This window comes from Hibiscus syriacus, unplaced genomic scaffold (genome assembly GCF_006381635.1).
Source record: "Hibiscus syriacus cultivar Baekdansim isolate YM2019G1 unplaced genomic scaffold, ASM638163v2 tig00110694_pilon, whole genome shotgun sequence".
Lineage (NCBI taxonomy): Eukaryota > Viridiplantae > Streptophyta > Magnoliopsida > Malvales > Malvaceae > Hibiscus > Hibiscus syriacus.
The window spans coordinates 3,304,177-3,376,265 of NW_024062828.1; the positions used below are offsets into that span (position 1 = coordinate 3,304,177).

The 72,089-nt window shown below is 33.9% G+C and overlaps 3 protein-coding genes across 7 annotated transcripts; all 3 read right to left on the bottom strand.

Moving 5' to 3' along the window:
- Positions 1–8,439: 8,439 nt before the first annotated feature.
- On the bottom strand, positions 8,440–11,347 carry LOC120138554 (ACT domain-containing protein ACR6-like). The gene is made up of 7 exons (XM_039154014.1): positions 11,271–11,347; positions 10,896–10,941; positions 10,518–10,632; positions 10,349–10,416; positions 9,614–10,219; positions 9,217–9,321; positions 8,440–9,073 (listed from the first exon to the last, which is right to left on the bottom strand). Exons 1-7 carry the CDS (start codon positions 11,315–11,317, stop codon positions 8,729–8,731), a joined length of 1,332 nt encoding a protein of 443 aa, XP_039009945.1. The 5' UTR covers positions 11,318–11,347; the 3' UTR covers positions 8,440–8,728.
- Positions 11,348–39,165: 27,818 nt separating this feature from the next.
- On the bottom strand, positions 39,166–41,350 carry LOC120138498 (transcription factor TCP20-like). The gene is made up of 2 exons (XM_039153948.1): positions 40,114–41,350; positions 39,166–40,023 (listed from the first exon to the last, which is right to left on the bottom strand). The coding sequence occupies exon 1, from the start codon at positions 41,193–41,195 to the stop codon at positions 40,335–40,337; it is 861 nt and encodes a 286-aa protein (XP_039009879.1). The 5' UTR covers positions 41,196–41,350; the 3' UTR covers positions 39,166–40,023; positions 40,114–40,334.
- A 6,432-nt stretch (positions 41,351–47,782) lies between these two features.
- Positions 47,783–50,850, bottom strand: LOC120138514 (probable metal-nicotianamine transporter YSL6). 5 transcript variants are annotated; one of them, XR_005517544.1, is made up of 5 exons: positions 50,454–50,846; positions 50,050–50,222; positions 49,152–49,772; positions 48,479–48,651; positions 47,813–48,283 (listed from the first exon to the last, which is right to left on the bottom strand). XR_005517544.1 is itself a non-coding variant. In XM_039153960.1 (4 exons), exons 1-4 carry the CDS (start codon positions 50,794–50,796, stop codon positions 47,814–47,816), a joined length of 756 nt encoding a protein of 251 aa, XP_039009891.1. In that variant the 5' UTR covers positions 50,797–50,850; the 3' UTR covers positions 47,783–47,813. The 5 variants fall into 5 exon arrangements, 1 of the variants encoding a protein (XP_039009891.1); XM_039153960.1 differs by lacking the exons at positions 48,479–48,651; positions 49,152–49,772 and having other exon boundaries at positions 47,783–47,955; positions 48,186–48,283; positions 50,454–50,850; XR_005517546.1 differs by lacking the exon at positions 49,152–49,772.
- Positions 50,851–72,089: the final 21,239 nt, after the last annotated feature.

Below are 72,089 nucleotides of genomic sequence, written 5' to 3' on the forward strand. Positions count from 1 at the left end.
AGGTCCATTGCCAATATGGAAATTTCATATCAATGCCACAAGCGGGAGAATGACGCTGAGCTAGAAGCCGTTAGAGCCAAGAATAAGAAGTTGATGAAGATTGTGGATGATTGTAGTGATCTTATACAAGAGCTTCATAACCACGATGACTTTCTTAAGAGGAAGATTCAACATCAGTGTCTATAGCTCCGAGAATTGGCACTCAAGATAGAGAAAAGAGACAACGTCGTGAAAGAAACTATGACCCAAGCAAGCAATATGGCTCAGAAATGGGTTGATTTAGTTGGCTTTGCAAAAGAATTAAAACATATTGACAACTCAACCCCCGAGCATGAGTGGAAGTTAAAGTGGCTTTTGAATGAGATAGAAAAGTTAAGAGTGAAAGCTATTCATTATATGTAAAGTTTGTTTGAATTACCGAAACCTTTGTGTTCAATGAAAATTGTTTTAAGATGATCACTCTGGATTGACACCTTTTGTATTTGCATTTGCATTTGGCATTTTCATTTGCATTGCATGCATTTATTTAAGTATTTTACATGCATCAATTATAAAAACATGGAAATAACTTATGGAAGGTTATGTGACAGTAGTAACAAGATCATTCATTCATACTATTCCTCATCGTCATGAACAAACAAATAGAAGCAATGAAACAATCTAATGAGAAATTACAAGATCATCTACAAGAGCAGTTAGTCGGGTCACAACAAGATATGAGGAATCAAGCATCGAGTTATCTGCAAGGGGTATCAAATCAAATGATCCAGATGTTGGCAACTAAGACTGCTGATAGAGAGGAAATCGTTGATAAAGGATACCAGTTTCACCAGGCTAATACGTCGAGAATCATAACCTACCCTGGAGCATCTAACTCAAACCAAGGGAAGAGCCTCGTCAATTATGAACAATTTGAAGACGAGTTCAAGTGGTTGAATGAAGCCATTAAAGATATGAAGGTTGTTAATGCCCCTCACAAGGAGTTAGAAGCTAGAGAACTCAGTTTGGTCCCTGATTTGGTTATCCCACATGAATTTAGGGTGCCTAATTTTGAAAAATATGATGGCACTAGTTGTCCCCTAATTCATCTAAAGATGTTTTGTAGAAAGTTGGAAGGGTACCTAAATAATGACAATCTGTTGATTCATTACTTCCATGATAGTCCTGCTCCTTTCTTTGAGTTAATGCTGGGAAATTCGATGAAGGGCTTTAAGGATCTTATGATGGCTGGAGAGATAATTGAAGATGCAATCAGCAAAGGAAACTTGAAAGTCACTTCCAAACGTCCTACCGATCAAACGGAAAAGGCTGATGAGGTGAACGAATATCACATCCAGAGCTCCCACAATCGGAAATGAAAAGGGGCAGCAGGTTACTCGAGTCGTCCAAAGAAAGTCCCAATATCAAAAAATACTTTGAAAGTGTTCCAAACTTCTATCTAGGATCTGTATCCCATTTGGTTAAAGGTCAGTACATCACACCGAGGCCAGTGAAAGTGTAACCAGACCCTTCTGCTCACAGCTATGATCAAGATAGTGTATGTGATTTTCACTTGGGCGTATTAGGGCATTCTACAGGGAATTGTAGGCCGCTATTAAAGGAGATAGAGATGCTTGTGGAAAATGGGACATTGACATAAGAATTGGTGAAACGGTGGATGACGAGCTCGAGTGGGGCATCGGTCAGATGTTGCTACGTTAGATGAGTAATGGGGCATCCTAATTAGGAAGAGATCATTTCATTCATCATGGAGCTTTATTTCATTTGCAACATCTTGTTTGAACATGCTTTTTTTACTTTCTCATCAGTTTTTTGTAATGATGTTTAAATAAATTCATGTTACTTTGAGAATGGTGAGCATTGAATCGAATTTGCAACTTGAAATTTTTTTAACATCAACTGAATTAAAAAACTCTTTAAATGATTAGAGTTATAAATCTTTGACAAAATGACAAGGTTGAAACATGATAAAACAAGAACCTTGACCTTATCCCAAAAAGATACAATCGAACACTATACCCTTTTCTTGCAAGGACTGATATAGCCTTCTCCTATTATAAGGGAATGAACAAGAGGCTTGGTATTCATGTATGTATAGGAGCGGACAACATGGGGCATATTTTTTGTATGATGTTACAAATCTGACTAGATTTCACTTCTGCTGATGATGTTCAATGATGATTATGATCTTTACGTATGGAATAGTCGAGTAGATGAGTCTAGTTTAGGCCAATTGCTTGGGAATTGAACTCTAACGATGAGATTTTTTGACTTTCAACAACACCTAGGCTATGACAAGTTCTTCTTGACAAGCTTAAGAAATTGGATCCGTATACCCAGATTATAATATTACATGTATACAATAAAGCTTGAGCTGTCCCTCTAGATCAATTGGTTAAATGCCCCGGCTTTATGGATAGAATTCAACTAGCCTAATAAAGGTGGTTATATTATATGTATACAATAAAGCTGAGCTATTTCGCTAAAGCAATTGGTTATAGAGGAAACTCGAAAGCCCTAGCTTTATGAATAGATTATATTCAAACCATGACCTTGATCAGGTACTTGGCAATTTGGTGTATGCTCCACTGTGATTGTCATCTCAAAGACTTTGTGATGATATGAACCTTCAGCTAGCCCGATAAAGGCAAATTACAATAAAGCTAATTTCAGCTAGCCAGATAATGACAAATTAAATCAATTTTATGAATAAGGAGTTTCGGTAAAGATGGACTAAGGGAGTTAAAGAACACCTGTTATAGTCAATTTCACACGAGCACTCAGGAATTTCATTTTTAGACCGATATTTATGCACTGCCTTTGTTAGAGGAGTCTACGAAGCTTAAACAAATGGAAGATTTCAGAGAACTAAAATATAAGTATTCTAAAAAGTCTAGTAATGGATTATGATGGTTGCGTCATTTTGTCTGCATCCGATTAAAATACCAAGCCAAGAAAGAGGGGTGTGTCACGATGTCACAAGGACCGAGAAAGAAATAACATTTTGGTGTCTAAAACCTTAAAAATAGGAAGCCAACCCATCAATTTTGACACTTGTCAAAGAGCTATAACTTTGAAAACATTAAAGAAGCTATTGATTCTTTTGATATTCTGTGAACTCATGTTTGTGATTTGATTTGATTGTGAGCCTGAATTAAGGGGCAATGTTTTATAAAATTATTTCATTCTTTGATCCCTAAAATAAAAGAAATGGGAAAAATATTTTCAAACAGGACAATCTCAAATGTGTAAAGTCCTTGAAGTTGGTAAGGCTTATTTTGCCTCTGTTGTAGAAAAAATAAATAATGTCAGAATAAAGAAGCATTTCACAGTATTGAAAGCAAGTGGTCTGAGAGATTAGAAGGACTAATGAATAAAACTTGTGACATTTCCTTGTGACGTTGTCAATAACCCATTAAGAAGAAGATGATCTCATTATTCAGAAGGGGCACCTATTACAGGTTGTATAAAATGTAAGACATTTTGTTAGAAGAATTGATCACTTCTTAAGTGTTTATGACAATGTGAAGTGACACCCTCAAATTACTTGATAACACTATTGTGTAGTGACACCAGAATGAGAACATTCAAGTTCGGATATGTTGGGCACGAAGAAATCCATGAGTACCCACTTTGGGCATGACCTGAAACCCATATCATGTTGGGATGACAAGATTCAGACCAAGAATATATTGATAATGAGTCTCACAACTTGAAGTGTCAGGGGCAGACCGTGAATTTGAGCAGAGCTTACCCTGTAAAGCAAATCAATCGAGCATCAATCAATGGCAGAGTCCTGAAAGAACAACTCAGAAAGCGTAATTGAGCCAATGACATAAATGGGGAAACTATGTCATATTTCCGATCATATCAATAATTTTAGAGAGAAAATAATTTCTCCGAAACGAAGACAGAAAAAAAAGACGATAAGAAGATAGAAGAAGATCAGATGGCTCTTCAGAAGAATGCAAGCTTGAAATCATGAGTTGCTACACTGATATCAAAGCAAACCCTGGAAAGGAATGATCAAGTAGAAAAAGACTGAGTTCGCCACTTTGAAGTCAATTGAAGATTGAATCGACATTTATGCATTCATGAGAACATCATTTGCATAAAACAAAATGCATTACACTGATACATTTAATTGCATTCGTGTTTCATGCATAAACACATGATTTTGATAGATCTTCCAGTGAAAAGAGAATATGCATGATGTTAAAATCCGGACAATTGAAAGGTAGAAGTTAAACATCAGGGAATTATGTTTAGTGAGGCAGAACCTGAACACAGGGGTCAATCCACAGAGGAAGCATTACTTTGAACCGGGGCACGTGACCTGACCATTAAGTCTTTTTACTAAGTGAAATGAGAATGATTTCTCATTAAAATATGAAATTTGAGATTTTGAAAAATAAGAAATGTTTCTTACCCAGTAAACAATTTAAGTTCTTCGGGTCATCAGTAAGTCTTTCGAGCATGATGATTAAATCTTTCGAGTAATTTGTAAGCCTTCACAGAAGAGTAGTGAAGCGAACCCATCAGTAAGTCTTTCGAGCATGATGATGAAGTCTTTCGGGCCATCAGTAAGTCTTTCGAGCATGATGATTAAATCCTTCGGGTAATTTGTAAGCCTTCACGGAAGAGTAGTGAAGCAAACCCATCAGTAAGTGCCATCAGTAAGTCTTTCGAGCATGATGATGAAGTCCTTCGGGACATCAGTAAGTTTTTCGAGCATGATGATGAAGTCCTTTGGGCCATCAGTAAGTCTTTCGAGCATGATGATTAAATCTTTCAGGTAATTTGTAAGCCTTCATCGAAGAGTAGTGAAGCAAATCTATCAGTAAGTGCCATCAGTAAGTCTTTCGAGCATGATGATTAAATCCTTCGGGTCATTTGTGAGTCTTTCGAGCAATATGATAAATCCTTCAGGTTATCCATAAGTCCTTCGGGTAGGATGTTTTCACACCAAGATGATAAGTCATCCGGGCTATCCTAAGCCTTCACCGAAGAGTAGTGAAGCAAATCCATCCTAAGCCTTCACCAAAGAGTAGTAAAGCAAAACGATCTCGAGTCTGACTTCCCCAGCAGAAAGGGTGGAGCGGATCCCTTATCAATTTTTAAAATAAGGAGATGAAACTGGACGAAAACGCGTTGTCTTTTTTTTTTATCTTTTCCCTATTCTTGTTAACACAAGAATGAGCAAAGAAGGGCAGTTGTAGACACCCGTTTTGTCCGAGAATAATAATTATTATTATATTAATATTATTTATTTTTGTTTCTTGCAGGCCTTACAACAAGCCCAATTGGGCCCAATTACAAAGGGTCATCAGACCCAAACCCGAAAACCCAAATCCATGCCACAACAAGCTAACAACCGAACTACAACTTTCCTAACTGCCTTGACAACTCACATTACAACACCAATGGTCAGAGCTTGGTCATGAGCAAAAGAATGGATTGGCCACGTGAAGATTCCCTGGAAAAACAAAAACGATTATGGGAAGTTATGGAAAATAAAGAAAACCTGAGGAGAGCATTGAAGAGGGGGGATTAGTCATCAGCATTTCATCAGAAAAGAGGGGGCACGATTTGAATGGCAGTTTGGGAAGGGAAAACTGTAAACAAGGGGTTTTCATTAACAACAGGGGGCAAATAAAAAGGAGGGCTCTTTTCATTTTTTGTAATTCAAGAGAAGTAATACAGAGAGTTTTACAATACATTTTTTTCCATTCGAAATAACAAAACGAAATACACAGTTATCATTTAAATTAAGCAAGTTTTTTTCTACTTTCTTCCTAAACAACAAGCAAAGGGAAACCCATTCAAAACTAAAGCGAAAAAGGCCATCCAAACTAGCAAGGTTTCAGGCAGTGGAATATAAATACAAAAAACCATCATCAACCATTCATCATAAGCGAGAATGGAGAGCAATTCAACGGGATTAACAGAAAGCAGTAACAGGTATTTTTTATTCATTTTCAATTTTTAGTGATTGTGGTGTGTCTGATTTGTTTCGAAATAAATAGTAAAACAAAGAAAAAATGGGTCGTTTGAGTTTACCGTTTGTTGGTGGTCTCTTTGCTGGAGCCAATGTCATCGGAGTCGATTTCGTCAGGGAGGAATGGAAAGCTCGAGATCTCATAAGCTTATAAAGGTTTGCATGTGATTGCTTTCGGGTTTATGGTGGTTTAGGGATAGAGAGACGTCGATTAGCGGCGATGTTTAGGCTTTCTAAGTCTCGATTGGAGGAGAAATAAAGGAGAAAAGAGAGAACCGACATCGTTTTGTTTTACTTGAGAGTTGTCTTGGTCGAACCCAGTGGTGGTCGGAAAGTAAGCCACCATGGAAGAAAGGTGGCCGACGGTTAGCTGTGTTTTCTTGAGAGGTCGGTCGTGAAAATGAAAGGGAAAGTGGAGGAGATGAGAAGGAGGCGTGTGTGTTTAGTTAAATTTAGGTTTAGTTTAGGTTTATGTTAATTAGGTTTTATATAAAATATTTTGGGTTAATTATTATTTTAGCCACTGCAGATCAAGGGTAAAATCATGTTTCAGTCCCCCAAGGTTAAGATCATTTTTACAAATTAGTAACCTTTGCGGACTGCTTTCGAATTCGTCCTTTTTTATTTGTTCTAACGTTGTTATTTTCCAGATTTGTTTCCTTGTTTTATTTGTTTGGTCTATTTCTGCTCACGCACCTCCTATTTTATCTATTTTTATTTTTTAATCCTTTTTTTGTTATTTAGCATGGTTGATGTAATTGCATGTTTATTTCCTGTTTAATCTCTAATTAATTTAGTAATTATTCAATTTAATAATTTGGTTCACATATTTTTGGGAATTTCTATTTCTGGCCTTAGACTCTGAACACATTATGTTTCAGTCTTATATATCAGTATATTTTTAATTTACATAGTTGTTGCATCTTACTTGTAATTTTGCTAAGTTTTATTTTAGTCCACTTGGATCTTATAAAAAACTTATAGTTTTGGGGTTCGAAGTATTTGTTTTTGTAAGCGTCTTAACCCTAAATTTATTTCCTTTTTATTTTTGTAAGTACATGTGGTCAAGTATATATATATATATATATATCCATGTATGCCACGTTTTGTTTCCTAGATTAATAATGGTTGCCTGCTTAATTCACTTAAAGTCTTGAGTGTGTAATGTGTATATATATATTTTTTTATTTTTCATATGAATCTTTGTTGCATCATATTTTTAGTAATTTGCATGATGACTTCACGTGCATAACTCGACATCATTACATAATTGGATTAAGGGTAATACACTTTTAATTTAAAATTGTTTTAAGTGGATTGTCTTAACTTATTAGAGATCCGCTTTTAACAATTTTAAATTAAAAGTATATCACATTAGTGATACCTAAAAATTAATTCATCATGTTATAATTTGGGAATGGAAGAAAAAGAAATGTTCGACTATTTAAATTTGTCGAGAAAATGTTGTTATATCTCATTTAAGATATGGTCTCGATATTTTTAAATAATCGAATATTCTTTATCTTTCTAAAAGGCTGGGTAATTTTAATTTAATTTATTTTGGGTGCTTTTGAATATTGTAAAATTCATATGTTGTTTTGTTAGGGATCATAAATCAAATTAAAACCGAATTTGTAAATTTCATCGCAAAGACGTTAATTAATCGACCAAGTACCGATTTAGGGCGCTGTGGGGGTGCTAATCCTTCCCCACGCGTAACCAACTCCCGAACTCATTTTTTGGTAACGCGGACCTCCATTTGTTGTTTTAATTAAAAATTAATTTTTATTTAAAATAACAAAAACGTTTTTGGGGTGTCCAATCACACCCTAATCAAAGATTGGTAGCGACTCTTCGAACCTGTGTTTTTATCGTAATGGAATTTCCAAATTTTCGAAACGAGAGATTTTCTAATCACATTTGTTTTAATTAAAAATTTAACATAAAAAGATAATTAAAAATGTGTGGTTTTTAAAATCTCACCATTAAGGAAAAAAACGTTTCGACAAAATGATTGAGAGTTATTATTGAACAGATATTGCATTGTACTTGTCCCAAATTAATAATAATAAATAAAAACTTTATTTGCATAACCGACATTCAAGATTGCATGTAAACTTCCACAAAAGTCTCTACAACCATGTTTCCTTCTTTAGTTACCATCTATTGATAACTCACCATGAGTTCCCATGGACCGAAGCAAACACTACAAGTTAGTGACTTTGTGTTAGCTATCCAAGTACTAGCGACATGCCATTAAAGACAGTGGACACTAGCTGTAACATGCGTGTTCACATTACATCAACTTTGGAAACGCATTTTGTGCACCGAAGCCAACTGATCTTGCAGATTAGTATGGACTGTGACATATCAACTTTGCCTTCTATATCATATCAAGGTAAGGAAAAAAAAACAAAGACAGGTTTCAATACATACTCATGTTATTCATTTTGTTTTTCATCTTCATTTCAGTCTACTTTCTATACAAACTTCTAGCTATGTTTATATTAAACTGTACGGATATTGCTTTCAAGAGATACAGTGAAGATATACAAGTAACAGCAGCAACTTCTACATTATACTGACTGGCTAATGCCTTTTCTCTTCCTTTACAGAATCAGGACATTCGTAACCGAGCAAGGGAGAAGCTAAATATTTACAGAGTTTTCTCGCCATGTATATCTGATATTCCTGTACAAGTATATAGCCTACTTAAATGAGGAAGTGATATCAAGAGTATGATCTGATTAACTTGAAATTCTGAAAAGTTCGAGCTTTGAATAGGTTTCCGAAGAAATGACCCATTGTTGTCTCCTGATGAGGTTGTTTTGGTGCAAGGCTTGAGTTATGCTTCACCTGTAATGCGGTATGTCCAATCTGTGCACGGATAGAATCAATGATCTTCGTATCAACTGGATTTCCTGTCACATCCGTGACATAGAAGGTATCGTAGGCCTTGCCACCTTTTGTTGAAATTAGTGCTCTCCTGATACACAAGCTGTTTTCGCGGAATATACGAGTGATGTCAGACAAGAGTCCAACTCTGTCTTCTGTGCACAATTCTAGTTCTAGCCCCTGCGCCACGAAATGATTGAGGGCATCATATCATGAAACCATGCTTATCATCCATAATCACATTTAAACATTCCTTTTGGTTTTATTTTTTCCGTGTGTGTGTGTGTGTGCACGTGGAGTGGTGGCGAGATGGTTTCTTATACCTCAGATACCCTCCTCTCTATGGCTGCTTCAAGACATTGAATAACACGGACACGCTCGGCTTCCGAGCTAATGGGGAGCCCATCTACATGTCTGATATAGAATTCCTACAACAAAATAGAAGTCCTGTTTAGCAGGAAAGAGGAGGAAAAAGAAGAAAGTTACAGTCAAGCAAATATCAAATTGTGCTTGACTGAGTAGAATTCCAATACCAATTGGTTTACATCGTCAGCATCAATCATACACTAGTGGTTTCAATAGCACCAACTTGTCAACTTTTTTAAGTTGATCTATGTGTCCTATGAACAGGGTAGTAAGACTGCAATAAAAATGTTCTGGTTTTGTCAAAAAGGGTTTGCTATTGTCATTTTATCGACTTCTTTACTAGAAATAACTCACCTGATAAGATTCGATCCTTCTGGTGTTAACCATTCCATGAAAAACAACATATTGCATATCCGTGAGAGTGCAGACTATATCAAACAATAGTTTTGGCCGATCTTTTGACCTCATGGTAATAACAGTGTAGTCTTTCTCGATATTCAACAGAGTGACTTGGGGTCTTGAGCTCCCCTCCTCTACTGCCCTAACTCCTGCCCTCTCGACCCTTTCGTAGTCTCTATCCGCAAACATGATTTGATGCAACCTTCTGTCCCTGTGCATAACACCTGGAGCCGAAAGCATTGTTTTCGCTGTTTTCAAGTCATCACTTCCTTTGAGAACATTACAAAGTAATTCCTTTATTGTTGAGAGACGTTTTGGATCAATGATTGCACAGCTTGTTGAATCATCTGTCACATGAACTACAGCAGCAGCCCTAGTATTATGGGTCCATATCTCAGCGTTTACAACATTGCAACGGAGGTCCGCAAGAACTGCACATACTTCTGATAGTAGACCAGGTCTATCAGTGCCGGCAAGTTCAATTGATGTATGTTCCTCCGAAGGCATCACCCCTACAGTGCCTCTCCGGGAAGACATGAAGCCAGCACTAATTTCGATTCTCTGCACAATTCAAGGAGCAAGATGAAAAGTTTCACCCCAAACATTTAAGCCTTATGAAGAAATAAGATAAGCCAGTAGTTGAATGCATTGAATAATGAGGATGAGGTAAGTGATGATGTAAGATCTTACACTCTGAATATAGTCAATAACTTCCTTATCTCTGATCTTGTTGCCATCATTGTCAACAACATTAAAGACTGAAACATGTCAATATATTAGAAGAAAGGAAGATAAGTAAGTGGTTAAGCTTGGACTTAACATATAATTTAAGCAGTTTTAAGAAGATGAAAAAACTTACCATCCATAAACCATCCACCATCAGATGATATGTATGCCTTTGTTATTGTAAAATTCATATCAGTAAGCACTTGGACAACTTCTAGGAGAATCCCATGTTTGTTGACACTGTCAATCTAGCCAGAAAAACGATATTCAAACCATTATATATCTTGCACAAATAAACAAACAAAAAGCATCAAAGCATCGATTCGTCCGATCATAAGGGCTCGGATGGTGCATTGGCTTGACCAATCCCCTCCCATTGTTTTTTATCCCAATTCAGTTTTATCCGAAATATAACATCCTAATGCATATGATTAAGTGAGAAACAGAGATTTAAGGAACTAATTAGCCACATATGACAAGTTACATTACAGCCAGAGCCATGAAGCTATACCTGTATGACAGTGGCATCCTCACAAGCATTGTTGTCAATCACGACTCTGCAACAAATATAAGCATACATCTCAAATTAATTATACTTTTCCCAAACTAATCAAACAATAGCAGAAAATTTAAGAAGAAGATATTAAACTTTGATCCGCAGAAGCACCAAAGGAAAAAAAACAGATTTTCCTTTTTTTAAAAATAACGAGAAAGGATAACTGCCCAGAAAACGAAAACATTATTTTCAAAATAAAATAAAATAAAACTTGAAGGAAAAAATACAAAAATTGGCGGACGTTTCAAAAAAATTCAAACAAAAATTTACAGTATCCAATCAAAAACCCATAAATCAAATTTCATAAAAATAAAAAAGAAGACAAAATACCTAGGTTGGTTCACCCTTCTGATAAGCTTAGCAAATTCATCATCCATCTCTGAGATAAAAAGAAGGGGAAAAGCCAACTTTCTCAAAACAAAACCCCACCCAACTTTTCCTAGGAAAAACGGATTGGATCACAAACAAGCAGAACCCAGAATTCCCAGGGCAACTTTTATATCTTCTCTTCTGGTACTATTGGAATTTTAAAAGAAAGGACTTTTCCAATATTGAAGGAAAACAAAAGAGAGAATATAAAATTAGAAAATAGTAACAACTATAAAAAGTCAAGTAGAACCTTAACCATTTAAGATTTTAACATTTTAAAAAAACTTGTCTTTATAATGTATAAATCAAATTAATCTATTAATAAATTAAATATTTATTGATTATATAAAATTAAAAAAAATTGACATAAATAGCATAACTTTCAATCATTTAAAAAAAGACGTTTATATCTTAATATTCACAATTTTCGAAGTCAAAACTTTAAAAAAATAACCACAAAAGTTTTTCTGGTCGTGTCTTCTTTTTTTTTTTTTTTTTTTGCCTGTAATGATTATTATTTTAGTGACGTGGCAGTAACTGATTCGTTGAACGGACGGTTAATTCTGCCTCTGGTCAGTGGTCAGGCTCGTGAGACTGTTGTACTCTTTTTGTAATTTTAACTCGGGGCTAAATTAATTTACGGCGCTAGAGGAGATTTATGGGCACAGCACGTGAGGGAGAAATTAGGGGGTTAGAGTTCTCCATAAACTATAATATTACTCCTCAAAACTATTATCCTTTTCCTACCTTGGTTATTGAATTATATTCTTTTGCAAATTTGATTAGTAATGTCACATTTTTATTTTGATCATTAATTATTAAAAAAAAATAGAAATATGATATAATAATATAAATTATATCAAATTAGTCCTTATTTTAGTTCTAAGTTATTAAAAATATATATAATCTTTCAATAAGATAAAAACATGTGTCATCACTCATAACCTTATTGGTGAAAATTAAAAAAAGGCTTAAAGATTACTTTTACCCTTGTAGTAGATTAAATTTATCATCATCGCTCCTATGGTATTTTCGCATCAATTTAGCCCTCGAAGTTGTTTAGTGGCATCATTCTAGCCCTTGAAGTCCATTTTGACTAACAAAACCACTAGTCTTCTACGTCGTTGGGCTCCAACAATTTTTATGTCAGCCAATATTACTAACGTGGTGTGATGATAACTTGATGATGACATGATATTTATTAAAAAATAAATAATAAAATATTTAAAATATTTACTAAGCACAATTGTTAGAAAAAAAAATTCCCCAAAATTTTAACCTAATCTATTGATCTCACTAAAATAAATAATATTATTTTGAGAATTTTCTCTAACCGTTGTGTTTAGTAAATATTTTAACATAATCCCTTACAAATGTAAAAAACAAACAGTTTTGTTAGTCAAAATAGTCAATGAACTTTAAGGACTAAAATGATGCTTCTAAACAACCTTGAGGACACATGTAGATTATCATATCTTCTATAGCCACATGTAGATTAATTTTTAATCATGGTTTGCCGACATAAAAATTCTGATTCTAATACAGTTTGTGTATATGGATAAATAATTTTTAAAATATATTATTTTAATATATATTTTATTAATATATGTTTTGTGGGGGGTATGTTACTAAATAATATTGACGGAAAAATTGAAATATAAGTGTTTAAATATTATTTTGAGATTTAAGACCTTTGTTACCATAGGCGTAGAACTTGTTACTTGAGAGTGACGAGTTTCATAAAATATAATAAATACTTAAAATTCGTCATTCTCTCATGATGAGTTTCATACAATTTTATTCTCATTCATATGATGAGTTTTATTTTTTTAATATATTTTATGAAACATCTGTCTTTTCTTTAAAATAATCCACCCACATTATTTCCTAATTTTAATAGGGCAAAAGAACGGGGGATTAGAAAGGTAATTTTCCCAAAAATCACACTAAAAATTATTATTTATCGAAATGTCACCATTTGTCATGATGATGAGAGATATAGAAATCGGAGAAGACGGAGGACTGTCAGCAGTGAAGAAGTTATGCCAACAACACCTGCAAGGGAATCTATCTGTTAGAGACAGCTGTATTGCCAGCTGGTAAATAGGTTGGTATAATGTAAATATATAAGTAATGTACTAGGTAAGGCTGAGGCATGATATGATTGAGTGAATTCACAGTTTTCTTGAATCCATTTTCTTTAGGGATGGCAAAAAAATCCGAACCCGACGGGAAAAACCGAAAACCGAATTAAATGGGTCGGGTTCGGGGATGATAAACGGGGATGGGGATGGGGAAAACCCATTTATTTTAAACGGGGACGGGGACGGGTTTGGTAATCCCCGACCCGATTACCCGATTACCCGCCCCGATTACCCGCCCGATACCCGACCCGATAAATATTAAAAATAATTATTTATATATATATAATATTAATAAATTTAATTTAAATAAAAATATATATATATTTATATATTTAATTTAAATATATATATATATATACTCGGCCCGATTCTCGGCCCAATACCCGGCCCAATACCCGTTTAAATAACCGTTTATGCTAAACGGGGATACCCGTTTCCCCGCGGTTTTCCCCGATTACCCGACGGGGATCCCCGTTTAAATCCCTGCGGTTTTTTAAACGGGGACGGGTACCGGTTTTTTAAACGGGGACGGGGGACCAATAGCCGGCCCGAACCCGGCCTGTTGCCATCCCTACTTTTCTTCTCTTTTTTGAATCTCTATTCCTCTATTCCTTTGATTATTCTTCTTCTCTCGTAGGGTCATACCAATTGGTATTCAGAGCCCATTTCCTGGCAGCTTGAAGCAAAATCAGGTCATGGCAGTCTTCCGTCTTCTCCGATTTCTATATCTCTCATGATCATGACACCATTTCACCAATATTTACTAAAATATCACCTTTTTATACTATATACCAATAAGACACGTACTATAAGACGCGTCTTACACATGCATGGCAAAAGTGCTTTCTACAAAAAAAATGCCTTTTCTGATTTGTCAACATACGTGTAAAGCACAATTAATAGAACGTGCTTTTAATTTTTTTTTTAAAAATAAAATTATAGGGATTAAAGATATAATTAATACATCTTGGCTCCATGAATTAGAAAACTAATGAAGTTAGTTTATATAAGCATAAGGAAGTATTAATTTTGTTTATTGACGATGTAAGATAAAGAACAAAAGAATATTCCTTTTAACTTTTTTTTATATTATCTTTATTTTATTTTTTTTACATTTACAATATATCATGTTAAGTCCACTTATACACGATTTTTAGACTTCATTAGGTTAAATTTTATTATTAAAATATGAATTAAGGTTTATATTAATTTAAATACTTTTTTATGTTAAAATATTTCAATACTTATTTTTTTTAATTATGAATACATTTTTTATGAAATATTTTGATAAGAATATTTAAATTAAAATTAAAATCAAATAAATATATATTTCGTAATTGTTTTTTACAAAACATCATCAAATAAATTTTGAGATTAAAAATTATATCTATAATTTAAGTTGAGTATTAAATAAAAAATAAAAAATGTTATATTAACAAAACAAATATAAAAAATGACTTATAATAAAAATAAATTTATTAAAATTTAAATTCATTAGATCACTTAATTTTTTTATTTTTTAAATATTATTCTTAATACATAAAAAACATAAAAAGTAAATAATTATATTGTAATAACTTACTATTGGCTATATAAGATTATAACAATTAAATATTTATACTAAATTTTTAAATAAAATTTATTTTATAATTTATAAGATTAATTTTTTAATATTTTATAGTATTAAAATATTTAATTTTTATCCACGTACATTTTAATAATAAATTTTATATAATAGTGTATAAGTAGACTTACCATAATATATTCTTTATCTCATATTGTTAATACACAAAGTTGTACACTTTACTTATGTCTATATAGACTAATTCCATTAGTATTGTAATTCATGGACGTAAGATATATCAAATTACATATTTAGTCGTTATAATTTTTTTAAATTTTTTTAAAAATATATTTTATTGAATATGCTTTATACGTGTGTCGTCAAACCAGTATAAGACGTTTTCTACAAAAAAAAAAACGTCTTTTCCATATATGTATAAATTGTGTCTTGTAAAACATATCTTCGTCGAGTAAGATGCAACATGTGCAAAACATGTATTGTAGAATACGTTTTTTTGTTATGTAAGACGTAATGGTGATATTTTGATAAATATTGACGAAAATGTGATATTTTTAATAAGTGATAATTTCTAGGGTGATTTTTTTATAAAAAAAAAAAAAAAACCGGATTGAAAGGAGGTGACGTGTTAAATGTGCACGTGGTGAAACAGTTAGGTCGGAGATTTATGTTTGCCCCTAATTTTTGGCGGTATTATACCTGACGACGTTATTTCAATGCCTAACTGCCTTCTCGACTTCCCTGTTCACATTACCCGTTTTCTTCCTCTGTCCTTAATTTTACTTTTAGTTTTATTAAAAAATAATTATTTTGTATGTTAATGTAAACTTCTCTAATTTTATTTTATAATATATATATATATAGTTAAAATAAATCTTCTATCGTTACCGACATAATTGATTCAAATGGTAAATAGTTTAATATTACTCAAGAAGATTTTGAGTTTAAGGTTTTGTATATGCAGAAAATCTTCGTTGGGAGACTCACATATCTGTATACACTCATTTTCTTCCGAGACATCAATGGTTTTTATTTATATTATTATATAGTATATATATATATAATAATTCCAAAAAATATATAATATATGGTTTTTGAAAATATATAATTTTTGAAAATATATAGTTTTGAAAACATATAATATATATGGCTTTTGAAAATAGTTTTTAAAAACATATATAATATATATAATTTAAAAATATAATATATGTTATATAGCTTTTGAAAATAGTTTTTAAAAACATATATAATATATATAATTTAAAAATATAATATATGTTATATAGCTTTTAAAATAAATATAGCATATGTATTATTTATTATTTATTTATATGTATTATATATTATTTATAGTATTATTTATTATGTTATGTTATGTTATGTTATGTTATGTTATGTTATGTTATGTTATGTTATGTTATGTTATGTTATGTTATGTTATGTTATGTTATGTTATGTTATGTTATGTTATGTTATGTTATGTTATGTTATGTTATGTTATGTTATGTTATGTTATGTTATGTTATGTTATGTTATGTTATGTTATGTTATGTTATGTTATGTTATGTTATGTTATGTTATGTTATGTTATGTTATGTTTGTTATGTTATGTTATGTTATGTTATGTTATGTTATGTTATGTTATGTTATGTTATGTTATGTTATGTTATGTTATGTTATGTTATGTTATGTTATGTTATGTTATGTTATGTTATGTTATGTTATGTTATGTTATGTTATGTTATGTTATGTTATGTATGTTATGTTATGTTATGTTATGTTATGTTATGTTATGTTATGTTATGTTATGTTATGTTATGTTATGTTATGTTATGTTATGTTATGTTATGTTATGTTATGTTATGTTATGTTATGTTATGTTATGTTATGTTATGTTATGTTATGTTATGTTATGTTATGTTATGTTATGTTATGTTATGTTATGTTATGTTATGTTATGTTATGTTATGTTATGTTATGTTATGTTATGTTATGTTATGTTATGTTATGTTATGTTATGTTATGTTATGTTATGTTATGTTATGTTATGTTATGTTATGTTATGTTATGTTATGTTATGTTATGTTATGTTATGTTATGTTATGTTATGTTATGTTATGTTATGTTATGTTGTTATGTTATGTTATGTTATGTTATGTTATGTTATGTTATGTTATGTTATGTTATGTTATGTTATGTTATGTTATGTTATGTTATGTTATGTTATGTTATGTTATGTTATGTTATGTTATGTTATGTTATGTTATGTTATGTTATGTTATGTTATGTTATGTTATGTTATGTTATGTTATGTTATGTTATGTTATGTTATGTTATGTTATGTTATGTTATGTTATGTTATGTTATGTTATGTTATGTTATGTTATGTTATGTTATGTTATGTTATGTTATGTTATGTTATGTTATGTTATGTTATGTTATGTTATGTTATGTTATGTTATGTTATGTTATGTTATGTTATGTTATGTTATGTTATGTTATGTTATGTTATGTTATGTTATGTTATGTTATGTTATGTTATGTTATGTTATGTTATGTTATGTTATGTTATGTTATGTTATGTTATGTTATGTTATGTTATGTTATGTTATGTTATGTTATGTTATGTTATGTTATGTTATGTTATGTTATGTTATGTTATGTTATGTTATGTTATGTTATGTTATGTTATGTTATGTTATGTTATGTTATGTTATGTTATGTTGTTATGTTATGTTATGTTATGTTATGTTATTTGTTATGTTATGTTATGTTATGTTATGTTATGTTATGTTATGTTATGTTATGTTATGTTATGTTATGTTATGTTATGTTATGTTATGTTATGTTATGTTATGTTATGTTATGTTATGTTATGTTATGTTATGTTATGTTATGTTATGTTATGTTATGTTATGTTATGTTATGTTATGTTATGTTATGTTATGTTATGTTATGTTATGTTATGTTATGTTATGTTATGTTATGTTATGTTATGTTATGTTATGTTATGTTATGTTATGTTATGTTATGTTATGTTATGTTATGTTATGTTATTTATTTCATTTTAAGTCCAAATTAAAGTCCAGGTTCAAGTCCAGCCGGTCCAGAAACATAACCAAACGGGTAGCCTGACCCATTAAGCCCGATGGAAGCCTAACAAGGTCTAATCCCATTTGTCTGATCCAACAGATTAGGATTTCAAACTTAACAAGGGCACCGCACAAATGGCGCGTGGAAGACACGCGCGATAACTGGCTAAGTTTTCAGGGCAGAGCAAATCAGAGCAACCCGGGACTGAACCATCCCAGGATTTTCGGCCTGAGTAAAATATGGACGAGGGAAACATCCCCCATTAGGATCGGAAACGACCATCGGCGGGAGGGGTATAAATACCCCCACCAAACCTTCAAAGCAACGACAGAAAAAACATGAGGAAATCGATCGAACCACCAAAGCAACCAAACACAAAAACGCAGCAATACACAAGCATACAAAAAACAGTTGAAATTGAAAGCAAAAAGAAGCAAAGCTTAAAGTTTTGTCTCGCCAAAGAACGCTAAGAACGCATAGAAACCACGTCGAAAAAGGAAAAACCACCAGGAGTTGAAAAGGCGTCATTATAAAAGGTAAAAATCGAGAGCTTCCTTTTAGATCTATGCTTTTTGGGGTTGATTTTGGAGATTTAGGGGTTAGATTCGGTTTTAGGGTGTAGATGAGAACATTTTGGTGTAGTTTTAAGTTTCCTGGCCATCGGAGACGACGACCGGAGCGACGGTTGACGGCGATGGGGCTACGTCGGTAAGTGATCGACCATTGGCCGGTGGGGGAAGGGTTGAGAGCATTTGGGGATGATTTTTTGGAGAGTTGTTTTGGGTGAAATGAGATAAAATAGTTTTTTTATGGTTTTTGGGCCTTATATAAGGAGGACCACTGTGCAAATACGAAATAGTTTAAATATTTCCGCAGTCCCTACACTTTTGATGTGTAATTCATTTTGGTCACCTGTTGTAAATTTGCCCTGTAATTTTGAATTAATTCAATTTAATCTCTGTTTATATTTCTTATATTTTGCAAATTGACCCCCTAACTTTTTATTTTTTCTTGCAGCTTTCAGTTAATATCAATTTGATCCTTGATTTTTAATTCTTTTCAATTTAATCCTTTTTAATTTGAAGTTTTTATTTATTTATTTAATGTGTATTTTTTAATTTAATATTATTTTATTTTATTTTATTGTTTGACATTAATCTAATTTATATTTTTAGAACAATTTTCAAATTTATCAAAGGTAAGTAATTTGGATCAAGCTTCTAAATTTTAATTTAACTTTTAATTTTCACAATTAAGACAACCGAGAAATTAAATTGGTACCGAAAGGGCAATACAAGGGTGATAATCCTTCATTTACTGTAATCGACTCCCGAATCCGATTAATTTATAGTAAAATGCAGATCGAGTAAACGATAAGTTTAGGTGTATGGTCAACCTAATTTTAAATGATCAGTGGCAGTTCAAACACATCAAATTTAAGTCAGAGCATGATTTCGGGTCTACCCAAAGGACGATTACGACAACTTGGCTGCTCTACTGGGGACAAGAAAGAGAGTCAGACCAAAATTGATATACGGTTGTCTTCTTAAGCGAAAATTGTAAGTTTGGATTATAATTTATCATTTCGATCCTTGTTATTTACCTTTGATTATTATTTTTCATATAAATAGTAATACTGGTTTTTTAATGATTTCAATTTTCTCAAAAATCATTCATCTCAGGCTCTATTCCTGAGCTCCAAACTCTTTTTAAGTGAAGGTGAAAGTGACTCCTTCGTGGGAATTTATTCTCTATATAGGCTTAGCAAGTAAACTTCGGGATTCATATACCTTATGTCTTCGTGTGAATTTATTCTCCATACAGATATAAGGGAATATGTCATTTCAAGTTTAACTCGGTCCACCTAAGCTTGTGATGGGCTTAGTACTGAGGGTCTGGTAGGCCTAAAGGGGCATGCGCAAGGGGAACTCATGTACCTCTTTTAGAACCAAACAATGATGCTGCAAGGAATTAGATCTCACCCTAAAACTTCATTTCAAAACCTAGGATGCTTGATTTATTTCTGCTTTATTTTCTGTTCAAAGCATGTGAATTAGAAATATATGCGATTAGGATTTGTTCAAGAAAATAATATGCGGGATAGAGATCATGTACGGGTAGGAACAAAAGCATGTGGGGTAAATATCATATGGGGTTGGAATTTTTGTTTTTTATGTTGATTATTATTACTATTTTACTAACCTGTTGCCTTTCATTTTTGTTTTTTCTTTCCATTTTTATCATTTGCATCATTTAAAGAGGTGTTGATCTATAAAAGTGTTCGTTAAAATCCAAATAGTTGGCATTAGTGGACAAAGGGGTTGTAATGCAAGAGGTTAAAAATACAGAAGTACGGATATGGTCAAAAAGGACTCAAAAAGAAAAAGGGGACGGTCTACAAGACAACTATGTGTCAGACCTGGCTGGCTACGCTTCCATTAACCTTAAACAAAATGATACTCAGGAATTGCAAAATATTTGGTACAGTTGGAAGACTGATAGAAAATAGAAGTTTTTCCAGCCGATACGATGATATCGTACACCTGTTATACGTTAAGATAGACGAACCTTTAATTCGAGCCCTAATGTAATTTTGGAATTCGAGATACAACTGCTTTACTTTCAACTAAGAAAACATGGTGCCCATAATTGAGGATTATACCACCCTATTACATTGCGAAGGAATCAGAATGGACCGGGTCTTCATCAAATACATCAAAAGTCAGCCTTTTAAGAATGGATTGGCAAAGGTTGCAGGGGTTGATGAAAAATGGGTAACTGAATGGATCCACCACAAGGGTAAAGGAGAATAAATTGTTTGGGCTCACATCAAGTAATTAATGAATAATCATCCTAATGATAGAAGGTGATCGATCTTTTTACACTAGGTATCTATGGCTTGGTTATCTTCCCAAAAACTTTGGGATACATCGAGACAACTGTGGTGGAATTGTTCGAACATATGCCTAAACGAGTGAACCCTGCACCATTAATTCTAGCTGAAACCTTCCACTCACTAAACCATTGTAGGAGGACTGGTGGAGGACGTTTTATAGGATGCACATAATTACTTGAGGTTTAGATCCATATCCATTTTTTGAAAACTGATGGGGGTTTTTATCGTCAGTTCAGCATGTCGTATTCACCTTTGGAAGAATTCCTTACATAAAATGGCAAGAATACGTCCCTAAGGAAAAGTAGACGAAGGTATTTATGCACCTCTAAGATACAGACATCATGTGGAGGGCCCCTTGGCTGACTCATAGTGATATTTTGTATCGGTGTGGAGATTTAGAAATAATAATGCTACTTGGGCTGTAGGGAGGAGTTGGCTATTCTCCGCTCTTAGTACTTTCACAGTATAGGGCACGTCAGTTTGTCCTAGTTACACATAAGATATTTGGATCCAAGTTCGTATATCATGAAGATAATTATAAAAAAGGTGAAAGATATAGCTGAGTCATGGAAGAAGATATTTCATACAAATGTTGTGACTGCCAAGGCCATGCTTACTCCAGACTATATGGGATAGAGGAAGTTGAGGAATAATGAAAATGTTCTCATACCAGACTATGAAGATACTTGGACTATTGAAGAAAATCTTAAACCAGTTCCCTCTAAGCTAGAAATAGAAAAGAAGGAATTCGAAGTTGAAAAAAATAACTGATGTAAAGGTTGAGAGAGCTAGAAGCTGAAAAGTTCCAATGGAAGTTAGATGTCGATACTCAAAAGGACCGAGCAAATAGATTAGAAAAGGAACAGAAAAAAGTATACTTTGAGTTAGAAGATCTGAGAAAAAGGTTTCAATGGCACTTTGAGTTAGTAGACAGATTTGAAAATATCTTTCGAGTATTGGAAATATGAAGCCAACAACCTGAAAATGAAATTTGAAGGATAAGATGACAGGTTAAGGACTTCCCAAAGACATATATCAGAAAGTTAGCACCAAAACAAGCGGTTGAAGACAAAGTTAACTGATCTCCAAAAGTCGCTTCAAAGGCAACAAGAAAAGGATGGCAAAACTATAGCTGAACTGGAGGTCATCATGGACAAATTCAAGAAGCATGCAAATGAACTCCAAATAATTTCCTTTGATGGAGAGCACCAGTTTCGTTTCCGTTGGGAACAGGCTCAACAAAGGGTAAAAACTAGAAATGCATTCATTCTGGACTTCTTAGTGCAGGTACAGAAGAAAACACGCCACTTGTATGGTTTGGCAAGAGAAGCTGGGGTGGTTCGATAAGGTATTCAGCCAGTGACAGAAGAAGCGAGAAGACTTGTCAACTTATTAGAAGTTGTTCAAGGTCTAGAAGATCTAGCTAGAATGTACCTTTGAATTGTTCTTGGTCTCTTAGAAATAACACTTTTATCCCAATAAATACTATTTATAACAACAAACACATTTTGGATCAATGCCTAGAAAATTTCATGCATCATGCATTTTTGCATATTTTGTTGCATTTTCGTTTTTTTACATTCAAATTAACTAACATAAAATGTCTCATCAAAAAAGGAATAAACACTGGACACACCTCATCAAGCACTGGACACACCTCATGTAACACCCCCAACTCTTATTCGACCCGGATCCGAGTCCGATGTGTCACATTAACTTTTCAAAACTTATACTTGTGTACCAACATGAAAAATTTCCACTTTTATTCAATAAAGGTTCATATTATTACAAATAAAATATCTTCAAAACTTATTAGAGTATATATAATTTAAAACATTAATTACATGCCAACTACTTTCAAATAATAGAATACATATGATTCAAAACTCTTATCTGATCTGATTATAATCCTACGTGTGAAACATTCACACGCTAAGTCTTTGACTTAGTGAGACATATAATACATATAAGGTAACTATAACTCTTAATAATGAATTCATGCTTCATATTATCAAATCATACAACCTCATATACACATTCATGTAATAAATATATACATACACATATATCATCATATCATATAATATTGTATATTGTTTCATGTTCATATAATCCTTTATATTTACCTCACTCAGCTTATATCACATTCTCCTATTATCCTTTGAATCATTATCCTTTGAATCATTCTTTTTACATAATTCTTAATCATATAATTTATATACTATAGTCACCTATTTTATCTCTTATTTCCATATGCTTCTATTTATCGTATAACCCATAGACTCTTGTTACATATTCATATTTTTGTATACTAATTCTTTATATTCTATTAGTTCATTTTTCACATAATTTGCCACATAAACATATTATCATAACTTACCATAACTTAATTCCTATGATATTCTCATATGACTTCATTTCCTAGATCTTTGTACTATGTTTTATATCACCTAAGAATTTAACAAGTTTTAGATCACCATTTCGTTAAAACATATAGACTTTCCTATACAACTTATTTATGTACATGTTTCATATTTGATGTACTATTTATTTATCTCAATTCTCATTTATTAATATAATTTCATTATACTAGTTCACCTATAAAGTATATTCTCACCGTACAATCATAATTATTCTATTAATATAATCCTATAGTCCACCACTTTATTACATATATATATACTTATGGAGTTCACATCATTTCTCATATAATTACTTGTAACATATCATATAAGTTCATTTAATTCTCTTATATTCAAATATATCATACAAAAATATTTCCTTATAGATAATATAACATATGCAACACATGCAACCAACATACTCATATCCAAATGCGCAACCACATATAACAATCAACTTAAATTATTTATATTATATCTTTATTAACCCATGTACACATGTGAGAACTAAACATATGTGAGTACATTGAGGTTGTGCACAATGCACCGAAGTGCCACATAGAAGTGCATCGAAGTGCCGCGTAGAAATGCACCGAAGTGCCATATAAAATATCTATAAAGACCACATAAAAATCTTCTTAAGAACTATATACATATTCCAAAGGACCAATCATGTGTCCCAAAAGACCTCATAAATGTTCCAAAGGATACATATATGTCCTGAAGGACCACGTAGACCCTCGACTCTTGGCATGCCAACTATACCTCTAGCTCTCATGATAATTAACATAGGCATTAATACTTATATCATTTCACATATTCATACATTCATATCACACATCTCTTATTGTGATCATGTAATCACATAACCTTGTATCACATAGCTCATGTCATTTCCTATAAAATCATTTATATCATGTAGCACATATAGGTCATATCACTTTTTACGGTTTCACATAAACATATAGGTCATATCTTGTTCACATATGTTTTCCATATACTCATATCATATGATTCATATCTTATTCTTATATCATCACAGGTATCATCTATGCTCATTCACATATACACTGGCACACATGCTCACATATATAATGTAACATATACTATAACCTATCACACACATATTCATATCAAACACATGTTTATATTTATGAATTCATGCATTCGACTATAGGAAATAGACTTGTCAAAAGTCTTATTTCCATTAAACATCATAAACTAACTAGTATGCACTCATCTGGCCTCATTAGTCAATATCGATCCCTTATCTCTTCTCGATGGCTATTACTTATAAACTTGTTCGAACGTTGCTATCGATCGATATCTACACAATCATGTATACATATCAGCATTCCAAATACTATGATTCAATCCTTAATTTCTTAAGCTAGAAGAAAGAGTTAATCCAAATTTTCTCTTGCAATGGTATCGGTACCATGCCTAGGTATCGATACCCATATTGCATTCTGTAATTCTCGTTCAAAGAAGGTATCGATACCTCCCTTAAGGTATCGGTACACTGGGTATCGATACTGTTCTTCCCAGGTATCGATACCCTTTGAATGCCTTTGTTAATTCTAGTCTTGAAGTATCGATACCTGTTAAAGCAGTAACGATACCCATAGCCCAAAAATCACTTTTCTTACCCCAAAAATTCATCCAAACTTACTTAATTCTTCTTATATAATCTCCTTTGAGCCCTTTAAACTTAACTACACTTATTCTAGCCAACTTATATCACTTTAACTCATCTTAATAACCAATATTCTATCTTAAATTTGGAAACCAAGAATCTTACCAATTTATCAACATGTTCTAAATTCGCTTATAATACTTTGAATTTCTTATTTTGACTGATGACAAGTCAAATTTAACTCCCAACTTTAATTACTAACTTTTTTCCAAGATTTCACTTATAACCATCTCATATTTAATCCTTTCTAGCTTCTTCATCTTTTAATTTTAAGACAACTTAAGCTTTCCTTAAGCTTAAGTATCATCTAAAGAACATAAACCAAGCTTAAAATTAAGAATTTATCAACCAACATGAAACTTACCTTTTACAAATGGGGTTCACGACTGAAGGAGGAAGAAGACCCAACTCTCCAGACTTTTCCTTTCCATTTTTCCTTCTCATTCCACGTGGTTAATTCCTTATAAAGGAAAAATAAAAATCTTTCTTGTCAAATGACCCTTATAGCCCTTACTCCATCAATTATTTACTAGATCATTCTTCACAAAATATTACCAATTAAGTCCCTAAACTTTTCAATCTTTTGAATTCATGCTTTAAAGTTTCCAAAAATTTTATTTTGGTCACTAACCTGACTTTTGGGATGTTAAACCTCATCTTCACAATACTCGTACAAAGAAAAAGAAGATAAAAGCAAAGATTGATCAACTTGAAAAAACATGCTAAGATTGCAAAATAAGCTTGAGGAGAAAATAAGTTATAATCAACAAAATACGTTGGATTTCATCACTAGGAACCAAGATTCATTGTTTGACCAGATTATTGCCAGGTTGTTTGGGGCGGGGCATATGGAGGGATGGTTGTACCACCCACTCCACAGTTAGTTATTTCACCTAGAATCTTTCCAGGACTTCAAGGGGATTCATCTACTACAAAAGCACAAGCCTCTGTAACCAACCCTCAAAATAACCCAGATGATGACTGTATTTAGGATTTTGATGAGGAAGCCAAAGCAAAGAAAATGGAGGAAATGATCAAGCAATTGGAAAATCAAATGAATATAGTTAGAGGATATGATAATTATTATGGAGTTGACGCTCTAGAACTAAGTTGGTCCCAAATTTAATTATTCCTCCTAAGTTTATAGTCCCAGATTTTGAGAAGTTTGATGAGAATAGTTTCCCCTAAGCTAACATTATCATGTTCTGTCAAAAGATGACAAGATATGTCAGTAATGACCAACTCATTATTCACTACTTCCAAGAGAGTCTGGCAGGTTCAACAATCCGGTGGTACAATCAACTGAACCATTATCATATTAGGACGTGGAAAGATATTGCCAAGTCATTTTTAGAGCAATACAAGCATGTAAATGACATTAGACCAGATCGTGTTGTGATGCAAAGTATGGAGAATAAGTACAACAAAAGTTTTAGGGAGTACACACAGCGATGGAGGGATTTAACCACTCATGTTCATCACCTCTAGATGAGAAAGAAACAATGAAGCTCTTCATAGACACTTTGAAGGCATCATTCTTCGGACTTCTGGTTGTACTTACATCTGGGAACTTTTTCGATTTGGTGATGGCCGAAGACATGGTGTAAATGGTCATAAAGCAAAGAAAGATAGAAGGAGGGAGTCAAGTAAAATACATCCCATAAAGAAGAGAGAAAGAAAGATCAACAACATCAACACTTATAACACTAGCAAAGATATTATGATCTCTAAATCAAAACCAACTACAGCTGTACCGTCAGGTACTTTTAGATAAAAATTTGAGGGAACCAAGTAAAGAAAGAGAAAAGGAGCATTTTGATCATATTCCCATGACATATAAGGAGCTTTATCAATAGTTTTTTACACATGTGGTGTCACCCTATCTAGTGAAACCTCTAAAGCTCTTATACCCTAGGTGGTATGATGAAAATGCACATTATGAATATCATGGTGGTGTCCCGAGGCATGTTATTAAAAACTACCTCATCTTTAAGAATATTGTTCAAAGGATACGCAACAAGAATTGGATTCATTTCAACAATTCAGAATTACCCAACGTGGCACAGAACCCTCTGTCTAACAACAAAGAAAACGGGGTTAATGTCATCATCGAGGATAATATCAAGACCAAAGTTTTCAAAGTGAAGTCACCTCTAGCTTAGATATGGAGGCAAATAATAAATGCGGGGTTTCTTGCACCGCATCCTAGCACTTCAGATTGCAAAGGTGGCAGTCATTGATGTTATCACAATAAAGATAAACATGATGTACAAGAATATGCCGAATTTAGAGCCTTGATCCAGCTAATGATGGACAGAAAAAAGCTGGAATTTTAGGAAAAAACAAGGACACTCTAGAAGCGGATGTTTGTGCAACTGGAGATGCATCTAAAAAGTGAATGAAGCAATCGAGGAATGGGCATCTTAGGATGAGACAAGTGGAGATCATCACTATTACCATAAAGTTATATTTCCTATGAAAGGTGGACTAAGGGAGTCACGAAACATATGTTATAGTTGACTACACAAAAACACTCAGGGGTTTTGTTTTCAGATCGATATTTCTGTGCTATCTCTACTTAAGGAGTCTACGAAACTTGAACAAATGGAAGATTCCTGAGAACTGAAATAGAAATGCTCTCTAAAGAGCCTTGCAGTGGAGTGTATCAGTTGTACTATTTTGTTCATGTCTTATTTGAAAATCATGAAAATCAAAACCAAATCGCATTGGCTTCCATACCACCCATGGATCTTGATATTTGTCAAAGGCTATAATTTTTTAAAACAATTTGTGTGATTCGTTTATTTGATATTAAGTGAATTGATACTTTGCTTCAATTGCTCTGATATCATTTTTATACCAAACCTTTTAAAGAAAGGAGGTATATCTCAGACAAGATATATTTTCTCAAAAATCAGTTAAAGGACCTTAAACGGTGTGGGGCATTTCCATGTTTTCAATCTCACGCGCCTCCTTATGTGGTTCCTATCAAAATAGAGCATGACGTTGCGAAGTAGAAGGTTGCGTTATAATCCATGGCCAGACGTGATACTAGATCAAAGGGACAAAGGATAACTATTCTGACTAATCACTTCAAATGAGTATGGGCAGTACAGATGGTTTATTCTTTCATTGTAGTGCATCTCTTTATTATGAAAATGGTCACCTGAGAAGGTGCAAGAGACCTACAACAATGAGTTGGCTTGAAAGAGTTTCGTTTATGATGGCAAGAAAAGTTAGTCGCTGTCAAGTCCTTCCAAATAACAAGCATGAGTTCACTGTTATACTTGAGAATGCCATATCAAAGAGAAACAACAGGAATACAAGCCCTAATAGTAATGATAACCCAAATGAGCGTGAAAGAGAGAGAGCGAAATAATTATAACTCAAAGACGTTTAAAGTAAAGATAAGCTTTGCTGCCAAGATTCCCATGCAAAAAAAAAATCAAAATACTCTACGAGTACAAGAATCTGAGAACTCACAAGAAGCACTAAGGGTGTTTTATATAATTTCAAGGCAGCATGTCTTCTTGTTCTCCAGTCTTTTTCCATGACAATTAGAATAATTTTACAGACACTGGAGGAGGTAGCCTTGGCTGTAAAAGTTGTCATTTGAGCTTCCAAGCCATGTAAGGAAGCCTTTCACTAAATATTGATGTGTCAACCACGATGATGGTTCAACCAATTCTAGTAGTTGATCATCAACCAAAATGCAAAAAAGTCTTACTCCCTCGAGTAAAACAAGGCTAAAAGAACGTTTACGAATCTCTGGATTAAAATGGATCCATACAACCAGGAGTGCAAGATCACTGGATTAAGCCAAAAAATGAGCAAATGTCAGATATTTTCCATGAAGTCGTTAGTGCTAGGGCATGATCGATTCCAAGAACAAGACCAGTAGACAAAGAATGAGACTTCGTCCAAGAAATAAAATAAAAAAAATACATTTTTGCATACTTCTTAGATATACTAAAGAGCATCACATTTATCATTTTACATATACATATTTTTCAGCTTTAGAGTCAAGTTTCAACTTCACGACGAATGATACTCGATTCAAAATCATCTTAAAAAAATGATGGTGGTATAGATTAACTCAGTGGTGAGGAGCTATACCTTAACCAACTTGAGCTATAGAAAAATTGACATATCTTAGAATCAACTTCAACTCGGGTTCGAGAGCCAATTCAGAACTGATTCAGTTTAGCTTAACTCAATGAAGAGTGGCTAGTTTCCTGTTAAAGTTTTCAGGCCATATTTCAAATCCACGACGGATGATATCTGACTGACAGAATACCTCACTTGGATTTCTCACAAAGAGGAGTCACTCGAAGAACATCTCATATGGCTTTCTCGTGAAGGGGAGTCATCAAAAGATCATCTCACCTGGTTCAGACCCACGAAGGGGAACAACCTGAAGAATATATCACTTGGTTTTCCTGCTAAGTGGAGTCATCCGAAGAATCAATATCAACTTAAACTGTGAAGGGGAGTTATCTCACTTGACCTTCTCGTGAAGGGGAGTCATCTAAAGGATTATGAATTCACTTAGAGGAACCTTTCACAACGTAGCTAAAGGCAAGAAGGGCTCTATGTCAACGAAAACTTTCGAGTTCGATTTTATTCAGCTCAAGGGCATATTAATCGCATAATAGTAGCGAGGAACTACTTTCTGGTAGAATTTTAAACCGAGGTTTTTAAGCTAAGAAGAAGACCTATGTTGGCTGCAATTTAGCAACAAGGAACTATATCCCAGCCTAATTTACAATATATCATAAGTCGAGAAAAAATGTTTGTCAATGAAAACTTTTGAGTTTGATCCCATTAAGCTCGAGGGCATATCAACCGCATGGTAGCAGCGATGAACTAATTTTCGTTTGAATTTTAAACCGAGGTCTTTAAGACAAGAAGAAGACCAAGGTTGACTATGATTTGGCAACAAGAAGCCACTTTCCAGTTCATATTTTGAACTTGATTTCAACTTCACGACGAAGGATATCATGCTCAAATCATCTAAGATCGATTCAACTTCACGATGAAAGAGTCGACCACGATTTTAACTTCATGATGAGGGATATCGTGCTCAGGTCAGTCTGGATCGACTCAACTTCATAAAGAATGAGTTATTAATAATTTAGTTTAACAACAAGGAGCTGTTTTATAATCAAATTCTTAAAGTTAAATTTCAACTTCACAATGAAGGCTATTGGACTAGAAGAAGGCCCAAAGTCGACGGAAATTTCTGACAAACTTAAGAACCATTCAATGTTGAATTAACCTCCAGGTCAAATTTCAACTCTATAACGAAAGATATTCCATAAAAGAGTCGACTACGACTCAATCAACAGAGTAGGTTTTAAACTTAGCAAGGGTGCCACACAAATAGCGCGTGAAAGCCACGTGTAGTAACCGACCGAGATTTTAGGGCAAAGCAAATCGGAGCAACCCAGGATTGAACCATCCCGGGATTTGAAGCCAACACGAACAATAAATCGGCTCGAGTAAAATAGGGACGAGGGAAACAACCCCCATTAGGTCAGAAACGACCACCGGCAGAGGGGGTATAAATACCCCACCAAACCTTCGAAGCAATAATGGAAAAAACCACGAGGAAATCGATCGAGCCACCAAAGCAACCAAACACAACAAGCATATAAAAAATAGACGAAATTGAAAGAAAGAAAAACAAAGATTTGTCTCGCCAAAGAACACTAAGAATGCATAGAAAACACTGGAGTTGAGAAGGCATCATCAGAAAAGATAAAAAATTGAGATCTTCCTTTTAGATCTATGCTTTTTGGGGTTGATTTTGGATATTTAGGGGTTAGATTCGATTTTAATCTTAGTGAAATTTTAAGTTTCCTGGCCACCTGAGGCAGCAGTTGACGGAGGTGGGGCTACGTCGGTAAGTGGACAATCATTGGCCGGTGGGGGAAGGGTTGAGAGCAATTGGGGAGGAGTTTTTGGAGAGTTTTTTTGGGTCAAATGAGATAAAATGGTTTTTTGTGGTTATTGGGCTTATACAGGGAGGACCACTGTGCAAATATGAAATAGTTTAATTATTTTCGTAGTCCTTACACTTTTGATGCGTAATTCATTTTTGGTCACCTATTTTAAATTTGCACTGGAATTTTGAATTAATTCAATTTAATCCATGTTTATATTTCTTATATTTTGCAAATTGACCTCCTAACTTTTTATTTTTCCTTTCAACTTTCAGTTAATATCAATTTGATCCTTGATTTTTAATTTTTTTCAATTTAATAATTTTTTAATTTGAAGTTTTTTATTATTTTATTTATTTAATATGTATTTTTAATTTAATTTAATTTAATTTAATTTTTTAGGAAATTTTTCAAATTTGTCAAAGGTAAGAAGTTAGGATTGGGCTTCTAAATTTTAATTTAACTTTTAATTTTCGCAGTTAAGACAACCGGGAAATTAAATTGGTACCGAAAGGGCAGCACAAGGGTGCTAATCCTTCCTTTATTATAATCGACTCCCGAAACCGATTAATTTCTGGTAAAATGCAGATCAGGTAAACGATAAGTTAAGGTGTCTGGTTAACCTAATTTTAAATGATCGGTGGTGGCTCAAACACATCAAATTTAAGTTGGAACCAGATTTCGGGTCCACCCGAAGGACGATTACAACACTACCAAAGTCAGGTATACGACGTTGGTCGATCTGAATTAGTAAAGACAAAACCCTAAAATCGAGAGAAAAACCAAAAAAAGAAAAGAAAATCTTCCATCACTCTATCAACTAATATTCTTTTAAGATTATTAATTAAATAATTTATAAGAGGAAATATTTTAATTTTGTAAATGAGAAACCCTATCAATATAGCTTTAAATTATAAAATTAAGAAAAATAAAAAAATTACTTAATAATTGTTTTAATAGTCTAAAGTAATTACAATATAAAATTTAAATTATCATAAATATTATATATGTACATGGAATCCAATCCATAAGATAAAGATTAGTAGAGAGAAACATGGTATTCTTATCCAAGTATGTCTCTATTATAGATAGATAATCAGTGATAAACAAGTAGTAAACGTGGAGTACATTGGACAACAACACATGATCATGTAAGATGAGTGAGATTTTTGCTTTCACTTTCATAAATCTGTCTTTATATCTGCCAAAATTAGAAACCTTAAACATCAATTTGTACTCAGATAAATAAGTAAATAAATTGGGTTTCCTTTTTCAATTTGAATTTATAAAGTAGGAAGTCAAAATTATCTTATTAGATCGAATAAATATATTTTTGGTAACAAGTAATCTGTTGGTCATTTCCAGCTGCAAGGGATAAGAAGCAATAAATTGAAGAATAATTGGAGACAGGAATGAACCTAGAAGGCGGATGAGACAATCTCTCTAAAAATTTTAAATTATTATATATTTTAAATATTTTTTTGTTTCTTGAAAATTTTATAATTTTTTTTATATTTAAAATTTTTTAAGTTTATCCCTTAACATAAATTTTAAATCTATATCTGAGAGAGATTATATATTATCCGGAGCTGCCAAGTTGACAAACGCAACTTGGAAAATTGTGTGCATGGAATAATATTATATAGCCCAAGAATCGATATTGTTCCCTTGCTAAAAGACAAGTTCATTAATTATAGAACAACCATCTAAATTAAGCTTCAAACCTTAAAAGACAAAATCCTAACTCTTTGGTTTTTTTCACTTTCAGTTTTTAGGATCGATCTCACGTTTAATTTTGGTGGTTGAGTCTTTCGATTAGAATTTTCTACATAGATAAGGACACAAACTCAAGACATACTTAAATTATTACAAGTTGCTTACCACTTTAATTAATTTAAGTGGATAAACCCTAACTCTGTGTTAATCCACGGTGTTTATCATGTAGGAGGGCATCAAACAGCTGTTTTCTGTCCCCTAGCAAATATGAATATCACAACCAAAACAAAAAGATTATATGAAGGAATTGTTGGGTATTTTGTGGGAATAAAGATTTAAGCGTGTGCTTTGAGAATATTACGAAGATGGATATATATGAATATATATGTATGGGTGAGATTGTTTTGGTTTGGTTAAGAGGTTTTTAAATTGTGCATGTTCCATTCAGTTGATTTGATTCTTGATTTTTTTATATTAGTTTTAATTTTAAATTTATAAACTCTATATCATCAAAACACTAGAATAATGCCAGATGTACGCTTATGTTAAGGTTGACATCTTAATTTCATTCGATTAATAATTTATTTTATTGATTGTGCGTATCTCAGAATATTATTTGTGTTCATTCCATATAAAAGTTTTATGTGATTAATATACATATATTTATTTTAAAAAATATTTTTGAATCTTTCACGGTGTATAATTTTAATAAATGGTAAAAATTTAAAAAAAAGTCTCAAAGCTTAATTATGGGAAGAATATGGGGGGAGTGATGTTGACAGAGCATGCACTTTTTTGTTTTGTGGTTAGATATTTTGAAACCTATTGTCTTAATAGACAAGTCCCCAAAACTCTTTGATTTCACACTTGTCTAAGTGGGAGTGAGAAACAAGTCTCCAAAACTCTTTGATCGCATACTTGTCTAAGTGGGAGTGAGTGCGGATTCATATATATTTTAGAGCGAACATATATCTCTTCTAGATTCGAAGTTCTTTTATGTTAGTTGTTAAAGAGATTGGTGTTTGAGGTGGAATTGACACCACTTTATATATATGATTTGTGAATCAGATTTTGTTTACTGTCTTCTTTTCGATGCTGTATTTGTGGGTTCTATACGCAAAGCACCATTTCTCTTTTCGGTAAACTACAATGATAGTCATCAATCTATTCTTCTTTTTTTCTTTTTCTACGTTCATCATCCAATTATCTTTTATTCTTTCTTATTTTGATCATAACTGTTATTAATGATAATACTCATATGATATTCTTTTTATTTCATTTTCAAAATTTCTACGTTATTTTCTCAATCCTCAGCAGCCATATATGTATTATTTTTTTCGTATTTTCATTTCACCAATACATTGATGACATACATGAACGGAGTCAAAATTAGATATTGACAGGGATCAAAATATTAGACTATTTAAGAAAAATAAGATGATTTGTTAGGTATTCATAATCAAAATTCAACACGAATCAAATGACCTTAGTGATTAAAGGATTATTGTTATCCTTGAGGTTCCGAGTTTGAGCATTGCATATGTAAGGACACGAATTTTCATTATCAAATAGTTGAGTTTTTGTACAGATAGTACCTTATATTGACCCTAATTTATATATAAAAAAACTGAAATTCACGATGCAACACCTAATTTGTCTAATATTTTTACAATGAATTAAATTGTTACTAGACCAAAAATTTGAGAAGACGAGGTTATCATGCTTTAGTTCGGCCCCTACTTAATTAAATATTTAATAAATTTTTATATTTTTTAATTTAAATATTTATTTGTACATGAACCAAAATACTATTAGACCAAATTATATCAAATATATTAAACTTTTAACATGGACAAGGGCCCCTTTGAGTCCCAACATAGCTTCGCCCCTGATGACGTGATATTATCTAAATTTGTGTTAATTTTATTTGACCAATATAGTAGTGATACATATCGTTAATATACTAGTCAAATAAAATATTAAAAGAATAATATGTGGACTACTAACGAAGAGATAGAAAATTATGTAAAATTTTTATAAATAAAGATATCATGTTGAGATTGTAATTTTAATTTTAATTTTATAAAGATCGGTAATTAAAATAAATGAAAAACAATAAATTAGTGATTAATGGTGTAGTTTATTTTTTTCTAAGCAATTATTAGAGCAAAAAGAACCAAGAGATGTGTAAAAAACGTATTTAAAAATTGAATCTTTAAAATACTTTCACGAATTAGGTTTTTTTTTTAAATAAAAAATTTGTCATTGAATCGCCACCAACCTTATTTAAAGTGTAATTGGATTATTCAAAAGTTTTTTATTTTAATAAAATTTATTTTTAAATAAAATTTATTAAAATCATATTGTTTTCGTCTGTGTAATAAAAAATCGAATTTAAAAATCGATTACGTATGAAAAATGATTAAGACATCCACAACACACTATAGAACTATACCAATACTAAGTTCATTATGTCGTTGTCTTTGTAATGGAAAGGAATTACAAATTTGAATATTAATTTAATTAATGATCTCTATAATAAATGAATGATGCATGTTTTATTAATCTATACTAAAAAACTTAAAGAGAAAATGATAATATTTTATCATTTTCAATCACACATAAAATGTATTTAATGCTATAAAATAACGGTTAATCTCTTCAACGGAAATAAAAAATATTATTATTTTTCTAAATTTTTTTAATGTTAACGTTTATTAGAGTGTAATGAAAGAGGAAATGATCTAAACAAATTAATTACTATTATCTATCCTTTTAGAAAAGATAAAGATTGTTCAGTTATTTAAAAATATAGAGACAAAGTCTTTAACACAATTAAACAATTTTTTTATTGATGAATTTAAATAAATAAATATTTTATTTTTCTCTAGTACCCAAATTTTTCATTTTCACTTATTAGGATATCTTTTCATCTTAAATTATCGGAACAGACTTTTTATTTTTCACAGCGATTACTAACATTTTATTTTATAATTATTCTATTTTCAATATTTTTTATGCAAACCTCGAGCATCCCTTATATGGTTCTTGCAACAGAGATTTGATGCATCCCGCATTGAATAGCGTTGACAACAAATTACAATCATAGGATCCGAGTACAATAGAGCTTTAGATTAGACCTAGGTTTTAAGGTTTAATGTTTTAGTTTTTATTGGGTAAATTACATAATTTAGTCACTCAATTATTCGTGTAATTTTTTGACCACTCAACTATTTTTGTTTTTAAAATCATACCTAATATTATATTTTGATTTTATTTCGGTCACCTGCTGTTAAAAAAATTAACGGTGATGTTGATGTGTCACCATAAAATAACGTCATATCATCATTGAAAAATATAAAAAAAATACTACATCACCACTTAAATTAATTTTCTAAAGGCAGATGTCCAAAATAAAATCAAAATATAATGTAAGTTATGGTTTTAAAAAACAATAGTTGAATAACAAAAACAAAATGCATAAATAATTGAGTGATCAAAATAAAATTGAACAAATAATTAAATAAAATTGTCCGTTCAGTTCAGTTGGTAGAGCGCAAGGCTCTTAACCTTGTGGTCGTGGGATCGAGTCCCACGGTGAACAATTTATAATTTAGACTGCCGGAGGTCTTCTACGGAAGCTGCTTTTAACTTGGTGTTGGGACCAACCTACTACATTAACTCCCCTCATCTTACATATGGGAATAGGGGCTAATTTATAGTTTACACTAATTTTGTTTGTTATTGTTGCGAGGCTTTTGATATACGGAGAACATGTCTCTTTTGTTGGTTTTCCAAACGTTTTTTTGTGTGTGTGCTTTTTATGAGTTGATTGTATCACATTCCTTCAAGTATGATTTTTCTTTTAAATTGGTCCCTAAACTTTTAAATATTCCAATTTCATCCCTAAACTATGACTATCATTCTAAATTAATCCTTAAACTTTTGAACATTTCAATTTCATCCCCAAACTATAACCTTCATTCTAAATCAGTCCCTAAACTTTTTGAATATTTCAATTTCATCCCAAACTATACGCATATACTAATCACATCTATTGGTAATAAAATCATTAGACCATGTTATATTATTATATGTTTGAAAAAAAAAACAAAATTTAGGTTAAATTATGGTTGAAACTAATTACATATTTGGATGAATTTGGGGGATGAAATTGGAATATTTAAAAGCTTGGGGAATAATTTAGAAAGAGGGCAATACTTTAGGGTTGAAATTAAAATGTTCAAAAGTTTAAGGACTAATTTAGAATGAAAGTCATAATTTGAAGATGAAATTAAAATATTTAAAAGTTTAAGGATCAATTTAAAATGAGACTTATAATTTAGAGAAATACGATGCAATTAACTTGCTTTTTATTCTTGCAATTACTTCTTCAATTAATCTGTGAAAAAACAAAAAAAAAATGTGATTGTAATCCTCCAAATACTCTCGATTTCATTTAAAATGATGTTAAACTTTATTATATATATATACCATCAGGTGTATTTATATTAGAATTTTCTTTTATATATAGAATTATGATGATAAATGTCTCATTTTTTTTAATTCTTATATTTATCAGGATTATAGCTGTTATGATTCAATCATTACATGTGGAAACTTTTTACACTTGTAATATACCAAATAATTACCCTATAGATTGTGTATTTGCAAAATTTTTATTAAAGTATTAATTGTATTAAATAAATTTTATTGAAACTAATAGTAAACTTATTGCGGATAGATTGAAGAATAGATAACTTTATTACCAATGGTTTGGACCATTACCCTTAACAAAATTATCTATCATTTCATACACTTTTTTTTATTAATCTGAGCTAAGTATAAGACAATATGTGTTTAAAGATATTACCTTATAATTATCCGGACTATTTAAAAAAGTGTATATCTTAGTCTCTTTGCTTGATCAGCAATCAAAGCTAGCAATGGAGACACCAATTGTAATCCTAATATATTTTTGTGGAATGTCAGTTACCTTACGCACAACTTGAATGAATAATAATGTTGAAATGAGGTTCTTTGGGTGTGTTAACCATGAATATGTACTTAGAAGAAATTGCAATTTTTATTTGGTATGATCTCCCATTGAATCCACGTTCATGTACTGTTATCGTTGGTTTGTTAAGGAAGACGAGAACCATAGAGAGGGGAAGAAGGTTTGAATGAGTGATTTAGGTGGTTTGTTTGGGGGGTTTTGTTGTAGCTGATTATGTTGGGTTAAGAAATGGGTAATTTAGGATTTAAAGATTCTATTTTTTTTGCCTTATGTTTGTTGCTTCAAGTTCATTTTGATAAGCTAGAATTTGAACATGAATTTGAAATTTGAGGTTGAACATGTAAATTAAAGTGTTTATGAACATGAATTATCAAACAAAGAGAACAAGAGAAAGATAGATTTTATTTTTAGGGTTTTTAGTCAAGTTTGGGTGAGTAAATTTTTTGGAATGCTGAAATGGGTTAAAAGGATTATTTTATTAAGTCGTAAAATAACAGTGACGTGTCATGTCAGGTGAAACTAACGGTAGGTAATGTCAGGGACCTTACTGAAAACGAACTAAAAGTTTGATGACTGTATTGTAAGTTTTAAAAGTTGGGTGACCAAAATGGAAGCATTCTAAAAGTTCGATGACCATTTTTGTATTTTACCCTTTAATCAATTGGAACATAGAGCTCAAATTACAGAACAAGCTTGTAATTCAAGTTTTTACAATTGTTGCCGATTTCCATCAGGCTCGACATACACCACGAATGGCAAACATGTTTATTTACTTTTACCAATACTCTCGAGAATTTGAACCAATCCTTGAAACCAGTGCAAAGTAGTGGAGAAAGAGCTGAAACAGATAAAGAATGTATCTGATAGAGGACTGAAAGCGATGGTTACTTTGAGAATCTTTAAAAGACTGGAGCCATGCTTGTTCCATCAAGCATTGAAACAACAAAATTTAATATGCTGAAACAGATGTGAAGATCTTTTCTTGTCAAACCACCTATATCTAAAATCAAGGAAAATTCTGGGAAAAAAGACAAGGAAAGCGACATCATGAAGAAACACCAAGTGAAACATACAAAATCAGGTTGAGATTGCTATGGTCATGCCATGGTAACATGAAAGGCTGCCATCTAGGAGATAGTAACAATGAGGGCCAAAACTTCATTCCAAAATAGTGCAAGACAAACTTAACCTCAACTGTCAATTTCACTTGAACCTGCAACTTCTAAAATTGTTTGGACCTCAGTAATTTTTCGACTTTGCATTTGTGCTTTAGTTGGATACTATAAGTATGAATGAATAATATTAAAGCGACCATAGCACAGATCACAAAATCAATGAAGCTATACAATTATGAATGCGAGGATCTGAGGCATGAATGCTCCAGTTGTTCCAGTCTTAATGTGATCTTGTCAATGACATGCATGAGACAAGTAGTCCAAACCATTTGATGATGAAGTTCCAACCAAAAATAAAAGTGAAGATGGTCTTTTCCAGACATACCTCAGAGCATTCAACTATGTTACAATTTAATATACGAAAACAGTATTCTCATTTCTAACAAAAGTGGTCGGTTTATCAGCTTTGTGTCCAGATTTCTTCTTTAGAACATTGTACCTGGAGCAGCTTAAATCCGACTTCCGCCGACTTTTCGGGGATTCGAGAGAAAGTTGGCGTATATAATCTTGCTCAACATCAAACAAAGATATAAACAGTTAATGCATCCAGAGATATATACATGCTAAGTCCCTTCATATGTGAAGCTTGAATATGTAGTAATTTAGGATAAGAGAGACAAATAGATGGTGCTCAGCGAAAAGGATTATATCAGTAAAAGGGCTTTCCAAAAAAAGGGTAAGAGCTTTGCAAAGGAACAAATTTCAAGTGATGACAAAGGAAATAGATTCTTGGATGTTAGATGGAAAGCTATGGCAGGAAAAATGCATGCTCTGGCAGGCAGAGGCTACAGTGTAATAAATGATTAGCCCTTTGTGTGGAAGAATATATTCTTTTGGACAAACAAGCATTCTTAATTGGTCTAAGAAGAAAATGGACGTATTACTGTGAATTTATAATTTTAATTTCACAAACAAACCGATTGCCACTCTTTCCGGAAGTAGAGAAGAAGAAAACAAAATAGATTTAGCTTACATCAACATCGACACACCCTGAATCAAACAAGGAGTTAAGCCCAAATCCAAGCTACTAAGCTGTGCAAAGCTCCACCTGCAGATTCCACACAAAATAGCTTAACACAAGAATTTATGTTTCTCCATAGATTTTAGAGGAAGTTCAAGGTAAGAGTCGAGAAAGAACCTCTGCAATGGAAACTTGAGTGATGCAGTACAGAAAGAAGGGGAAAAAATCCATCCAGTCCCTATGGAATTAGAGGAAAAGTATCCATTTTTCTCACACTTCTGGTTTTGGTTTTTCCATTATACAATACTGAGACATTAAGAGGAAAAAAAGAACAAGCCAATCGTGTCTCGAGGACCCTTTTCTTTTCTTTCTTCATCTTTCTCCCAAAGGTCAAAACTTTACTGGCCTGATCCATGGGAATCATCCTTAGCAGAGGGTTGCTGCTGTTGCTGGTGCTGTTGCGCCCTAGCTTGCTCCATCTGCTGATAAATCTGGCTCAAAGCATGAAAATTTAGAGCCCCAATATGACCGTCTTGAGACAGACCAAGTTCCAAACCAGGGAGTGGCTGATTAGCTTCACCCAAGATTGAGGTGAAACTCATCTGACCCATGTTACTAGGTGTCAAGTCAAAACCGGGAAAGCCAAGCTTTTGCAGATAATTGGAACTTTCAGTGCCTAAATTTGTTGTAGATGGTCCAGATGATGACTGGAACCCGTAACCACTGACAGGGGGCCATAACCCAGTTGCCACATGATGGGGTCTCCCCAAATTGTCAGCAACCATTGTATAACTGGTCCTACTGCTCCCTGACCCTATACTGGACCCCCCAAAATCTTCCATCTTTTGGTGCAACCCCGCTGATAGAGAGGCCCCTGGCTGTGATGAAACTGAGCCCCCAGCCGCTGCCAAAGCTGATGCCGGAATCGTTCCGCTCCCTGTGGCGGCAATTATGGACGGTTCAGCTTGTTGTAACAACCACTGTATTGTTTCCCCGTCAGATTTGTTACCCAATTCCCTTGTCAACTGAAAGATTCTAGCTGCACATAAAGCAGGCATCCTTATCCTTCTACCTCTTCCTTCAACTTTGGTATGTCTGTCTTTGTTGGAACTTCTCTTTGGGGCCAACTGTTGCTTCTTCCCTTCTCCTTTATCCGCCATCACAATCTGGAAATCCTTGATCTCAGATGCTTTATTCTCTCCCATGCTTTGATCCTCTACCTCCTGCTGGTGTTGCTGCTTGGCGCCCTTGGGATCCATAAACTGGTAAAAGAATGGGATTGGGGAATCAAACCAAAACCAAACACAAAAAAACTAAAAGAGTCCTCTTTGATTGAAGAAGATGACCTGAAAAGTCCTTGCCTTTCATGAGTTTTTACTGTTTTCTTTGACAAGATTGAAGAAGATGACCCGAAATGTGAAAAATTTTATTCTGTTTCACAAGATGTCATCTCTCTCTCTCTCCCATTGGCCATTGCTTTCATCGTTACCCTTTTCCTCACTGCAGTGAAGGTGAAAAAGGGGGGGGGGGTTGACTAACATCTCTGATAGGATAGCAACTTTAACTGCCAATTTCACCTGAAGACACTAATTCCTACAGAATATTATCATCTTACATTACTTTTCTTTTAATAATTACAGTCACACATCCCCATATCACCATATATGTAATCAATACATTGATGGATTCCTTCCCTTTCACTTTATTACATCTCCACCTTGTATTATTGCAGTTTGCAGCTGCAATATTAAAAGCAAATCTCATCTCTTGTAAGGAACTTAATTGCCATTTTGCATTAATGGTTTTCTAACAAGTAGCAACCTGATTTTGGATCATCAGTTTTACTTCTAACATACTCTAGGCCATCCTTCTCATACATTGCTAAAAAAATGAACGTTATATGTATATTTTAAGAGTTATGATCCACTTATAAGAAAATAAAACTCATTAGTATTATATAGATTTAGGACTATTGAATGAGTAAAAATAGATGGTTGAGATTGATTCATTGTTTTTTAGTATACTGAAAAAACAATGAATCAATCTCAACCATCTATTTTTACTCATCCAACAATCCTTAGTTTTACATTATATAACAGGATCATATCCCATATTTTAATCTCTAATTATACAAATAAAAAAAATCTCTAATTATAATTTGATACTTGAAATTTGTTTGATTCAGATTGATCCTTAAAAATATTAAAAATTTCCCAAAAAATATATTTAAAATTTTAAAAAAGATTAAAATAGTTAAAAAGTAAAAAAAAAAAAAAATTAGAAAAAACACAAAATATTGTAAATAAATTAAAACTATTTTGAAAAGCATTAAATATTAAAAGTAATTAAAAACTATTAAAAATCTTAAAATATCCTGAAAAATATTAAAAATATATGAAAAGCATTATAATATTAATCATAGTAGTACTCATGATTTTTATTTTAGAGTTTAAAAATTAATCATTTATTATAATACAACTCACAAGTGAGACAACATGGTTTGAGTTTGTTTTTGCAATTCTTTCTATAGTTTAAATTTTTGGTTTTTTATAATATTTTATATTTAAAAAATTTCAAATATTTGTTAATTGATTTAAAATTTTGGTTTATTTTAAATTTTCAAACATTTTAATTGCTTTAAATATAATTTTGATTGTTATATATTTTTAACTTTGGGGAGTTTTTTAAAATTTTTGTTTGAGAATTAAATAAGTTTTTGAATTTAAAAAAATTAATTTAGTCTCTACTACGTTACATAACACTTGGGTGGCCAAATTAGATTATCGCATTCATAAATTTAATTATGCATCAATATCGTAATTGTTAAAGATAGACTATATTAATAAGTATTTATGTGTAATACATTTACCTTTGCCTTTATTATTATTATTTATTTTCAATAAGTCTATTTGTAAGACACATTTTTTTCTGTCCTTTGGCACTTTTTTGGCCGTTTAATCATTATTTTCATTTATATTTTCTAAGGGTTGATTAGACATCACACAACTGATCAAGATGAACTTCTCTCTTATATTGTTGATCTTCCCTGCTTTGAACCCTTGGATTAGATTTGGATACCCGTTATGTGTTGTGGATAGTTTTTCATGTCGCTCGAGTCTGATTTGCGGTTTGTCAGTGGTCTTTCAGTAGCTTGATCTCCTTTTGTGGTTCTTTTGCCAAAGTGATCAGATCTGTTTGTATCTATCTTTGTTCGAGTTTTCTCGATTATATTTTAATATTTCCTTGTATGATCCTTATGTGATCTTAAGTTGCTAGTTTTGTTTCAATGATTATAAGAAATTGTCCTAAATATATACTTAATTTATGATTATGATTGTAAACCTTTATTGTAATATAAAATATTTTTTATTTGGAATAAAATTAGTGGTTTCTTTCATTATATATATATATATATATATATATATATATGTTTTTCGATGATGAATCAATTTAATTTAACGTGAGAGTAATATATATTGGATCATATATAATATTTGCCTAGAAATTGACGGATAAAGACTAGTCAACTTTTTCATACATATTTGTAGATTGAAGGACAATGGTTTACACATATATGAGAGCTCCCTTTTCATTTGTTTTTACACAATCTCATTGTCAGCACAGATTCACTTGGGGTCTAGAAAAGAAAGAAGATTGAACACAATTATTTGAAAAATATTATCCGATAAAATGAACAAGGTGGTGCTTAGCTGCATTTCTATTAATCTAGGTGATTACAAGTGGTAATATTTGTTCTAAAGACTCTCAATCATTTGACAATAAACACTCAAATATCCTACAATCGCTAGTGTTCGAACTTGAGACCTCTAGAAAAACAACCATTCCTTTAACCACTGAAATCGTTTGGTTCATGCTTACATGCATTTCTAAAGTTTAAGCCAAGAAAAATCATCACATTTGTTAAAGTAAACTAAAACCCTATAGATTGAGGAAAAAAGACAACAATTTCACCTTTGAAGTCCAATTTGATTCCTTATATAATTTAAGGCTAATCAACACTCCTTTTTAACTATTTCTTTGAAAGGGATTTGTTGTATATCTAATGCCTATTTTCTTTATTAACATATTTGGTCTATATGTATATCTTCATCTTAGAGGTTTTGAGTTTGAGCACGATGTCTGTAAGAGTATTTAAGTGTTTATTATGCAATAATTGACATTCTTTTAAACAGATACTACATTTTAATTAGGGGAGGAGCCAAGATTAAATATAAACAGGAGCCGAAATATTAATTTTTTGTGAAAAATACAATGACTTACTAGATATTTAAACTTACATTCAAAATATAATATCTAATTTGTCTAATAATTAAATTTATAATGACCTAAATTGTTATTAAACAAAAAAATTGAGAACATTGAATTATCATTCTTTTTTTTTTGTATAGCACTTGTTTCCAATCTATTAGTTGACTAATCCGGATCAAGTATTGCAGAGGCGAGGGCTATCCTCCCAACCCAGTTTGCTCCATTCACAATTGTCAAGATTCAAACCACTGACCTTGCTTAAGGGATCTAGTGCCTTATCCCGCTAGACCAACCAATTGTTGGTATTGGATTATCATTCTTTAGTTCACCCCCTACTTGATTAAATATCTAATAAATTTTTATATTTCTTAATTTAAATACTTAGTTTTACATTAACCAAAATACTATTAGATCAAAATCTATCGAATATAAAATAATTTTACAGGGGTCGAGTCCCTTTGGGCCCTAAGGGAGATCCGCCCCTACTTGTAATCACCCTATACTAATAAAAAAATAATCCCTTTTAAAACTGGATCACCATATCTAAATCAAATTTGAGGATGATATTGTAATTACATCTCTCAAGTTTATTCAAATCATAATGGTACCTTGAAATCTAACTACTGCATTCTTCTATATTTCCTCCTTTTGTCAACAAATTCTATCCACTTTTGCATGATATCTGGCAAAAAAATTGAATTTTTGATAAGGTAATTGGTTCAAATTTTCTTTTGCTTTCAAAATTCAAAAGTGGGCAGGTTGGCATTGCATGGTTATAGGGACCCATTTTCACTATTCAACTACAACCATGAGTATATCATTAGAAGAAAAAAAACCTGTATTTGAACCACACAAACTGTTTTAAAAACCTATAGCATCCAATAATTATAAGTGTACATCACTTGATGACCATGATAATGCTTACATCATGGTATCTATATCCACTACATGGTAGTTAAAAATACACATTACACTTTTGTCTTCTTATTCATACAATTCTTGTTCACCACAGTGGGGGATAAACTTGCATTACACGCACATCCCCTTTAATTAGTTTCCTCCTTTTTCTTTAATCATGCTCCCAAACTTGATCATTAAGCAACCCTAGGATGGTATTTTTGGGGATGGGTCATTGAACAAATGAGAGCATATATGAATATATATTTATTATTCACATGCTTTTGTCTTTTCTTTTTTGAAAGAAGTTATGACTTTGGTTTGGTGTGGAGAAGAGAGTAATCCCTTTGTGTTGTGAAGATAAACATGGTTGGAATGTGTATGTTAGTGATTGTATTGTTTGCCATATGTGTTTCCTATCGTGTAGACAAAAGGAGGCCCCCCTTTGAAAGCTAGCTTCAACCTTACATTAATTCAAAGATTGAATGGTACATCATCTAATTATTGATTTTGATGTACGAATCAAGCGATATCAGTAGTTAAGGAATTATTGTTATCTCTCTAGATGTTCCAAGTTTAAGCAAGTTGTCTATAGGTATGCTTGAGATTTCAATGTCAAATGCTTTAGAATCTTTTGAATAGATACTACCTTGTAATCACCACATACTAATAAAAAATTAATGATTATGATTTTGAATTACTGTTAAGAAATGAGATAAGCTTGGAATTTTGTTTTGTTTGTATTCATTTGTCACTCCCACTCCCATCAATCCCAAGGGCCTAATAATTTGAGAGCAAATAAACAAATATTTATAGCAATTTGGTTAGCATTAGATGGTGCAATTTGTTGATTGTCTTTTTTAGCATGGGGCAACGGCGTGATGATATCAAGTAGTGAAAGTTTAGGATTAGAAAATCCCTATTAAGAGACTAATCTACTATATTTGGGTATGAGATTTAGGTCGGTTGAATTAATTAAGATAAAATCTTGAAATTTGGGAGAAAAAAAAGTTTAGGATCCATTAATTGAGCACATAATTAAACTTTGAGAGAGACCCATCAATGAGCAGCAATCTCTAACTAAATGATAAGATTATGTATGGACCTCACCATTACCCTCACCATCTACACATTTGAGCAATATATGTACCTATCAGCTATCCCTTTCTCTTTTGATTTTAAGGTCTGTTTTCTTCTACCAATCTAAAAGATCAACCATATTAAATATTAAATGTTATCTTTTAAAATAATTGTATAAATTTGTTTGATTGAATTCTATTTTATTTTTTTCTTTAGGGTAAATTATGTATTTGCTCACTCAATTTTCACTTTGGTTCCATTTTGATTATCCAACTATTTTCTTTTTCAAAATCATATCTAAAGTAACATTTTGATTATATTTTGGTCACCTATCTTTAAAAAAGTTGACGATGATGTTGACGTATCGCCATAAGATAGTATCATGTCATCACTGAAAAATATCACATCAACAGTTCTGTTTATTTTTTAAAGGTGGGTGACCAAAACGGAACCAAAATGTAACGTTAGGAATGATTTTGAAAAAAATAGTTGAGTGACCAAAACATAACCAAAATGATAGTTGAGTGACTAAAGACGGTGTTTACCCTTTTCTTTATTACTTCCGGTTCTTTTTAATTTTGAAAAAAAGTTCATATTGGTTGCATATATATATATATATATATATATATATATATATATATATATATATATATATATATATATATATATATATATATAGATAGATAAAATCTATTACTTAACATTAAGATTACAATATTAAGCTACTAATACGACCAGGAGTTTGATTAGAGTTAAATTCCATTTATCTTTGTAAAAGAATAATTAATTAAAATTATGAATAAAATGATATTATTTATATAGATTTTCATAATTATTGAACCTACATAATTAAGTCGAGGACAGATTTATACAGAGTTTAATAACATTTTAGATCCTTATCAGTCTAAATTTAAGTAAAATTAAATTTTTTTCATCCAATTTTTTTAGACTAAATACATAATAAATTCTTATTATTTTGAATTTAGACATCTTGCCCTTCCCAATATTTGATCCTGACTCTGTACTTATAGAATTTGATAAATAATGATGAACATTCACACCTCTCACATTCCTAATACACTTGACATTGAACATTCACACCTCTGACATTCCTAATGCATGAATTCGAAACCTCAAAGAATAATAATAATTCTTGTAACACATTTAAACCGACTATCTCTTGAATGTTATATAAACAATAAAACCTACAGATCTAATGATCAATAAAAAAAAGTAATTCTCGTAGTTAATGATGATTCATGATAAAAAGAAGAGGGATGGAAGACAAGCATCCTAAATTTCTAATAGAAGCTTTACAAAAGCAAAGCCTTAATCATGATGAACACTTGCATACCCATTTGGAGCTTAAATAAAGCAAAGTCTAGCACGTACAAGTTTCAATCATATTCTTTTACCAACAATAAATTATATGAGATTTCTCAAATTTTATTCCTAATTTGTTGGAAACAAACGTGTATTTGCATATTCAGATTTCAATGGTGCAAATATTGGAAATGTACTCTCCATAAATAATATCAATTTTCATGATATATTTTATTTATAATGCTAAATTACACAAACATATACATTTTCATGATATATTCATATGGAAAATTGAATCGGAGAGAAATTTACGAGTTTTTGAACATCGTTAAACCAAAAGTGGGAAACTTATCAAACCCACAAGAATCTCCAATACCACTAAAAAACCACTTGAAGCAGCTCCAAACTAAATTTATACTCAGATATTTTCCAAGCCACTCAACTTGCTTCCTGCAGCAAACTCAAAAAGGTAAAAAACTATTCTCTCTAGTTATTTACGAAGCAAATCTTACGATTTAAAGTAGCTGTTTCATTCAAGTTGTAAATGCATGATTGTTCATTCAAGACTTTGCATTCTTCATTATCTAGTTTGACAACTCGCTTTTGTAATTAAGTTTTACATAACTGGGGCTGTATGTAACCTATGAAAAGGCAATGAGCAAAATGAATCAAATAAGTACCCTGCAAGCTCCGCACCAGAGTTGTTATGGAAACTATTTATCAACATAGCTGAGGCCGTTCCACTGGGATATGTGAGTTTATAATCCAAGACCATTATCTGATAAAAGTAAAGAGACATAATCAAAAGACTCACTTATAAAATAGCAATCGAATGCTAAAAGAAAACCTCCCAATATAGAAAAATTAGCCAGAAAACTAAAAAGAATTTTTCTTCTTTTCCCCCGATAATCGAGGTAAGGGGTTGTGATTCTAGAGATTGAAACCAAACTCTCACACCTCAGAACAGTTATACCTTACGAAGCGAAGCAACACTAAACAGCCCAAGGAAGCTGACAACAAAGAGGAAACCAATCATCCATCCAATCCCCAGGTTCTTAACATCTTCCGCTCGGTTTCCAGGGTAATCAACATCGATAAGATTATATGTTCTTTCATCCATATCAATCAGATACGATCCAAAACCCCCTACAAGAAACACAATCAGATATTAAACTCTCACACCTCAGAACAGTTATACCTTACAAAGTGGAGCAACACTAAACAGTCCAAGGAAGCTGACAACAAAGAGGAAACCAATCATCCATCCAATCCCCGGGTTCTTAACATCTTCCGCTCGGTTTCCATGGTAATCAACACCGATAAAATTATATGTTCTTTCATCCATTGCAATCAGACACGATCCAAACCCCCTATAAGAAACACAATCAGATAATAAACTCTCACACCTCAGAACATTTATACTTTACGAAGCGGAGCAACACTAAACAGCCCAAGGAAGCTGACAACAAAGAGGAAACCGAGCATCCATCCAATCCCCGGTTTCTTAACATCTTCGCTCGGTTTCCAGGGTAATCAACACTGATAAGTTTATATGTTCTTTCATCCATTGCAATCAGATACAATCCAAAACCTCCTATAAGAAACACAATCAGATATTAAACTGTCACACCTCAGAACAGTTATACCTTACGAAGCGGAGCAACACTAAACAGTCCAAGGAAGCTGACAACAAAGAGGAAACCAATCATCCATCCAATCCTCGGGTTCTTAACATCTTCCGCTCGGTTTCCATGGTAATCAACACCGATAAGATTATATGTTCTTTCATCCATTGCAATCAGACACGATCCAAAACCCCTATAAGAAACACAATCAGATAATAAACTCTCACACCTCAGAACATTTATACTTTACGAAGCGCAGCAACACTAAACAGCCCAAGGAAGCTGACAACAAAGAGGAAACCGAGCATCCATCCAATCCCCGGTTTCTTAACATCTTCGCTCAGTTTCCAGGGTAATCAACACTGATAAGATTATATGTTCTTTCATCCCATTGCAATCAGATACGATCCAAAACCTCCTATAAGACACACAATCAGTTATTAAACTGTCACAACTCAGAACAGTTATACCTTACGAAGCGGAGCAACACTAAACAGTCCAAGGAAGCTGACAACAAAGAGGAAACCAATCATCCATCCAATCCCCGGGTTCTTAACATCTTCCGCTCGGTTTCCATGGTAATCAACACCGATAAGATTATATGTTCTTTCATCCATTGCAATCAGACACGATCCAAAACCCCTACAAGAAACACAATCAGATAATAAAGTCTCACACCTCAGAACAGTTATACTTTACGAAGCGGAGCAACACTAAACAGCCCAAGGAAGCTGACAACAAAGAGGAAACCGATCATCCATCCAATCCCTGGTTTCTTAACATCTTCCGCTCTGTTTCCAGGGTAATCAACACTGATAAGATTATATGTTCTTTGATCCATTGCAATCAGATACGATCCAAAACGTCCTATAAGAAACACAATCAGATATTAAACTGTCACACCTCAGAACAGTTATACCTTACGAAGCGGAGCAACACTAAACAGCCCAAGGAAGCTGACAGCGAAGAGGAAACCCATCATCCATCCAATCCCCGGGTTCTTAACATCTTCCGCTCGGTTTCCAGGGTAATCAACACCGATACGATTATATGTTCTTTCATCCATTGCAATCAGATACGATCCAAATCCCCCTATAAGAAACACAATCAGATATTAAGATAGAGACAAGATCAAAAAATAACAAAAATGCTAGTATTTGTTACTTTTTTAATCATTTACAGCCCATAATTAATTAATTTTAGAAAATTCAGAGGCTCCGTAACAGCAAAATTAAGCTTCAAATGCTTTAAACTAAACAAGCGACAACGATTAATTAATTAATTAATCGAACATACAGTTATGTGTTCTTGAGTTTGTATTACCATTAAAAGCGAGGCCGTAACAAGCGACGACGCAAGTCTGAATTACAGTGTTTTCTTGTTTGGTAAAAGGCGAAACTCGGAACCCAAACTTAGACAAGAAACCGGTCCACGATTTTACGAAGAAGTATCCAAGCAATTCAGCGCCGACGTTCAACGTGGGAAACATCCCGGCCGTTAGATTCATCTTGTGTGTGATGATGCAAAATAGAGTCCCTAACAAGGCGCTCACCACGAGCCCTCTGATCGTTATATGATCTTTCCATTCGGGAACTCGCTCCGACTCAGCGCCGGCGTCAAATATTTCCGTTTCGAGAATCAGCGGCTCCGATATATCGATTCCCATGAATTTAGGATATGACCGGTTTTGTTCGTTTCGTCTTTCTTTTTCCTTGGGAAGTCAAACCATAGCTGAAAGTAGGCAGTCGGGTAATCAAGTGAAGGAGCGAGTGACACGTTTCTAAATTAAATGTCACTTAATTTTGGCAAAATTACATCAATAATTAGGGATGGGCACCGTTCCTAAACCCATCTAATTCATAGCGGTTCTGTTCGATTCAGATATATTTTAAAAAAAATTTAAGTTCAGGTAGAATTCAGATTTAGATAAAAAAATTTAACTGATTTGGCCCAAAATTTTTTTTATCTTATATATTTATTTGATATAATTATAAAAATACTCTTATATATATTATTATTTAATTAAAATTTTATTTTTATTAAATAAAAATAATATTTTTTATAAATATATTATCTCGGGTTGGATTAGGTCGAGTGAAGGGTGTATATTTTTTTTGGATTAGACTGGATCGGGTAGAGAATGTATAATTTTCGGGTCGATTTGGGTTGACCAAAAACCCGACCCGACCCAATCCAACCCATACCCATTCCTATCAATTATACTATTGGAAAAAAATTGAGAAATAAAATATCATAATTTTTATTTAACAATTGGAGTAATTTTTACATTACTTTGAAGTTTTTTACTTTTTTGGAAAATTATAATTTATTACAGGATAAATATTATTGATAGATGTCTCGTTAAAAAATTTCACTAAACCTAAATGAAAGAAAAAAGTATAATAAATTAATGGGTAAAATATAATAACTTTGGGCAAAGTCGCCACAAACGTATGATAATTTAGGCATAGTCGTCTTATTTTTAGGGTTATTTTTTCTTCAAGATATTAGTGTTCATTATCAAAATATTATGAGTCTTTAAATAAATATTATTTTATATTCACCCCAGATTTATCATAAAATATAATGAAAATTGTGAGTTTTAAGGAATTAAATCTTGCCATTTCTAAAATCGTAAAAAGTGGAGCAAATTTGAGACTGGATCAAAATAGTAGAAGAATGAAAATATATAAACTAAAATTGGAATTTTCAGGAATTATCCCTTTAAGAGAATATTCAGTTTAAGAAGGAAATTCAAATATTGTTATTTAGAATATATTTATATTTTAAATTTTTGAAATGATATTAAAATTATAAGGACTAAAAATTAAAATTTTCATAAAGTTAAAAATAAAAATTAGCGTTTAGTTTATTATAAAATATAATGTATATTCGTTTTTAATTTACTGGTGACATTGACAGGATTGATGGCAGTTATCGACAAATTTGATTTGATAATAATTTTATTTTACACTACAGATCAAATTGAAAGAAAATTAAAATTATAGGATCAAAATAGAAAATTAAAAAAAGCAATAAATTACACATATCAAATTCTTTTAAAATATTGATATATTTAAAAACAATTTGAAAATTTTGGTCAGATAGAAAAGAAATTCAAAGATTTGAAATTATAAAAAAAAAAATTAAGTTAAAGGTAAAACGATGTTTTAAGACAAAAATGACAACATTATGGAGGAGGAAAAACCGATCAGGAGCACGACCAACTGATGAGAAGCAAGAAAAAGATTAAAGCATCAGATTCAGAGGGTAGAGATTTGGAAGTTAGAATGGAGGAAGATAATCAATCGGATTTCACGAAGGACAAGGCAGGATTGGAGAAGCCTTCTTATCGCAGTATGCTCATAGGGAAAAGTCTGATCAATGGCTTTCCAAATTATGATGAGTTTGGTCCCATTGATAAGAATGATGGTCTTATAATGGTGGGATGTAAGGATTCTAGACCGTCTCTGAGCACCTCGGAAAGATTTTGAGCAAGTCTACATATTAAATGGTCTAATTGTTTGATTTTGAAACTACTTGGGAAATCGATTGGCTTTCGTGCACTGGATGAACAAATTAGAAAGAAGTGGATGCCAAAGGCGGAATATGAACTCATCGATGTTGGTGAAGGTTACTTCCTAATAAAGTTTTCTTCGCTGAATGATCTTAAATTCGCCTTGGAAGAAGGACCATGGATTATATATGGCCATTATCTTACGGTTCGTAAGTGGTTTGCGAATTTCCACATGTCCTCTACTACCATTGAATCTACCGCGGTTTGGGTTCGTTTTCCTGGTCTTCCGGTGCATTATTACAATGAATGAATGTTTTTTGCAATATGCTTGGTCGTACTTTGAAGGTTGATCCTAACACTAGTTATGCTTCGAAAGGTAGATTTGTTCTGGTTTGTGTTGAAACTAGATTTTGGCAAAGCACTTGTGCCAAAGATTGAAGTTAATGGGAGATGGTATTCAGTAGAATACGAGGGATTTCCACTGATTTGCTTTCATTGTGGAAAATTTGGCCACCGGGATAATTCATAATTCTCAATACAAGCACCCACTAGAGATGGCCATGAGGCGGTGCAAAAGGATCTAACCGGCGATCTGTCGGGAAACGGTGATTCAAGTATGGAAACCATTCCTAAGGAAACTAAGATATCCGGAGAATCTGTTTTTGGTTCTTGGATGATTGTTCATCGCTGTAAACCAAGGAAGATTACCAAGAATCAAGGAGATGTAATTGGGAAAGGCATTCACCAAGGTGGATCAAATTCTGGGTCGAGATTTTCTCCCTTGAATATTTCTCCAGACGAGATGGAGGCTAATACGGAAAGAATCTTTACTGCCTAGTCCCTAAGCAGGAATCATTGAGGGGGCGTAACTTGAAGTTGACCCACGTGGGAAATGGTAAAAAAAACAAAAACTTCGTCTGCGAAAGAATCTGACAGCTCCGCTGGTTTATTAATAAAGGAGAAAAATAAGGTGGTGGCAACAAAGGCCTACGTAAACACAAAAAAATTGCATGCAAATATTTATTTGGCTCCACATTCTTCCTCTTCATGTGTTAATGCTGTGGATTTAAATTGCACGGAGAATGTTGTTGCCAAAGATGTCACGATGGGAGAGGTAACTATTTTGATTGACCATATGTCTTCAGACAAACGAATATATAAACCCCATGATGCTTGTTTTATTCCACCGAGACCAGATGATAGTGGCTCTATTATTCCCACCTCCCACGGTGAGTCCTCTTGGGGCAACATGGTTATGGATGTCGATGAAAGTGTTCCCTCAAGTGAACATATCCAACTTGAGATCACCCTTACTATTTGCTAATGAATTTTCTTGTTTGGAATTGTCGAGGTGCTGGAAATAAAGCTTTTATGCGGAATACTTGGGATATGATTGACATTCACAAACCAAGTATTTTTGTAGTAGTGGAACCTCGCATCTCTGGTAGAACTACCCGATGTATTGCTAAGAATCTTAATTTTCCAAAAGTTCACATTGTTGATCTGATCAATTTTGTGGTGGAATTTGGATAGTATGGGATGACCAAGATGTTGTTGTTGATGTAATCAGGGCCAGCCCAATACATGTGCCTGATGGGCGACGGCTCAGGGCAGCATGTAGGGCTGGGGCATCAGTTTCTAATATTTAACAAGCATGCAAGTATGATATCTTGACTGGATTTTAAATAAACGACAAACAATATGCCGCCCTAATAAATCAAGCAGTTTGCTATCATCTGCAAGAAATACCTAACAGACAATGCATCACATATAGACCACAAAAGATGCAGGTTACATTATAGAGCTCGATTAGTTTTTCTAGTCACTTGAACTTAAGACATCTAACCCTTTTCCGGAAAAATAAAAACATGCTACATGCTATGATATTATTAAAGTGGACGGTGCCGAAGTGGTGACAACCGCAGCAGAGGCGCCAGTACCTGTGAAGAGACGGAGGCCAAGAGAAAGGAAGGTTCCCGTTACTCCATTTTCTAGAGCATTTGGGTAAATTGTGTGTATTTCTTTTAATGTTTTATCATTTATTGCTACTGCTAAATTATATGTTCCTTTTTTGCTACGTTTCTAACTAGTTATTTGTTTAACATCAAAAGTTTTGCTTCATTAGGAGCTGGTCTTGCTTGGGGAACAGTTCAGGAATCTGCCAAGAGACTTGTTTATGGTTCTCCAAACTCAAATGAAAAGCAGTCTGCTGTTTCACCATTCTTGTCCGAAAAAAATTATCATTCTTGTTTTTAACTCTAGATGTGAGTTCAAGTTGAATTCACAGTAAAATGATTGGCTTTTGTGGAGAAAGAACAGAACTTGTCATATCATATAATTCCTTCCTATGTTTTGTCTACTATACGGTAAGGGCATAAAATTATTATCTCGCCCAGGGCATTAAAATTCATTGGACCGGCCCTAGATGTAATATTCTCATCTCAGTAAGTAGTCCACTATGTTGTGAATATGGTGTCACGGATGTACTGTTTAAGCCTAGAAGAATTTTCCGAGTCTAATAGCATCCCTTGGGCTATTGCAGGTGACTTTAAGGATGTACTGTTTATGTACGAGAAGTTTGGCGGTAGGCACCCATTTACATCTCGATGTCGTTTATTTAACGATATGATGTCTAGTTGCGGGTTGCTTGATTTGGGGTTCCAAGGGCCTTCATATACTTGGTAGAATATGAGGCATGGCAATGCAAGAATATATGCAAGGTTAGATAGGGTCTTAGCGAATCCTAGTTGGCGAGCTCATTTCCCTGAAGCACTCGTTACTCATCTCTTGTGCCTTCATTCTGTTGAAAGTATTAAAATGGTTTTCAAGTTTGGTAACCAACTTTGAAAAAAATGGTTTTCAAAGTTTGGTAAATGTTTCTTTGAAAATGTTTTTCAAAGTTTGGTAAATGTTTCTTTGAAAAATAGTTTTTCAAAGTTTGGTAGATGTTTGTTGAAAAATGATAATGAGATAATCACAATTAATCCCTAGGTTTTAGGGTATTTACAAGATTAAGTCCTTAAGTTTCAACTATAAATACCCTAGCTCATTTAGCTTCAAAACCATCCCAAAAATCATTTCTTTCTCCCAATACTAGAGAGTTTTCTTGTGAGTAGTGAGTGTTTTGTAAACACCTGTAAATTTTCTCTCTTAGTAAAAGATCAGCAGCAGTCCGGAGACGTAAGCACAATTGGCTGAACTCCGTTATCAATTTCGGGTATTATTTTTCCGCTTTTATTTTGCATTCTCACAAATTTGGTTATAGGGAAATTACTTGTACTTGGTTTATTTCCCATCAACTGGTAATCAGAGCTTTTGGGTTGTGAATTTTGTCAAATTTTTGCGAGGTTACTATTCGGGTTACTATTCACGTGAATAGTGAATTTTGTGAATAGTGAAATTCGGTCGGGGATACGAGTTCGTCGACGGAGGTGTTCTAATACACGGCGGTTCGCAAAAATTGTCAGAAACGATCCAAACGAAGCCAGATTCGAGTGGGAGCGATGGCTGTAGACGAAGGGAAGGTGAAAATTGAAAAGTTCGATGGTGCGGACTTTGGATTTTGGAAGATGCAAATTGAAGATTTTCTATACCAGAAAAATCTATATCAACCCCTCTCAGGAAAACAACCAGAGGGCATGAAGAATGAAGACTGGGCTCTTCTCGATAGACAAGCCCTCAGAGTTATCCGACTGACGTTATCCCGCAATGTTGCTTTCAACATAGCAAAGGAAAAGACCACGGCGGGTCTTATAACGGCTCTCTCCAGTATGTATGAGAAGCCATCGGCCTCAAACAAAGTTCATTTGATGAGGCGATTATTCAATTTGCGGATGACGGAAGGGGCATCGTTGGCACAACACCTAAATGAACTCAACACAATCACAACCCAGTTGAGTTCAGTGGAAATTGAATTTGATGATGAAGTTCGAGCTTTAATTCTCTTATCATCTTTACCAGACAATTAGAATGCAACTGTTACAGCAGTCAGCAGTTCGTCGGGAAACATCAAATTAAAATTCGACGGAGAGAATCGGGTGAAGCATCAACCTCCTCAGCCTTGCACACAGAGTCCAGAGGGAGAACTTCAGAAAGAAATTCAAATCTTGGCAGATCGAAATCCAGAAGGGGAAAATCAAGAACAGGAAATAAAGATTTTACCTGTTATAATTGCGGCAAGAAGGGCCACTTCAAAAGAGATTGTCGAGCACCGAAGAAAAATACCGGTGCACAGGAATCTGCCAACATGACGGAGGAGACAGGTGATGCCATGATTTTAAGCGTCAACAGTCCGATTGAATCATGGATTTTGGATTCAAGGGCATCTTTCCACTCCACTCCATGCCAAGAAATCATGGAGAACTATGTCAATGGTGATTTTGGGAAGGTTCATCTTGCTGATGATGAAACCTTGAAGATCGTCGGAAAAGGAGACATCCGACTAAAGCTGACAGGAGTGAGACATATTCCTGGTCTTAAAAGAAATTTGATTTCTGTAGGACAACTTGATGGAGAAGGATACAGTACAACCTTTTCAGGTTGTGAATGGAAGATTACCAAAGGAGCACTCGTCATTGCTCGTGGTAAGAAGACTGGTACTCTCTATGTAACCTCAAATTTAGAGAATATCATTGCAGTAGCAGATGCTGATGGAAAATCAAACCTATGGCACCAAAGGCTTGGCCATATGAGCGAGAAAGGGATGAAGACACTTTTGTCAAAGGGGAAGCTGCCGGATCTAAAAAATGTAGATGTCGGACTATGCGAGGATTGCATCTTTGGCAAACAAAAGAAAGTCAACTTTGCAAAGATTGGTAAGACACCCAAGGCTGAAAAGTTAGAGTTAGTTCATACTGATGTATAGGGACCGTCTCCAGTTCCATCTCTTGCAGGCTCATTATATTATGTCACCTTCATCGATGATTCTACAAGGAAGGTGTGGGTTTATTTTCTGAAGAAAAAATCAGAAGTCTTTGATACCTTCAGAAAATGGAAGGCCATGGTGGAAAATGAGAATGGTATGAAAGTCAAGCGGTTGAGGTCTGACAATAGAGGAGAGTACAGAAATAGGAGATTCAGAGATTTTTGCGCAAACAATGGGATCAAGATGGAGACAACAGTTCCCATGACACCGCAGCAGAATGGCGTAGCAGAGCACATGAACAGAACTCTGAATGAACGTGCCAGAAGCATGAGGATACATGCCGGATTGCCCAAATTTCTATGGGCTGAAGCTATTAACACTGCAGCTTACCTGATCAACCGTGGGCCCTCAGTTCCTTTGGATGGCAGAATACCAGAGGAAGTTTGGAGCAAGAAAGAAATAAACCTTTCACACTTAAGAGTGTTTGGTTGTATTTCTTATATACACATAGACTCTGCTGAAAGAAGTAAACTTGATGCTAAGTCCAACAAATGTGCCTTTGTTGGTTACGGCGGTGGTGAGTTCGGTTACCGATTTTGGGACTATGAAAATTGGAAGATCATTAGAAGCAGAGATGTCATTTTCAATGAGAATGTGATGTACAAAGACAGGTCAACTGTAGAATCAAGCAGCTCCAATACCAAAGCTGAAACAAAGGAATTTGCTGAGTTTGAGGAGATTTCTGGAAATGATGTTCAGATCAGTCCTGAAGCAGTTCAAGAAGAACCAGGCACACCGGAACTAAGACGCTCCTCCAGAATTCCTAAACCAACCCAACGGTATTCTCATTCTTTGCACTACTTATTGTTGACTGACAATGGTGAACCAGAGTGCTATGATGAAGCAATGCAAGTGGAGGATTCAATCAAGTGGGAGTCTTCCATTAAAGATGAGATGGACTCGCTTTTGTCAAATCAGACGTGGGAATTAGCTGAATTACCACCAGGCAAGAAAGAGCTTCACAACAAGTGGATTTACAGGATCAAAGAAGAGCATGATGGGAGCAAACGCTACAAAGCGAGATTGGTTGTCAAAGGTTTTCAGCAAAAAGAAGGTATTGACTATAATGAAATTTTCTCTCCAGTCGTGAAATTGTATACAATCAGACTGGTGTTGAAAATTGTAGCTGCAGAGAATTTACATCTTGAGCAGTTAGATGTAAAGACAGCTTTCCTTCATGGTGATTTGGAGGAAGAAATCTATATGAGGCAGCCAGAAGGCTTCATAGAGGCAGACAAGAAAAACCTGGTATGCAGGTTGAAGAAGAGCTTGTATGGTTTAAAACAAGCTCCTAGACAGTGGTACCAGAAGTTCGATAGTTTCATGAGTAGCAGTGGTTTTACCAGATACCAAGCAGATCATTGTTGCTACATCAAGAGGTTCGACAATAGCTTCATTATTTTATTGTTGTACGTTGATGACATGCTCGTTGCAGGCTCAGACATGCAAGAGATTATAAACTTGAAGCAAAAATTGTCAAAGCAGTTTGCTATGAAGGATCTGGGCGCTGCAAAGCAGATTCTTGGGATGAGGATCAAGAGAGACACAAAGTCAGGGACTTTGATATTATCACAGGATGAGTACATCAACAAAGTACTCTCCAGGTTCAACATGCAAGATGCTAAACCAGTAAGTACACCTTTAGGTGTTCATTTCAGACTCTCCAAACAACAGTCACCAAAGACGGAGGAAGAACGTGCACACATGGTGAAGGTGCCGTACGCCTCAGTGATTGGAAGTCTGATGTATGCCATGTTTTGTACCAGACTAGATATTGCTCAAGCAGTGGGAGCTGTTAGCAGGTACATGAATAATCCGGGCAAGGTACACTGGGAAGCAGTCAAATGGATCCTCAGATATCTGCGGGGTACCACAAACAAAGCGCTTTGTTTCAAAGGTGAAGATACGATACTGACAGGCTGTGTAGATGCTGACTTAGCCGGAAATATTGACATCAGAAGGAGCACTACAGGGTATGTCTATACTCTAGGAGGAACCGCAGTGAGTTGGGTTTCTCAACTACAGAAGATAGTTGCTCTCTCCACAACTGAAGCAGAATATGTCGCTGCTACGGAAGCTAGCAAGGAGATGGTTTGACTCCAAATTTTCTTGGAAGAGTTAGGCAAGAAACAAGAAAACAATGTCTTGTATTGCGACAGTCAAATTGCTATACATCTAGCAAAGAATCCGTCTTTTCATTCCAGGACAAAGCACATACAATTGCGATATCATTTTATCCGGTCTCTTCTGGAAGATGAGATTTTGAAACTTGAAAAGATCAGTTGAGCTCAAAATCCGGCAGATATGTTGACAAAGACGGTGACTACAGACAAACTGAAGTTGTGTTCAACTTCAGTTGGCATGCTAGAGTAACAAGACTAGAAAAGCTGTTGCATTGATCGAGGTGTGAAGACAGATTAAAATCAGTCTTCAAGTGGCAGATTGTTGAAAGTATTAAAATGGTTTTCAAGTTTGGTAACCAACTTTGAAAAAAATGGTTTTCAAAGTTTGGTAAATGTTTCTTTAAAAAATAGTTTTTCAAAGTTTGGTAGATGTTTGTTGAAAAATGATAATGGGATAATCCCAATTAATCCCTAGGTTTTAGGGTATTTACAAGATTAAGTCCTTAAGTTTCAACTATAAATACCCTAGCTCATTTAGCTTCAAAACCATCCCAAAAATCATTTCTTTCTCCCAATCCTAGAGAGTTTTCTTGTGAGTAGTGAGTGTTTTGTAAACACCTGTAAATTTTCTCTCTTAGTAAAAGATCTGCAGCAGTCCGGAGACGTAAGCACAATTGGTTGAACTCCGTTATCAATTTCGGGTATTATTTTTCCGCTTTTATTTTGCATTCTCACAAATCTGGTTATAGGGAAATTACTTGTACTTGGTTTATTTCCCAACACATTCTGACCATTGTCCTATTCTATTCCAGCTGCATCCAAATCAGCTTTTTTCAAGAGACAATCGTCCCTTTCGCTTTCAGGCCATGTTGCTTTCTAGTGATGGCTTCCACGATATGGCGGCAAATCTTTGGTCCTCAGTTAATGGTGATTTTATGGATGATTCTAAATGGTTGGCGGATGAACTTATGGTATGGAATCGCGAATATTTTGGTAAATTATTTGGGAGGAAGAAACGTCTTATTGCGAAAATCAAGGATATACAGTGTATTCCTATGCAGTTTCGAACTCATCAACATGATATTCTTGAACAAAAGCTGATCACTGAGTATAATCTTATTCTTGAACAAGAGAAAACATTTTGGTTTTAGAAATCTCATGTTCAATGGTTGCAACAAGGGGACAAAACACGCGTTTCTTTCACCTTTCGACTATCACTCAGTGAAGACGTAAGAAAATTTTTATGTTGCACAATACGGATGGAGAATGGATTAGTGACCCCATTTCTCTTATGTCAATGGTTCACAATTATTTCTGGAATTTTTTTTCTATGGATTGTGTTGCGCATGACCTTCTTCCCTGTCTTAACTGCCCAACAATATCCCGAGATAAGTTTCAGACTTTATCTCGGTATGTGTTAGAAAATGAAGTACGTAATGCTCTCTTTATGATGAAACCTTGGAAGGCACTGGTAAAGATGGTTTTCACGTAGGTGTCTATCAAGAAATGTGGTGTACCTTTCAGTTTTCCCTTACTGAAATAATCAATTCATCTTTGGAAACAGGCTCTTTCCCTGTTGAGCTGAACTGCACTTTGATTGCTCTAATTTCGAAAGTAGCCCCCGAACTTGGTAAAGCAGTTTCGGCCTATTAGCCTTTGCACTGTCATTTATAAAATTATAACGAAAGTCTTGGTAAATAGATTAAGGCCTTTATTGGAAAAATTGGTTAGTCCTCTCCACGCAAGATTTATCATGGGAAGACAAGCTACGGATAATATTATTTTAGCGCAGGAGGTAATACGACGCTTTACAGGGATGAATGACTTGGTTGTTATTATGATCGATATGGAGAAAGCATATGATCGAATTCGTTGGGATTTTCTTGAGAAAATGTTAATTCAGTTTGGTTTTCCTCAAAAATGGATTAATCTCCTATTATTTTGTGTTCAAAGCTTCAAACTTTTTGTGCTTTGGAATGGAGAAAAGACGGAGTTCTGTAGTCCCTCAAGAGGTCTTCAACAAGGCGATCCCATTTCTCCCTGTTTATTTATCTTATGTATGGAGAGGCTCATGCATCTGAATCAAGATGTTGTCAATAATAAGCCGTGGAAACCAATTATCCTTGGAAGAAATAGCCCACAAATCTCCCATTTATTCATCGCAGACAATTTGATTTTATTTAGGAGAGCTATTGAATATGAGCTCGACGTTGGATTTGGGCAAGTACCTAGGTGTGCTGCTAATTCATGGTCGTCTCCAAGTTCACTTTGTTAAAAGTTCAAAGTTTGGCAATCAACCAATTTGAAAAAATGATTTTCAAAGTTTGGTAAATGTTTCTTTGAAAATGATTTTCAAAGTTTGGTAAACGTTTCTTTGAAAAATGGTTTTTCAAAGTTTGGTAGATATTTGTTGGAAAATTGTAATGAGATAATTATTATTAGTCACTGGACTTTAGGGTATTTATAAGATTAATCCTTAACCTTCAACTATAAATATCCTAGCTCATTTAGTTTCAAAATCATCCCAAAATCATTTTCTTTCTCCCAATACTAGAGAGCTTTCTTGTGAGTAGTGAGTGTTTTGTAAACACCTGTAAATTTTCTCTTTAGTAAAATATCTGCAATAGTCTAGAGACGTAAGCAAAATTGACTGAACTCCGTTATCAATTTCGGGTAATATTTTTCTGCTTTTATTTCGCATTCTCACTATTCTGGTTATAGGGAAATTACTCGTACTCTGTTTATTTCCCAATAACTGGTATCAGAGCTTTTGGTTGTGAATTTTGTCATTTTTTGCGATGTTACTATTCATAACTATTAAGTGAATAGTGAATAGTAAAATTTTATCGGCGATACGAATTTGTCGACGGAGGTGTTCTAATACATGACGGTTCGCGAAAGTTATCAGAACGATCCAAAGAAGCCAGATTCGAGTGAGAGTGATGGCTGCAGACGAAGAGAATATGAAAATTGAAAAGTTTGATGGTGTGGACTTTGGCTTTTGGAAGATGTAGATTGAAGATTTTCTGCACCAGAAAAATCTATATCAACCTCTCTCAGGAAAGCAACCAGAGGGCATGAAGAATGAAGACTAGGCTCTTCTCGACAGATAAACCCTCGGAGTTATCCGACTGATGTTATCCCGCAATGTTGCTTTCAACATAGCAAAGGAAAAGACCACGTCGGGTCTTATGGCGGCTCTCTCCAGTATGTATGAGAAGCCATCAGCCTCAAACAAAGTTCACTTGATGAGGCGATTATTCAATTTGCGGATGGCGGAAGGGGCATCAGTGGCTCATCACTTGAATGAACTCAACACAATCACAACCCAGTTGAGTTCCGTGGAAATTGAATTCGATGATGAAGTTCGAGCTTTAATTCTCTTATCATCTCTACCAGACAGTTGGAATGCTACTGTTACAGCAGTCAGCAGCTCGTCGAGAAACAACAAATTAAAATGCGATGATGATCGGATCTGGTACTGAGCGAAGAAATTCGACGTAAAGAATCGGGTGAAGCATCAACCTCCTCAACCTTGCACATGGAGTCCAGAGGGAGAACTTCAGAAAGAAATTCAAATCGTGGCAGATCCAAATCCAGAACGGGAAAATCAAGAACGGAAAAGAAAGATTTTACTTGTTATAACTGCGGTAAGAAGGGTCACTTTAAAAGAGATTGCCGAGCACCGAAGAAAAATATCGGCGCACAGGAATCTGCCAACGTGACAGAGGAGACAGGTGATGCCATGATTCTAAGCGTGAACAGTCCGATTGAATCATGAATCTTGGATTTAGGGGCATCTTCCACTCTATCCCATGCCGAGAAATCATTGAGAACTATGTCAGTGGTGATTTTGGGAAGGTTCATCTAGTTGATGATGAAACCTTGAAGATCGTCGGAAAAGGAGATATCCGACTAAAGTTGCCAAATCAGACTACCCGGACGCTGAAAGGAGTGAGACATATTCTTAGCCTCAAAAGAAATCTGATTTCTATTGGACAGCTTGATGGAGAATGTTATAGTACAACATTTTCAAGCTGTGAATGGAAGATTACCAAAGGAGCACTCGTCATTGCTCGTGGTAAGAAGACTGGTACTATCTATGTAACCTCAAACTTAGAGAATATCATTGCTGCAGCAGATGCTGATGAAAAATCAAACCTATGGAACCAAAGGCTTGGTCATATGAGTGAGAAAGGGATGAAAACACTTTTGTCAAAAGGGAAGCTTCCAGATTTAAAGAATGTAGATGTCGTATGCGAGGATTGCATCTTTGGCAAACAAAAGAAAGTCAACTTTGCAAAGATTGGTAAGACACCCAAGGCTGAAAAGTTAGAGTTGGTTCATACTGATGTATGGGGACCATCTCCAGTTTCATCTCTTGCAGACTCATTATATTATGTCACCTTCATCGATGATTCTACAAGGAAGATGTGTGTTTATTTTCTAAAGAAGAAATCAGAAGTCTTTGATACCTTCAGAAAATGAAAGGCCATGGTGGAAAATGAGACTGGTCTGAAAGTCAAGCGGTTGAGGTCTGACAATGGAGGAGAGTACATAAATCGTAGATTCAAAGATTTCTGCGCAAATAATGGGATCAAGATGGAGACAATAGTTCCCATGACACCGCAGCAGAATGGTGTAGCAGAGCGCATGAACAGAACTCTGAATGAACGTGTCAGAAGCATGAGGATACATGCCGGATTACCCAAATTTCTATGGGCTGAAGCTATCAATACTGCAGCTTACCTGATCAACCGTGGGCCCTCAATTCCTTTGGATGGCATAATACCAGAGGAAGTTTGGAGCAAGAAAGAAATAAACCTTTCACACTTAAGAGTGTTTGGTTGTATTTCTTATGTATACATAGATTCTGCTGAAAGAAATAAACTTGATGCCAAGTCCAACAAATGCGTCTTTGTTGGTTATGGTGGTGATGAGTTCGGTTACCAGTTTTGGGACTATGAAAATCGAAAGATCATCAGAAGCAAAGATGTCATTTTCAATGAGAATGTGATGTACAAAGACAGGTCAACCATGGAATCAAGTAGCTCCAACACCGAATCTGAAACAAAGGAATTTGTTGAGTTTGAGGAGATTTCTGGAAATGATGTTCAGATCACTCCTGAAGCAGTTCATGAAGAACCAGTCACACCAGAACTAAGACGCTCCTCCAGAATTCCTAAACCAACCCAAAGGTATTCTCCTTCTTTGTACTACTTGTTGCTAACTGAAAATGGTGAACCAGAGTGCTATGATGAAGCAATGCAAATAGAGGATTCAGTCAAGTGGGAGTCTTCCATGAAAGATGAGATGAACTTGCTTATGTCAAATCAGACGTGGGAATTAGCTGAATTACCACCAGGCAAGAAAGCACTCCATAACAAGTGGATTTACATGATCAAAGAAGAGCACGATGGGAGTAAACGCTACAAAGCAAGATTGGTTGTCAAAGGCTTTCAGCAAAAAGAAGGTATTGACTACAATGAAATTTTCTCTCCAGTCGTGAAATTGTATACAATCAGACTGGTGTTGAAAATTGTAGCTGCAGAGAATTTACATCTTGAGCAGTTAGATGTAAAGACAGCTTTCCTTCATGGTGATTTGGAGGAAGAAATCTATATGAGGCAGCCAGAAGGCTTCATAGAGGCAGACAAGAAAAACCTGGTATGCAGGTTGAAGAAGAGCTTGTATGGTTTAAAACAAGCTCCTAGACAGTGGTATCAGAAGTTCGATAGTTTCATGAGTAGCAGTGTTTTTACCAGATGCCAAGCAGATCATTGTTGCTACATCAAGAGGTTCGACAATAGCTTCATTATTTTATTGTTGTACGTTGATGACATGCTCGTTGCAGGCTCAGACATGCAAGAGATTATAAACTTGAAGCAAAAATTGTCAAAACAGTTTGCTATGAAGGATCTGGGCGCTGCAAAGCAGATTCTTGGGATGAGGATCAAGAGAGACACAAAGTCAGGGACTTTGATATTATCACAGGATGAGTACATCAACAAAGTACTCTTCAGGTTCAACATGCAAGATGCTAAACCAGTAAGTACACCTTTAGGTGTTCATTTCAGACTCTCCAAACAACAGTCACCAAAGACGGAGGAAGAATGTGCACACATGGTGAAGGTGCATATGCCTCAGGAGTTGGAAGTCTGATGTATGCCATGGTTTGTACCAGACCAGATATTGCTCAAGCAGTGGGAACTGTTAGCAGGTACATGAATAATCTGGGCAAGGTACACTGGGAAGCAGTCAAATGGATCCTCAGATATCTGCGGGGTACCATAAACAAAGCACTTTGTTTTAAAGGTGGAGATACGATACTGACAGGCTATGTAGATGCTGACTTAGCCGGAATATTAACATCAGAAGGAGCACTACAAGGTATGTCTATACTCTAGGAGGAACCGCAGTGATTTGGGTTTCTCAACTACAGAAGATAGTTGCTCTCTCCACAACTGAAGCAGAATATGTCGCTGTTACGAAAGCCAACAAGGAGATGGTTTGGCTCTAAAGTTTCTTGGAAGAGTTAGGCAAGAAACAAGAAAATAATGTATTGTATTGCGACAGTCAAAGTGCTATACATCTAGCAAAGAATCCATCTTTTCATTCCAGGATGAAGCATATACAATTGCGATATCATTTTATCTGGTCTCTTCTGGAAGATGGGATTTTGAAACTTGAAAAGATCAGTGGAGCTCAAAATCCGGAAGACATGTTGACAAAGACGGTGACCACAGACAAACTGAAGTTGTGTTCAACTTCAATTGGCATGCTAGAGTAACAAGACTAGAAAAGCTGCTGCATTGATCGAGGTGTGAAGACAGATTAAAATCAGTCTTCAAGTGGGAGATTGTTAAAAGTTCAAAGTTTGGCAACCAACTTTGAAAAAAATGATTTTCAAAGTTTGGTAAATGTTTCTTTGAAAATGGTTTTCAAAGTTTGGTAAATGTTTCTTTGAAAAATGGTTTTTCAAAGTTTGGTAGATGTTTGTTGGAAAATTGTAATGAGATAATTATTATTGTTCACTGGACTTTAGGGTATTTATAAGATTAGTCCTTAACCTTCAACTATAAATGTTTGGTAAATGTTTGTTGGAAAATTGTAATGAGATAATTATTATTGTTCACTGGACTTTAGGGTATTTATAAGATTAGTCCTTAACCTTCAACTATAAATACCCTAGCTCATATAGCTTCAAAATCATCCCAAAATCAGTTTCTTTCTTCCAATACTAGAGAGCTTTCTTGTGAGTAGTGAGTGTTTTGTAAACACCTGTAAATTTTCTCTCTTAGTAAAAGATCTGCAGCAGTCCGGAGACGTAAGCAAAATTGGCTGAACTCCGTTATCAATTTCGGGTATTATTTTTCTGCTTTTATTTCGTATTATCACTAATCTGGTTATAGGGAAATTACTCGTACTCTGTTTATTTCCCAACACACTTATGGTGAAATTGTTGACAAAGTGAAGTTACGACTGAATAGTTGGAAAGCTAGCCTCCTCTCCTCGGTGGGTAGGTCTATTCTTGTTGGTTCGGTCATATCCGCGATTCCAACATATACTATGATGACATCAAAGCTTTTTTATAGGTACCATTAATGAGATTGATAGGGTAAATAGAAGATTCTTGTGGGGTGGTAATGCCGAGAAACGTACCACCCATTTAGTTTCTTGGGAGGATGTTTGCAAACCAAAGAAGTTTGGTGGCTTAGGCTTACGTACAATGGCAAAGCATAATTCAGTTATTCTTCAGAAAACTACATGGCGGTTACTTACTCAACCAGACAGCTTGTGGGTGAAAGCTTTGAAAGCCCGTTATGGAATCCAAGGTGATCCTATCTCCTTTTTTATGACTCATGCACGCCGAAATTCCTCATGTTCCCACAGCTAGCGAAGTGTTTTGGCTGGTCTTAAAGGCTTAAAAACGGGAATGATCTGACGTAAAGGTAATGGTAAGGATACCTTATTTTGGGTTGATAACTGGCTAGGCCAACCCCTTTGCAATAATCCAAACGTGTTGCCTCAATTTATTGATGAATCGACCAAAGTTTGTAACTTATTATCCTTGGAGAATAGTTAGGACCTTGATAAAATTTTTGCTATGATTCCCTTAGAGGTGGCGTTAACTGTTATGGGTTACCCCCTTCCTAATTTAACAACGATGAAAGATGGATACGTCTAGAAGCATAGTACTAATGGTAAATTTATCACTCGCTCGGCTTACATTGCGCTTACCATCGATAACCCAGATGATGTTGCGATTAATCTTTCTTGGATTTGGAGGTTGCCAGTTATACCCAAATAGAAATATTTTATTTGGCTAGCTTGGAGAGATAGAGTGTTGACCAATGCAGGACTAGCTTCTTGGGGTATTGTGAATTCAGCCGACTGTGCTAATTGTGGCTCTCCCTTCGAAAACCTGAATCATATTCTACGGGAATGCCCTATTGCTTGCTCCGCCTAGAACAAGTACTCTGAGGGATTGAGGTGTGGCCACTCTTTGGAGTAGGATTTACGTTGTTGGTTTCATGATAATCTGGATATGTTGAAAAACTCCCAAGAATTAGTTACTTTATTTGCTTGCATCTCATGGAAACTTTGGACTGAACGATGTAAGAAACTCTTTGAGATCGATGGTTATTCCTATGATGAAAATGTTTTTTGACGTGGAATTTTACTATTAACCAAGGAACAACTCCATGCTCATAGGAAGCCTGTTTCCGTTACTACTTCTCATAAATTTATTAAGTGGCATCCTCATATGGCTGGTAGAGTGAAGCTCAACATCGATGGAGCTAGCCAAGGGAACTTAGGTATTGCTAGAGCGGGTGGTCTTCTTCGAAGTGAAACTGGAGAATGGAATTTGGGATTTGCTGCTCAAGTGTCTGTTATAGTGTGGCAGCGGAGCTCTTTTCATTAAGGAATGGTCTGGTTATTGCCTGGAAATACGACTTCAGTAATGTTGATTGTGAAGTAGATGCCAAAGTTTTTATTCGGCTTCTTAAATCTGTAGATACATCGACGCATCCTTTGGGTTCAGTTATAAAGGATATTCGGAGTCTTAAAGCTCGGAATTGGTCTCTAACGTTTTGTCAGTCTTAACACGAAACTACTGTGTTGATGTTCACTCGAAGATGGGTTGTGGTCTTACAAAGGAGCTCATCATCTTTGACACCCCTCCTTTGGAAATTTATTTTTTCTTGGATGCAGATTGAAGGGGTGGTTTTGTACCTAAGGGGTGTTTGGTTCAAGGATTGTGGGATTCTCATGGGATGGAATCTCATATTCCCATGTTTGGTTGGCCGGAAATCTCATTCCCGGTAATATTTTATTACCAATAGTAGATTTTTTGGGTATATTTCCGGGAATGTCATTACCTCCCTTCCCTTAGGTATTGTAACATTACCGGCGTTTTGGACTAAAATGCCCTTAAATTTTTATTTTTTTTTCAAAAATATTCTTCTGTCATTGAATAATAAAAATTCTACGAAGGTAAAATTACAAATTTATCCTTAAATTATTTTAGATTTACAAAAAAAAATCTATAATTAAAATTTTATATGAAGTTCAGGGGTTAAAAAAATTTTACCCTTTCATTAAACCTTTTTATATTTTTAATTTTGTAAAAAAAAATTATATAAATATTATGAATTTAATTTTTTTTAAAGAAAATATATAAATATTTTATAATTTGTAATATTATACAAATATATAATAAGGTCAATTTGGTCAAATATACATTCCAATAATCTTTTATTCCTTTAACCAAACACGGTAATCTTACATTCCTGCTAAACCAACCAAACAAAAAATACAACATTCTCAGTAATACTATTCCCTGGTAATCTTTTATTCCCACTGGTAATCTTACATTCCGTGAACCAAACGCACCCTAAAGGTCTAAACATGTTTTAATCTGTTCTATTTCCCTTGTAACAAAAAATAAAAAGTCAAAAATGATAAGAAGACGCATTCGATTTTTACTAACATGTAGATATAAAAAATCATCTTAATAAGATACTCAAACATAACATCATAACATTTTAAAATTTAATCTTAAAAATTATATTTATCTAAATCGGATACTCGAACACTTTCATTTTCTTTTATTTTAGTCTCAAAATCAAAAAAACAAATTTGAAATATGATAACTTTAATCAAAATTATCATAAATGCACGACAAATTTGAAAATATTGTAAAAATATCTCAATTCGTTAAATAAAATCTATACCCCAATTTCCTATTTTTTTAAGATTGTTATTGCTCTAATTTTTCGTATATAAGTCCCCGTGACATGATGTTTTGTGAAAAAACTGTCATTTATTATTGGTAGTAGTAGGAACGGGTACAAGATTTTATGTCAGGAATGCAAACTTTTATATTTAATAAAACTATAATGAAATACATTAATATAAAATAACAACTATAGTAACTAGTAAAAGAAATATGCACATCAAATAACATTCTTCCTCATTCTTCCTCTTCTAGATTTTTTTATCTCTTTGAATGATAGTTTGGTTGGGTACTTTAAGGGGCCTAGAAGCATTAGACAAAAGAATCCTCTTTCCCCATACTTATTTGTCCTAGCCATGAATGTGCTCTCTAGGATTCTAGATTTGGCTGTTGTGAAGGTTTTTTTTTTCATTTTCATCCTAAGTGTTGGAGGATAGGATTCACTCATATGGGCTTTGTAAATGATCTATTAATTTTTTTTACAAGGGAACCTTAGATTCTGTTCTGGGAGTCTAATGCATTATGGTTGAATTTTATGAAATGTTTGGATTGAAGCTAAACGTTGCTAAGAGTGAACTTTTCTCTTCTGGGGTTCCTGATAGTCAACTGTAGATTATTCAATTTATTACAGGTTTCAAGCTTGGGTGCCTCCCTGTCCGTTACCTTGGGGTTCCTCTTGTGACTCGTTAGCACACTAAGAAAGATTACCTTCCTTTTCTAGAAAAGATCAAGGGTAAGCTAGGGCATCAGACTGGGCATTTGTTGAGGTATGCAGGGAGACTTTAAATCATCAAATCTATGTTGATGAGTATTCCTAATTTTTAGTTTCGTCAATTTCTTCTTTCCATAGTTGTGATTAAGAGAGTTAATCAGATGTGCATAAGATTCTTCTAGAAGGGACAAGTTGCAACTACTGTTGGGGCTAATGGGATGGTAGAAAATCTATAATTTAAAGTCTGGAGGTGGTCTGGGCCTAAATAACCTTCATTGTTGGAATAGAGCATGTGTGATGCAGCTCATGCGAAGTTTGCTTGCCTAGGAGGGTTCTCTTTGGGTGCCTTAGATACAATCTTATGTGCTCAAAGGGGCATATTTTTGGTAGGTTAATTGTAGAAGTAATGTTAGTTGGAGCCGGTTAGAACTGCTTGGCTGCGGGTGAGATAAGGAGAAGATAGCCTCATGTTCCCTGGTAAAAGGTAATTTGGTTCCCTTTACACATCCACATGAATTCAACCATTTCCTAGTTAGCCATTCTAGATAGGCTTAGCATGAGAGATAGGCTTTTGAGAATAAACATTTTAGTTAATCTTAATTGTATGATTTGTAGTGCTGCTTTGGAGACTATAGATCATTTGTTTTTCAATTGTCCACTTTTTGTGTTGTGTTTAGATGGAGCTTTTGATGTTTTGTTGTTTGAGAATGAATGTTATAGATTAGGAGTGGGAACTTTCCTGGTCTACTTCTTGTTTGAAGGAGAAAATCTTTGTTGGTTCTCATTTTAAAACTTATTTGGTGTGCTCATATCTATTATGTTTAGGAAGAGACAAAATTTTGCCAATCCAGGAGTAGATGTCGGATTGTGGAGGTTATAAAATAGGTTATTAGGGTGAAAGTCGACAACAATCGGTTTAATAGCTCGAACGCTTTAAATAACAGGCTTTGTATAGCATAGGGTATTCCCTAAATTTTTGTTGGTGAACCCATTTACTTTGTAACTTTGTGACAGTCTTCTGCTTCTTGGATAATAAAATTGAAACTTATCAAAAAAAATAAAATGAGTATCTTCTTATTTGTCAAAAGTAGGCATTTGAAATTATGCATGTCACTTTTTCATTAGATCAAAATCATCAATAAGAGAATCTATCGATAAACCACGTGCAATTTTCTTCTCAATATATGTTATAAAGTAGCTTAAAAAAACTCGTCTTTCATTTTGTTACGCATCTGAGTCTTCACTATCTTCATGGTTGAGAAAGCTCGCTTTGTGGTCGTAATAGAAACAGGAAGAGTCAAAACAAGACAAACAAATCAGTCAACAAGATGATAAATAATTAACTTTTGAGTCTTTTCTAACACTTGACAATGTTATGAAATTGTTGATGTTATTCTCAATTCAAGGCTCCCTTGAGCTTCTAATTCAAAATGTTCTAATTGA

What these genes read in the sequence shown, in the direction of transcription:
- LOC120138554 (XM_039154014.1), bottom strand. Translation starts at nt 11,317, where the DNA reads ATGGATGATGAATTTGCTAAGCTTATCAGAAGGGTGAACCAACCTAG. An exon ending in TTATTGACTATATTCAGAGT is followed by an intron (nt 10,220 to 10,348) that starts GTAAGATCTTAC and finishes TGAATTGTGCAG; the next exon opens with AGAATCGAAATTAGTGCTGG. An exon ending in GAAGGATCGAATCTTATCAG is followed by an intron (nt 9,322 to 9,613) that starts GTGAGTTATTTC and finishes ATTTTGTTGTAG; the next exon opens with GAATTCTATATCAGACATGT.
- LOC120138498 (XM_039153948.1), bottom strand. Translation starts at nt 41,195, where the DNA reads ATGGATCCCAAGGGCGCCAAGCAGCAACACCAGCAGGAGGTAGAGGAT.
- LOC120138514 (XM_039153960.1), bottom strand. Translation starts at nt 50,796, where the DNA reads ATGGGAATCGATATATCGGAGCCGCTGATTCTCGAAACGGAAATATTT. An exon ending in TTACGGCCTCGCTTTTAATG is followed by an intron (nt 50,223 to 50,453) that starts GTAATACAAACT and finishes TGTTTCTTATAG; the next exon opens with GGGGATTTGGATCGTATCTG. An exon ending in GTGTTGCTCCGCTTCGTAAG is followed by an intron (nt 48,284 to 50,049) that starts GTATAACTGTTC and finishes TACTTTTATCAG; the next exon opens with ATAATGGTCTTGGATTATAA.